Genomic DNA, 71,573 nt, shown 5'->3' with positions numbered 1-71,573 from the left:
CTTAATCAAAAAATTATCTGAGGGCTTCCCTGGTGGCGCAGTGGTTGGGAGTCCGCCTGCTGATGCAGGGGACACGGGTTCGTGCCCTGGTCCGGGAAGATCCCGCATGCCGCGGAGCGGCTGGGCCCGTGAGCCATGGCCACTGAGCCTGCGCGTCCAGAGCCTGTGCTCCGCAACGGGAGAGGCCACAGCAGTGAGAGGCCTGCGTACCGCAAAAACAAAAGTTATCTGAGAAGAAACAGAAAGAGTAGCAAGGCCGCAGAGGGCTGTGATAAATCACACCAACAGCAGCTCACACTGTTTTGCATGCAGGCACTGTGCCCACGCTGCTATCCGGGTTATCCCACTTGACTATCACCACACACTAGGAAGGAAGCATTCTGTTTAGCCCATTTTACAATTCTGGAGAATCAGAGGCAGGGGAAGAAAGCGGCCCAACGCTCTGTTCCTAGAGTCACACAGCCAGGTTCAAATCCTGACTCCATCAGTACCTGGCACTGTGACCTTGGGCAAACTACCTAACTATCCCTTGCCTCAGTCTCCTCATCTGCAGAAGAGGGATAATAATAGTACCCAGAGTTGCTTCGAAGAGTAAGTGAGGGGGGCTTCCCTGGCGACACAGTGGTTAAGAATCTGCCTGCCAATGCAGGGGACACAGGTTCAAGCCCTGGTCTGGGAAGATTCCCACATGCTGTGGAGCAACTAAGCCCGTGCACCACAACTACTGAGCCTGCACACCACAACTACTGAGCCCGTGTGCCACAACTACTGAGCCTGCACTCTAGAGCCTGCGAGCCACGACTACTGAAGCCTGAGCACCTAGAGCCCGTGCTCCGCAACAAGAGAAGCCACCACAATGAGAAGCCTGCGCACCACAACAAAGAGTAGCCCCTGCTCCCCGCAACTAGAGAAAACCCGCGTGCAGCAACAAAGAACCAAAGCAGCCAAAACTAAATAAATAAATTTTATTTTTTAAAAAAAAGAAGAGTAAGTGAGGTAAGAGACACAAAGTGCTTAGGGCAGTGTTTGCACACAGTAAATAAAGTTTTATCATCGTGGCCTTGTTCGTTCAGCTGGCAGGCCAGAATTAGACCCAAGTTATCTGGCCAAGGCCTCTCGCTCCTGACCGTGCAGGTAGCTTCTAGGAAGCAAGAAGCCAGGGCCCACTGACAAAGCCCCAGGGCATAGCCTGACTTGTCTAGCTTCAGGCGCCTCCTGCTCAGGCAGGTCCAGGTCTCCCCTTTCACGCGAAGGTGGAGCCACAGCTCAGACACATCTGATGTCAGCGGTGAACCTCAACACACAGGCAAAACCTGCGAGTGCCCATCTTTCCCCTCAGTGGCCAGCTTGTGACGCAAAACCCTGCTCCAAGAACTGATTTTGGGAGTCCTTCGCTGTACCTTTCACCCTGGTGTCCTGCCAAGCCCTGTGCTTGAGGCGGCCTCATTCTCCAGCTCTGGCCTCTCAGGCACCACTCTTTTCCATGAACAATTCAATGAGTTCTTTCTTCAGCCCAGCCATGCGTCAGCGAGGCCCGACACGGGCTTGGCTCACCACCTCCAATCAGTGGGATTGCTGGACTTCAATCACCAGTAAGGGTGGCCCCCTCCCTGCTGGGGCTGCTCTTTCCAGGGTGTTCCCTTGGCTGGTACCCTCACCCTGGTAACTATTCTTTTTTTTTTTTTTGCGGTACGCGGGCCTCTCACTGTGTGGCCTCTCCCGTTTTGGAGCACAGGCTCCGGACGCACAGGCTCAGCGGCCATGGCTCACGGGCCCAGCCGCTCCACAGCATGCGGGATCCTCCCGGACCGTCCGCATCGTCAGGCGGACTCTCAACCACTGCGCCACCAGGGAAGCCCTGGTAACTAGTCTTGAGGGATTTCTGTGATTGTTATTAAAGCAATCTCTCCTTCCCCTCCTCCATCCCCACACCCCACTGTCAGGTTGGGCTTCCCTGATCTCAGGGAAATAGACCTAGAATTCAAGCTCATGTTGCTGATTCATGGAGAGGCTCAAGGGACACCAAGGAAAACCCAGCCTTTCATGGTGGTTGTGAGGCCTGGAGATATTTATGCAAACTGTTTAGCACATGCCCAGCAAATTATAGACTTTCATTAAATAACCTAGATGCTATTGTTATTATTTGCTGTGCAATCAACCTAAAAGCAGTCCCACTAAAACGGAGCGGGAAGACTGCAACTGCACCTCCCAGAGTGTTGCCCTCTTACTGCGATGGACTTTTCCTTCTCTAGGCTGCCTCTGAAGTTCAATGCCAGTTGGGTTCCCCTACAGGAACTTCTTGTCATGGGAGGGGAAACACACAGGTGATTTGTTCCACAACTTGCTTAGGGTCATCCTTTCTTAGAAAATAAGGCAAAAAAATTGAATGGGTGAGAGGAAGCACTACGTGTTTGGGAAGCATCTATAACATTGTTGGTTGCAGAAAGTAGGGGTGAGGTAGAGAGGGGGCAGAGCAAATATGAAAAATGGGAAGGGTGTTCCAAGGGCACCTTCATCTGCTTTGCAGTACTGTGTAGAACCAAGATGACAGCTCCATTCCCTCTTTCATCCTCGGAAAGTCCTATGAGGTGGGATATTATTACCCCAATTTCACTTGAGAACACTGAGGGGAGTGGTCAGATAACTTACCTGAGGTTCAACAGCTGTTGAGAAGCAGCATTGAGCACTGAGATTCACCCCAGGTCAGCCTGAGCCAGAGCTTACGTGCATCCTTCCCAGATTGCTGTCTTCTCCATAGTGGTCCTGGGGTAGGGAAAGCAAGAAAGATCTGGAGTGAAGTAGCCTGATTTCCATTTCCTGACCCAAGCTACAAGAGGTGGGACAGCACTGCACTCACCCCCAGCACAGGGCCTGGCTATGGTAGGCTCCCAGCAAACACTGAGTGGGGCAAACAATGAGAACCGAGTTCAGGTGAACTCTAGCCAGGCCATGGAAGAAGGGCAGACAAATACCCACACTAGAAGTGCCATTTGCATCTTTTCTAAATGCTCTTTATTTGCTTCTCCCACAAGGATCTTGAATCAGGAACCCAGAGAAAAATGCAATTATATAGTTTGTTTGGGAACCATTACTTTTTATTTATTTATTTATTTAAAATAGACAAAATAACAGTGCCCATGAGATGCCTATAAAAACGGCGTTGACCTAAATAATGTATATGTAATTTACAATGATTTCTCTTTCTAAGATTCTTAGAATTAATACTTACATTTGGGGGCTGGAAAGGATCTTGGCATTTTTCTGATCAAAAAACCCCATTTCTCAGATGGGAAAGTTGACACAATATCATGCGGCTTGTCTAAGGCCAGCCTCCATGGAGCAACAGAGCTGGTTAAAAGGCCAGGGCACTTCCTACAGGTCACAAGTTTTTAAATTGTGGAGAAGAAGCCACCAGCAGGTAGTAAAATTAATTTTATAAATTGCAACCAACTTTTATCTTTATTTTTAAGATATTTTTTAACAGATTTCATTTTTTAGAGCAGTTTTAGGTTAACACAAAAATTGCACAGAAGGGACATTTTTAATTGATGAGCTGATATTGATACACGATTATTAACTAAAGTCCATTGTTTCTGTCAGGGTTCGCTGTTCGTGATACTCTATGGGTTTTGACAGATGCATACTGTCATGTGTCCATCATTACCATATCATACAGAATATCCTTGCTGCCCTAGAAATGTCCTGTGCTCCGCCTATTCATCTCTCCCCCACTCCTCCTGGACCTGTAATTCAATTTTTTATACACAAGATAGAATAGAATAAAAAAATCATAGTGCATACCTCATGGTATGGATATTAGTTCATGAAACTTTTAGATATTTGTAAATACATGTGTATTTGGGTTAAAATGTAAAATATATTTCTTACTATGGATTGAAGAGAAAAAGTGTTTGAGAAACACTGCTCTAAGCTATCTTTTACTTAAAATTCTGGGGAATAAATCCAGAAAATGAATACACAGATGGAACATTTCTTATATGAAACCGAAGCAAGAAAAACACATAACCAAGGGACATTACCAAAATAAACAAGCATAAAAAATGCTCTGAAGAGTGAGTACAAAGAGGTCAGAAAATTACTGTTTTTCCCCAAATCAGTTTTGATTTTAGTTTTCACTGGGCCTGCAAATCATTCAGATTTGAAGACTTTAAAGTTCTCAGAATATAAGCTACAGTTAGTGTGTAGGGAGGAAGGGGTAGGAGCAAGGGCTGCCTCCTTGCAAACCGATTCTGTTCAAAGTTTCCAAAACTGTTAGGTCCGTATGGTAATCAACAAAGAGAAAAATTTCTTTTCCGGAGGGTTTTTGAGGTTTGTTTGGCTGTACAGCTTCACATTTCTTCCTTTTTCATCAGAAAAATCACAGAACAGGGATGCCGTTGTATTTAACTTCATGTCATATCAGGTGTCTGAAGATTTCTAAAAAATTTGAATTTATGCTTGAGTTAGATTCCTCTATTTTTAAAAATCTCCTTTCCATGTATATCGATGCTTCATGTGTCCAGGAGACATGTGGAATCTAGATATACCAGGGTGTCTAAGAGAAAATCCTGATTTCAAAATCAGAATCGCATTGGCTCATTATGTGGCCTGCAGGTAGACTAGGGTTTGAGTCCCAGGTTCTACTAGTGATCCCTGCGTGACCTTGAAAAGGAATTCTCTCCTAGGGTTCTTTTTTTAAAATTTATATATATATATTTATTTATTTATTTGGCTGCGCCGGGTCTTAGTTGTGGTATGCAGGATCTTTTTAGTTGTGGCATGCGGGATCTAGTTCCCTGACCAGGGATTGAACCCAGGCCCCTTGCCTTGGGAGCACAGAGTCTTAACCACTGGACCACCAGGGAAATCCCAGGATTCTTTTTTAAGAGTGACATATAAAAATTCCATATTAAATGATGCTAAGATTATATTAAGTGCTTCTCCTTGTATGAGTAATGTGCTGGGCTAAGCCCTTTGCATGTGCTTCTAATCCCATCAAGAATCCTATGACATAGAAATTATTGCACTCATTTAACAGTTGAATAAATTTAATCTCAGAAAGCTTAAGGAGCATGCCCAACACCACCCAGAAAGATAGTGGTGAAGCTAGATTGGAACCCATGCCTGAAAGAGCATGGGCCTATCCTTCTGTGCCCCCAGGGCCTAATACAGTGCTCCGTATGTAGAACATGCTCAGTAGATGTTTCCTGAAGGGATGACTGATGGATAAGCAAAAGCTCAGCAAAGATTTGGGGGTGGGATAAGTAAGATACTACTACTAGTACTGCAATAATAATATATTATGCAATATAATAACATAATATACTACCACTACTTCTGTATCTGTCATTCATTGAACACTTATTTGTGACAGGCACTATGTTAAAGGCTTTACATGCATTCTATTATGTACAGAATGTATATACAGGAATTAACATAGCATATGATGTCAATGTTACTAACATTATTACATATGACTATAATGGGAGCTATCAGCATTATAGCAAAAGAGATGAAAGTTATGATCTCTTCCAACACACACACTTGGTGCTTCTCTTGGAGCGGTATTGAACAGGTCCAACTGAGGGTCAGCTCTTTCAGCAGTGAACCAGCCCCAAACCTGGTTTCTCCTTCCGTCTCTTTTTCAGGTGGGTGCAATTATAACACGCTGTGTTGGTTAATCCCTACATCATATAAGGACGTGCTTTTTGGTGTGAGGGAGGAAGGGGGTTGCGTTTTTGTGCTCGCGCCTAGTTTGCATAAGGTACTCTTCTCTTTCGGGCTGAAATGAGAAAGAAGCCATGTGGTCTGATGGTGGCAGCTGGGAGGAGAAGGTGGTGACTCAGCAGGACTCTGCGTGGAACAGTGCAGGGCAGCTCTGGGGAGCAGCACGATCGGCCTCCCCCTAAGCCATGTGTGGGCTGCGAGCTCTGAGCAGAATCAGCCTGTCAGGCAGCCCTGGCAGGTAGGAAGGAGAGGAAGAAAGTTGCCTGTGGTGGGACCTGGTCAGGTTGTGTCAGTGGCCTTGGGGACACCATGAGCAAGTTCTGGGACACAGGACTGTGTGGCATCATGCTAGTACTGAAAGTTCTTTGTGACCCAAGATAGCATATTTTTAAAGTGGGAAAGTACCAGGTATTGCTCACAGGTCTAGGTAAGGTCTTGAGCCTGTAGCCTTGAAATTAAACTTCAGGCAGGAATATTATGCATATTTTTAGAAATATAGCATTTTATCATAACTGGAGGTCTTCAATCTAGTGGTCCTACTATTGAACTCAGTATCAATATATTTTGAAACAGGACTTATATAAATAGAATATGAAGTCACTGTTACCTCTAACGACTTGAAAGTTTTTCAACAAAAATTCTCATGGAAGAGATCTTAGAGTGTATTCATTCATTTAGAGTGCATTCATTCATTCATTCAAGCTACAGTTTATTATCCTTTTAAAAAAATATTTACATTCTCTGAGGTAGGCTGATGGTGACCTGAGTATACAGAGATCTTGGGAAGTCTGTAAAATATGAATAAAATTTCTTTGCCATAGTCTAAGAACTTTAAAAAAAATTCATGTGAGATAATGTATGGAAAGTAATTGGTAAGTGGTAAAACATGATATGAAATTATTGTGTTTTACCTATTAAAGAAACGAGACATGGAGTGAGCAAAAATTTTGCTGAAAGTCATCATTAGCTAGTAAAGGAGGGACAAAGATGAGGTATAAATTCAGGTGACTGGACACATTACATGCTGGAGTTGATTCAGCAAAACAGTTTCCGGGCTTCCCTGGTGGCGCAGTGGTTGAGAGTCTGCCTGCCGATGCGGGGCGCGCGGGTTCGTGCCCCGGTCCGGGAGGGTCCCGCGTGCCGCGGAGCGGCTGGGCCCGTGGGCCGTAGCCGCTGGGCCTGTGCGTCCGGAGCCTGTGCCCCGCGGCAGGAGAGGCCGCAGCGGTGGGGGGCCCGCGTACCGCAAAAAACAAACAAACAAAAACAGTTTCCTTTTTGTAGCCAGGATGTGCGTGACTGTAAGAAACATCAGTCCAACTGAGGTAAAACGGGGTACTTACTGAGAGTACACAGAGATCTCACAGGATCCAAGGACAGAAAACGAAGTGTTGCTGGGCTCCATTCAAATTGGCCAGAGAACTGGGGAGCCCTCAGGAGCAGGGTGACTCTTCCCTGTGTCTCTCTGTCTCTGCTTCTGTGCCAGCTTCCGCCTTTCCTCCATTTTGCCTTCCTTTCTCTGCTCCTTCACCCTGCCAGAGGCACAGCTTGGCCGTTCCTCCTGGACTTACACCATGGCTGGTAAGCTCCAGGACCCACCCTCAATTGACTACACACACTGAAGTCCTTCAGAGAGGAAGGAATAGCCTGGCTCTTCTGAGAAAACCTGGGCCACTCAGGTCGTTTCTGAGCAAATGATTGGTTCTTGCTGGGTCAGGTGTGTGCTCACCCCTGGTCCAATCAGCTGTGTGTTTCCCCACCCCCATCACCTCCACCGCCCATCCCTAGAAGTCACAGTATCTTACACTGTCTTGTGTAGCTATATCTTCCAGAGAGCTGTGGCTGGCAAGGGTGCTAAATTGCCAGGCTGGATGTTATCACATAAAGAGAGAAGCTATTTATAGGGAGACTGTACTTGGAAAGCCTTTATGATGTATTTCATTTATGAAATCTAAGCCCCAAATTTCCTGGTCAAAAAAATTCAATTCAAGGGAACTCCCTGGCAGTCCAGTGGTTAGGACTCCATGCTTCCACTGCTGAGGGCCCAGGGCTCAATCCCTGGTCAGGGAACTAATATCCCACAAGCCTTGAAGCACGGCCAAAAAAAAAAAAAAATCAATTCAATTTAATAAATATTGTGTTGGGCTCTGAAGATAAGACATATATGCCCATAAGATATGTCCACAAATAATTATAATACAAGACAATTCTATGAAAGTTTCTTAGAAAACTTTTAAGAAACTGGGGCTTCCCTGCTGGCGCAGTGGTTAAGAATCTGCCTGCCAATGCAGGGGACAGGGCTTCGAGCCCTGGTCCGGGAAGATCCCACATGCCGTGGAGCAACTAAACCCGTGAGCCACAGCTACTGAGCCTGAGCTCTAGAGCCCACGAGCCACAACTACTGAGACCACACTCCACAACTACTGAAGCCTGCATGCCTAGAGCCCGTGCTCGGCAACAAGAGAAGCCACTGCAACGAGAAGCCTGCGCACCGCAACAAAGAGTAGCCCCCGCTCGCTGCAACTAGAGAAAGCCTGCGCTCAGCAACGCAGACCCGATGCAGCCAAAAATAAATAAATAAATGAATAAATTTTTTTAAAAAAGAAAACTTTTAAGAAACTTACAAAATTACATGAAAGCTTTATAAAGGATTATAAGGGCTAAGAACAGGCCTCCCTAAGGTGTGCTAATTTGGCATGTGGATTATTTTGTGTTAAAGGCAATGGAGACCCTGTAGGCTCAAGAGAAACTACTGCCCCTCCCTTAACTACCTGGAAGAATTAAAATTGGGGATTTTTCCCAGAAAAAGTTATTACCAGAAATAAATTTTACCTAAGCAGCGCCATCTATATGGCAGAGCAAACATCTAATTCCCAGCCATCTGCTCTTCTTATCATTCTGAAATTGCCTTCCTGTCCTTGGAAATTCCAGGCCCCGATCCCATTCCTTAGCTCAGGATGGCATATATGCCTCATTTTATCTTTCTGTCTCTGAACCTCTCATGTATGTAGGGTTTCCATATGCACAGATTAAAATTTGATTTTCTCCTGTTCATCAGTCTTACAACAATTTCATTCTTAGACCAGCCAGAAGAACCTAGAAGGGTAGAGGTAAGCTTTTCTTCCTCCCAGACAGCTTTTTTTTTAAATACATAAATTTATTTTATTTATTTATTTACTGGCTGCGTTGGGTCTTCGTTGCTGTGCATGGTCTTTCTCTACTTGCGGCGAGCAGGGGCCACTCTTCATTGAGGTGAGCCAGCTTCTCATTGCCGTGGCTTCTCTTGTTGCAGAGCATGGGCTCTAGGCACGCGGGCTTCAGTAGTTGTGGCACACAGGCTCAGTAGTTGTGGCGCACAGGCTTAGTTGCTCCGCGGCATGTGAGATCCTCCCGGACCAGGGCTTGAACCGATATCGCCGGCATTGGCAGGCAGACTCTTAACCACTGTGCCACCAGGGAAGCCCCCAGACAATTTTAAATCTCCTGGGGGAGTCAGAAAACTTTCACTGAGTAAATGCACTTTGAGATATGTCTTGAAGTGTTCATTAAATTTTTATAGAGTGACCAGGAGGACATATGTGAAGCAGTGGGAAAAGGATAAGCAAAAACTTGGAGAAGGGAAACTATGTGTGTGCTCTGAGACAGCAAAAACTGAAGAGCAGTTGTGCAGGAGGGAGAAAAAGAAACAATGTGGCAATGTGTCTGAAGAGCAGGGTGCAGGAGGGAGAAAAAGAAACCAGCACGAATTGACTGGTCTCAAGTATATGCTGGACATTTTCAGATGTCACCTCATTTAATCGTTTCAGCAATCCTTGAGGTGGTATCTATTGCCCCTATTTTACCAAGTGCACAAAGGCCAAAGCCATTCCCTCCATTGTACCGTGGTGAGGATGAGGTGGAGAGGATGCAGAGAGCAGAGGGAGGGAGGTTGCCTGCCAGGTAACGAGCCCACACTCGACTCCGGAGGCACTGGGAGGGAAGTCATGCAAGAATTCGGAGCCAAAAATGGCCTGATTGCCTCTGAATTTTAGAAAAATAATGCTGGTGGTAATGGAAGAATTAAACAGAGTATTCTTTCTCTCTCCTTCATTCATTTAAGTCAAAATATATATTGAAAACTTCCTTTGGGACAAGACTGCGGTGTACCAGACCTGTGGGAAAAAATGTCTGGGGCAAGATACAGCTCCACATCTCACGAAGTTCACAGTTTCTGTGTGTGTGCATATAATAGCTCATACATACTATTTGATTTCATTTTATTTTATTTGGCTGCGCCACGTGGCTTGCAGGATCTTAGTTCCCTGACCAGGGGTTGAACCTGGGACCCCGCAGTGAAAGCACTGTGTCCTAACCACTGGACCTCTGGGGAATTCCCATTTGAGCTAATTTTTCTTTGTTTGTTTGGGTTTATTTTTGGCCAAAGAATTTTTATTACTTTTATGTACAGAAAACTCAATAGTGTACACTCACCTGACCAGTTTGGTAGGCAGCTCCTTGGCCTTTGCCTTTTCCAGCTTGGCAATGTGAGCCCCTGATTTTGGACCAAGGATGTTGCTTCCCCAGTGAAGGCAGAGGTTGTCATATCATCATCGTAATCAGTCCTGATGGCTTCCGCTAGCTTAGCCAGAGCCCCTTTGTCTTCCGAGTTGACTTGTGTGAAGGCAATGGTGGTGCAGGTCTTCCTGTGGACCACATGTCCCAGCCTGGCCATCCCCTTGATGATGCAGTAGGGATCCCCCATCTTACAGCACAGGGCAGGCAGGAAGACCACCAGCTCAGTGGGATCCATGTCATGTACAATCACCACCAGCTGAGCCTTCTTGTTCTCCACCAAGGTGGGGACAGTATTAACCCCTGCTTGAAGGACAGGTGGCCTCTTGGTGGGGACACCCCCTTTGCCCTCAGCTTTCTTCTCAGCTCAGGCCAGCAACCTCTGCTTCTTCTCTTGCTTCATCTCTGGTCTGTACTTGTGGGCCAGCTTAAGCAGGTGAGTAGCTGTTTGGCGGTCCAAGGCCTGGGTGAATTGGTTAAAAGCAGGAGGCACTTTCAGCTGCTTATAGAGGATTTGCCACTGCAGCTGGATATAGCGGGGCCGTTTGACGAAGTGGGTGAGGTCCCTTTTGGGCTGGATGTCCTGTCCAATGCCAAAATGCTTGGGCCTTTTTTCAAACAGGAGATTGATCACCTTCTTGGCCTGCTGCTTCTTCACGGCAGCAGGGGCCGGGGCCACCTTCTTCCCCTGGGCCTTCTTTCCCTTCGGCATCTTGAACGGCTGGCAGAGAGAACTTGAGCTGATTTTTGTATATGACGTAAAGTAAGGTCCAACTTCATTCTTTTGCATGTGGATATACAGTTTTCCCAGCACTGTTTGTTAAAAAGACTGTCTTTTCCTCATTGAATGGTCTTAGCACCTTTGTTAAAAAGCATTTGACCGTATATTCAGGGTTTATTTCTGGGCTCTCTATTAGCTTCCATTGGTCTATATGTCTGTCCTATGACAGTACCATATTGTTTTGATTATTACACCTTTGTAGTAAGTTTTGAAATTAAGAAGTGTGAGTCTTCCGATTTTGTTCTTTTTCAAGGTTGTTTTGGCTGTTCTCTTGAGATTCCATTTGAATTTTAGGATGGGTTTTTCTATTTCTGCAAAAAAAAGCCATTGAGATTTTGATAGCAATCACGTTTGAATCTGCAGATTGGGTAGTATTTACACAGCATTTTGAATGCACTAAATGTCACAGAATTTATACTTTAAAATGGTTAATTATACATTTTGTTAATTTCAGCTTGATTTTTTAAAAAAAATTGGGCAATTTTACCTGAAGAGCAGGTATGGGGATGGCATGAGGCTGCTGGAAGGTAAAGGAGGTTGCGATCAGAGGGAGGAATGTTGGGATTGAAGACCCCAATACTGAATAGTTTAGGGCAGGTGAGGGCCCCTGGAGTTGAGCAGTAAAAATGGCTAAGGTGACCCAAACCTTATCTCCAAAGATACTGACTTCACAAGGAGATTCAAGACTGCAACTTCAGAAGGATACATGTCCAGTTAGGGATGGTGGCCATCACTGGAGTGGGGTGGGGATAGCTGAGATTATAGGGGAATTTTATTACTATAGTATCTTTCTAAGGAGAAAGAATAATGAAAGTTGTTTTAAAGCTATAATACAGGAACTTTACTTTAGAAAAGGAGGACAATGACCTAAGTGCCTTTTTTTTTAATCGTCGTGGGAGTGGCAGCAAGGTGTCAGATGATACAGGCATGGATAGGGCGTGGGCAGGCCAGCTGACTTAATCTCCTATTTATTTTCAGAGTAATGGTCTGGCAGTAATATTGTGGAGCTGGGAAATGGCCAATCCTGCCTTCCAACCCTGAAGTATGTGAGGCTTGTGAGAGTAAACATCCCTCAATTCAAGACAATAGCCAGGTTTCAGTTAAGGCAAGGAATGGGAGACAGACTGGGGATGTGGAAGGATTTGTTCACCATGAAATGGGGGTTCCAGAGAAAACAGAAAAGTGTGAGAAGGAAAGGGGCAGCTGGGGAATGCGTGTGGGAAGGCACAGGGCAGTTTGGGGACCAGTGTACAGGAGAAGATGGATGACCAGAGGCATTCACATTTTGGCACTTATATGGAATGGGAATAGGGTAGTTCAGTGAGTCACAGTGGCCTTAAAGGCCCAGAAAGACCTGTGATGTCAAGTTTAGTAACAGTGGGACAGGCCTCCTGGGATTCAAACAGGATACTGGACTTCAGCTGGGACTTCGGACAGTAGAATTTGGGTAGACAATAAAACAACTGTACAAAGTCCCTGAGGCAGAGACAATCATGGATAGCTCGAGGGCCCACGAGCAAACCAGACAAACCGAAGCTGAAGGTTTGTATGGGGGTTTAGAAGGCTGGCTCCCAAGGGTGGGACTGGGGTCTGAAGAGCCTTATAAGCCACCAGAGGAGTCAAGACATGATTTGTGGGCGGACTCTGGGAGGCTTCACGCCAAGGAGTACTTCCCAGAACTTCTGCTGCCAGTGTCCTTGTCCCCACAGTGAGCCACAGCCACCCCCCGCCTCTGCAGGAGACCCTCCAACACTAGCAGCCGTGTGGCTGACAGGGTCTTGGTGCTCCGGCCGGGTGTCAGGGCTGTGCCTCTGAGGTGGGAGAGCCGAGTGCAGGACATTGGTCCACCAGAGACCTCCCGGCTCCACGTAATATCAAATGGCGAAAGCTCTCCCATAGATCTCCATCTCAGCGCGAAGACCCAGCTCCACTCAACAACCAGCAAGCTACAGTGCTGGACACCCTATACCAAACAACTATCAAGACAGGAACACAACCCCACCCATTAGCAGAGAGGCTGCCTAAAATCATAATAAGGTCACAGACAGCCCAAAACACACCACTGGGCACGGTACTGCCCACTAGAAAGACAAGATCCAGCCTCATCCTCCAGAACACAGGCACCAGTGCCCTCCACCAGGAAGCCTACACAACCCACTGAATCAGCTTTAGCCACTGGGGGCAGACACCAAAAACAACGGGAACTACGAACCTGCAGCCTGCAAAAAGGAGACCCCAAACACAGTAAGTTAAGGAAAATGAGAAGACAGAGAAACACACAGCAGATGAAGGAGCAAGGTAAAAACGTACCAGACCAAACAAATGAAGAGGAAATAGGCAGTCTACTTTTGACCACCTAGAGGGGTGGGGTAGGGAGGGTGGGAAGGAGACACAAGAGGGAGGGGATATGGGGATGTATGTATATGTATAGCTGATTCACTTTGTTATAAAGCAGAAACTAACACACCACTGTAAAGCAATTATACTCCAATAAAGATTTTTTAAAAAAGATATGATTTGTAAGTAACAAAGCTTCATTATGGGTTTTTACCAGTGGAAGGACATGAAAACAGCATTTAAGGAAGATTAGTATGAGAAACATCCATGCTAAGTGGATTGGGGCAGGAAAAATTGGGCTTGCCACAGATTTTGCAACTATCCAAACATGATGTGGTATAGGATTGGACTAGGGAGGAGAAAAAATGATAATTTCAAAATAAAAACAAACAGAACTCGGTTTATATGTGGGAGAGATAAAGAAAAGAAGGGATTAAAATTTTTCAAAAATTTGAACCTGGCTGAGAGTTATATCAAGCATGGGCAGGGGAGACCTGAAAGAGAAGGATCAGTTTAGGGGGAAGGAGTGGACAGTGATGAATTTAGTTTGGGACCTAGATTCATTTGAATCTTACAGCTAAGTGAGACTTTGCATCTAACCATGTGGAACAACTAAGTATCATGTTATATAGATAAAGAAATCTTGAATTTGAGATAACACAGAACATCCTAGAAGAGATGTCCTAGAGGCAGTTGGCCATTCAGAGCTGTACTTTAACGACAGATCAAAACTAGTGATATCCATTTTGGAGTCATAGGAATCGTCTTGTCAAATAACTGTAGGAATGGATGAATTATCCAAGGGAGAGGAAACAGTGAGAAGAGGAGAAAAGCCATAGGAGGAGACAGCAGAGAATTGAATCAAGAGGCAGAAAAGAGACAGGAATTTTGGCTTTGCTATTTGTTAGCTATAGGAACTTGACAATTTATTGACCTTCTCTGGGTCTCAGACTGCAGTCATATCAAGGCTTTCCAGAGTCGGGGTGGGGTGTGGTTGGGGAATCTGCTTCCAAGCTTTGAGTGAGCTTGGAAGCAGCCTCCGCTCCCTGGCTGTTGGCTGGAGACATTGGTATCTAACCATGTAAGCTTCTCCATAAGGGCACTTAGAACACGGCAGCTGTCTTCTCTCTGAAAGTGAGTGAATGAGAGAGGGCCCGGTCTCATACAACCAAATCTCAGAGGTAACATCTCATCACTTTTGCCAAATTCTATTCATTAGAAACAAGTCAAGGGGAAAGGGTTACATAAGGGTGTGAATACTAGGGGGCAGGATTATTGGAGGCCATTTTAGCAACTGCCTGCCATAATATCTAACAGTTATATTCTTAGACACTCATACTCATTACTTTTGTAGCTAGTTCACTTAAATTGGCAATTTAATAAATATTGAATCCACTGAGGTGGGCACAGGCACAGGTGGGGCACAAAGAAGGCAATTTTACCTAGAGGGAAATTATGCTTGCACTGATTCTTTTTTTTTTTTTTTTTTTTTGGCTGTGTTGGTCTTAATTGCCTCACGTGGGATCTTTCCTTTCGGTGCTGGGCTCCAGAGCGGGTGGGCTCTGTAGTTGCGGTGCGTGGGCTCAGTAGCCCTGTGGCACGTGGGATCTTAGTTCCCTGACCAGGGATGGAACCCGAGTCCCCTGCATTGGAAGGCAGATTCTTAACCACTGGACCACCAGGGAAGTCCCGCTTGCACTGATTCTTAACGGATAAACAGGAGTTTATCAGGAGACAAGATGGCCAAGTTAAAAGTTTATCCAACGATTATAATTTGGACTGTGGAGTTCTTAGGAACTGATTTTAAAGTTGAGTGGAAATATGGCAGGCATGAAGAAAATATTTCCTAATTTGAGAAGTCTCCAATCTTATCAAAATGTGAAACATTGAGCGATTCACAGGATTTTATCATTTGGTTTCAAATATATCTTTAGAAATCCTAATAGTTTAACACAATCTACAAGATCTTGAAACCCATTTTACTAAATTAGCACTCCTAAGTTTCATCTGTTTTCTAAAAATATTTTATGAGCACACTGATCAACTAAAAACTTGCATGAAATAATTCAGAAATTTAAGATTACAATTTAGAATGTACTTAGGAAAAACACAAAGGCTATTCTCCCATTTTCAGTGCTATTACTCTAGTACGATAAAGCTGAAATTCTAGTTTTATTTTTCATTGTTGATTTTACTAATTCTGTGAGCTTTGTAGGCCCCCATAGTTGACACACATTCTAGTACCTTCTTGCTTTCCTCACCCATACATTCAGTACTCAGGATGCGTAGGATTATGAGTATGGCTGAACTTCAAGTAAGCTGGTTTGGCAGTTTCCCAAAGTGTCAAAAATGACAGAACAGGGCTTCCCTGGTGGCGCAGTGGTTGAGAGTCCGCCTGCCAATGCAGGGGACACGAGTTCATGCCCCGGTCCGGGAGGATCCCACATGCCACGGAGTGGCTGGGCCCATGAGCCATGGCCGCTGAGCCTGCGCGTCCGGAGCCTGTGCTCCGCAATGGGAGAGGCCACAACAGTGAGAGGCCCGCGTACCGCAAAAAATAAATAAATGAATAAATAAATAAATGACAGAACATTAAGGAGTTTCTCTAAGGGCTTCTCTCCTCATGACTAGGGCTATCACTGTAGAATGGGTAGTCCCATTTCTCCCCTGTAAGTCTGAATTACTCTTTGGGGCTGTCTGATCACTCAGGCTTTGGCCCAGTCTAATCTAACTCCCCCAAATCTAAGCAACCAGAAGGCATAACAAGAAGTGACAGGAGGCCCTGAGTAATGCCAGCTCATCACATTTGGAAGAATATTGATTTTGATTTTCTGACCATTGTTCTCTAACAACTAAAAGGTTTGGTTCATCATTTTACTGTGGTATTAGCAACCAAATGTTGGATCCCAGTGCTTGATGGTCATGTAACTCTGCTGCCAGTGGGTACGGTGCCTGGGAAGTAAGAGGCATGCCACAACACAGACCCTCTGTGTTAAATCATCTCCCACTCAAGGGCTGCTGCTGGCAGCTGGAAATTTGACTTAGGAATCAAATATGTTGTTAAGCACCATTGTTTTTTGTGTACAAAGAACAATGACTGAGACTTTTTTCTTTTAAAGCATTCTTAATGTTATACTATTATAGTGTCCCTCATTTTCTATTTCTTCACTTTCTTTGAAAAGCAAACACTCTTTTCTTGGTAATTAGGCACACAAGTAAACATAAAACACCCCAGTTTTTCTTGGATAGCTTATCTCCATTTTTATGACTACCATTTAAAATTAAAACAAACAAACAAACAAACAAGCACTATTCAGTTCTCTCAAATTAGAGGCATTTTCTTTTCTTGCTTTTTCTTTTTCCTTTTTTTTTTTTCCTATTGTAGGCTATTGATTTCCTTGGGGAGGAGGAGGAATCAATAATAGCTAATCACAGATAAAATGCATCCTAATTTTAGTATGAGTAAATAATGCATTATAAAGAAATAGAACTTCACATGTTAATATGCAATCATCACATTTAAAGTTAAAATAATTTTAAATTTTGCTGGTTTTTAAAAAATAATATTTAATGAGTAGTAATGAATATGTTTCACCTTTACTTTGTGACTAAGTAAGGAAAGTGTCTAAGAGGTCCCTCTTCTGCAACATCCTCCCAGGGCAGAAATCCCTTCTGTATCTCTGAGTGAGTCCAGTGACAAGATATTGATAGCTTTCTGCTCCACAAGACATCCTAGGGCACTGCCAGTTACTATGCTGTTAGGAAGTAATCAGAGGTCTACGTGCAAGGCACTGTGCTGAGTGTTCCATCAGATTAAAAAAATAAGAATAAAATCCTTGCCATAAAGAAGCTTCGTGAACTTTTCACAAAGTTCAGACAATAATTACAATAACATAAGACAAGAAATTAAAGGGGCTATAGGAAGGCACAAACCAAACCTTGTGGAAACTCAAGGGGAGGAATGAGTTAGCACATCTAGCCAAGGAAACCCACTGGTCCTAGCTCTGCTGTCTGGACTGACATTGTAGTTTCTCTTGTCCACTTGCAGAGCTTGACATAGTCTATAGACGAGTCCAAAGAGGCAATATAGTTGAGGGGCTTGAAGCTGGGTCTTGGGCATTAGACATCTTTGGACATGAATCTGGACCTTTTCTTTTTTAGCTGGGTGACCTTGAGCAAGTTACATAACCTCACTGTACTTCTGTTTTTTCATTTGTAAAATGGACATAGTAAGACCTACCTGACAAGCTTACTGAAGAATTAAATAATAATATAAGGGGCTTTAGCATTAGTGCCTGGCACTTGGTGTATAAAAACTCATAGCTTTTGCTTTTACCTCTTTTTCATTTTCCCTGTTTCTTTCTCCCCAATTTATCTCTAATATTTTTATCACTCCTAATAATATGTTGTTTCTAGATCTCCTCACCTTTATGGCTATCCTCCTCCAAACTATCTCGTTTTCATTCTCCTGTACAATGTGCTACCTAGAACTTTACAACAATAAAAATTTCCCCCCAAAATGTTAACTTTTCCTGTTGGTTGGTTTCTGACCAAAACAGTAAACCAAACCACTACTTCCCTTCTAACCTGTACTTCTATTAATGCATTAATTTATTGAATGTTCAAAATTATTGCATTCAAGTTTTTTTTGTTTTGGTTTTGTTTTTTAGCAATTCCACACATGCCTTATCAGTTCATGGCAAGCTTGTGGCCAACTACCTTCTCTAGGTACTATTTAGGTAATTAATGAACAATAGGTCTCTCCTGTCTTGTACTTGTGCTATTGATTTTTTTTTTTTTTTTTTTTTTGGCTGGTCAGACGGTTTGTGGGGTCTTAGTTCCCCTAACAGGGATCGAACCAGGGCCATGGCAGTGAAAGCACTAACCACTAGACCGCCCGGGAATTCCCGTGCAATTGATTTTTTTAACCTAAGTGAAGGTCTTTTCCTTTCACTCTCTTGTGTAGGCTTTGATTCTTAGTAGCAAGTAACAGAAAGCTAGTTGGAACTAAAAACTTAAGAAAGACAAATTTTTCTGTTGGCATAACTGAAGAGCAAGAAAAATGGAACAACTAGAATGCTGACTATCCCTTCTTCATCATGAGCAGTGGCTTCATTTTCTCACATTGCTTTCTACTGGGACCCTTATGGCAGCGGCTCCTGGCTCATACTGTCATGACTTGAGCCATAGAAAAAATGATTCCCTCGAGAAAAAATGATTCCCTCGTCCATTCCTCCTCCCTCCAACCAAGGTCTGAATCAAATATATGCCAATCGTTATTGAGCTGCCTCTGCCCCCAAGAGAGGGTGAGAAGTTGTCAACCCTTAAACTGGTTACTTTGTCCCAGCAAGGCAGAAGGTTGAGAAGGTAGCAGTTCCTAGCAGAACTCAGGGTATGGCAGGGGAGATGTTCTCCCAAAGGGATGAGGAGTACATTTTCTAAAAGCAATGGAGGGGAAATTCCCTGGCGGTCTACTGGTTAGGACTCTGAGCTTCCACTGCAGGGGTCACAGTTTCGATCCCTGGTCAGGGAACTAGTATCCTGCATGCTGCGTGGCCAAAAAAAATAAATAAATAAATAAATAAAAACAATGGAGGTGGCTTAGAATTAAGTGATTTAGACAAGTAGGACCTAGATGAAATGAAGATTCTCAAACTACTGTTGTTACAGACGGTTGAATGACCCAAAAATATTACTTTTGTGAAATCAAGTCATTTATGTTTCTTCTCCCTATTTAAGTAAAGAAGGAACTAATCTTTTATTGTCTTATACTGCATGGTCTTTCCTCCTTTTAGTTAGTATTAGGTAAAGCAAATTTAGATTGATATAAATGTTTATCCAAGAACTTGCAAAACTTCAAGTTAAATGACAAAGTAACAAAAAATTCTCATTAAATAAAATGTAGCCCGCAGTTACTTATTAATAATCATTTAGGTGCTCAGGTGACAGCACCTAGGCTAGGTTATTTATTTTAAAAAATAGAGTAAATCATAATTCAGACTGGACAAGAATAGATTTCAGAGCTCCGATCTTCTATATGCCCTGAACCAAAAAGTTTAGGATGTCTGCCAGGAAGTTGTTTTGAGACAGAGAGATACAAGCTTATCTTGCTATGTACTACCCAACAAACAAAACACTTATCAGATAATGCCTGACAGCAAAGTGAAAATGAGATTAATTTTCCAAGGATTTCCTAACTTCCAAGGATTAGAGAAAGATATGAGGGAGTAAACTCATGGGTCACGTCCATTGATTATTCTAGTCATGTATGTTACATTTCTTTTTAAAATTTTTATTTATTTATTTAATTATTGGCCAAGCTGTGTGGCATGTGGGATCTTAGTTCCCTGACCAGGGATCCAACTCATGCCCCCTGCAGTGGAAGCTTGGAGTCCTAATCACTGGAGCACCAGGGAATACTTGTATGTTACATTTAATTTGTAAAACTGGATTATTGCTTTGCCCTTTTACAGAGGTTTCAAAAACAGTCCTCTTAAATTAACAGTGAGTAATTTGTTATTTCTTGAAGTAATAAAAGACATCAGTGTATTGCTTATGACGTGCTTATCTTAGAAACCATCCAAATCACTTGGGAGATATGCTGACCCATAGCTAATGACATACGCAACAACTGCAATGAAAATAGAAAAAAATTCTTTTCCCTCAAACTGGGTTTGTATCTGGGCTCTCTCACCCTTTGCCTGCCAGGCATACCATCCTATAGTTCAAATTGTCCTGTGGACAAAGATATGGGTGATGGACATGAGCGATTTCAAATCAGTGCTGGGATGCAGGACACCTGGACTGGAATGCCACATAACCCCTGCTGACCTGATCCCTACATCTTGTGAGAAAAAAAAATTAAATATGACAATAAAAAGTCTCCTTCCAAATTAAGTGATCTTCATCTGAGGTGAAAATCAACCTAGGTAAAGGAATTACGACTCTAAAAGATTATAACAACAGATTCTTAGCAAATAAAGGATAGCACCTTATATCAATTCTGTTCAAAGAGAGAATGGTGTATAATCTGAACTCTGTGCTCAGCAAAGTAATTTACAGAGCAAGTGAGTAATAACTCATTTTTACCTGTCCGTAAAAGACATAGCACCAGATTCTTGATAAGCAAGTTAGCTTTTTCGAATATTATCAGTGCACAAAAAGATGTGGTAGACAACTGAAATATCATAACATATTAAAGTGTGAATGTTTTAACTATTCGAAATCTATATATTTTGCTTTTCTACATGATAAGGCGTACTCTAAGAATGTACCTTAGCAATAGAAATTCTTATTAAGCTCTCTTTAAACATTCCCATTAAATTAGGATTTTCACTCTCAGTTATCACTGGCCTCTTTATTTTGTCACATTTATATATGTGACTACAAGATATTTCTATTACAGGCTAGTAATTTTAGGTTTACCTATTGTTTTTTGAGTGACTTGTCATTATCAACAATCTAATTCATTCAGTCTTCTATATCTACTGGCACAAAGGCAAACAACTTTGAATCAACAGACCAGTATGATCTAAGTGTGAATGGTATTATATCATTTTATCTTAAGGCTCTCTACTTAATGATAATACTTTCTCTGGCACAACCTGTGTTTTTGTGTATGTGTAACCTGACTTGGCAAAAAAAACCCAAACCTCAAACCCGAAACACAATTAAATATGCTGTTCTCATTAGGCAGCTATCATTCTGTTAAAGTTACATACTATGTTGTCTAGTTCATTGAAATACAGTTTTTAAGGCTCTATTGTATTCATTAAAAGCTAGCATTATTTAGATTTGAATACACAAATACTAATTGTGAGGGCACATAGTTTGAATGATAAATTGTTCGGTTGCTTCATTGTATAAATGATGATGGATTAGGGTCTAATCCAGTTGAAAGGGTGGACATTCACTGACTTCACTTCAGCTGCTCCCCACTGGAACCTCTGCCATGTGTCTGTGCCTCCCACTCCACTGAAATTCAGTTAAAGGTCACACATAACTTGTTTTCAGGCCCTTATCATTCTCCTTACTGGATCCTTATAATAGCTTTCCAAGTGTTCTCCCTGCCACACATGTATAGTCCTTTTTCTTCTCACCCCTACACTCTCCCCTTTTCTAAAATTCAAATCACTCCCATGATTGAAACGTTTTTGTGTTAAAAATCCAGACTTCTTAACCTGAGTTTGGAGTTTACCAATGACTTGCCATTTTCCTAAATCAGAACCCCTTTTCAGCCGTTTCAGGGATATGACATCCTGATCATTCGTTCCATCTTGAAACACCTTCCTTGAATGGCTTGACATCGTACTACTGTGATTCTCCTCCAACTCCTCTGGCTGGTCCTCTTTACTGGCCTATCTTCTCTCTGGCATTTCTCTAAGTCCTGTGCTTATATCCCTTTTCCTGTAGACCTTAACATTTCCTTAATTATCATGTCTGTAGGAGAGGCTCCTCAATTCACAGCCAAAAGGGCTCCAGATCTCCCTATTTCCAGGGGCTTTTGGACCTTTTTTTTTGCGGTACGCGGGCCTCTCACTGCCGTGGCCTCTCCCGCCGCGGTGCACAGGCTCCGAACGCGCAGGCCCAGCGGCCATGGCCCATGGGCCCAGCCGCTCCGCAGCATGTGGGATCTTCCCGGACCGGGGCACGAACCCGTGTCCCCTGCATCGGCAGGCGGACTCTCTACCACTGCGCCACCAGGGAAGCCCTGGACCATTTTTACACGGATATCTCATCAACAGCTCAAACTATGCTCAAGGAAGGCTCATAGTCTTCCCTCCAAACTAGGTCATTCTATTTCTATCTCTGTTCATGATTCCAGAATTCTCCCTGTTGATTAGTTTCATATCTCCAAATCATTTGACAACTTCTCCTTTCCCTTGATATTCAAGATTACCTCTACACTTTCTTTGACTTTTCCCTCCCATCTATTCTGAACCTCCTGGTACTCTTCTTAACTGCTATAAGAGTATCCTTCACTGTTTCCCTCTTCCACATTTTCTGTTTTCAATTCCACTGATGCCAGAGTAATCTTTTAAAAATATCTTTGAGTATATCATGCCCCTGATTAAATGGTTCCAGAATGAAGTCCAAGCTCTGATCCCTTCTTGATCTCACCCTAACCCACCTTTTCCATCTCATTTGCAACACGATGCCCTAAGTTGGAGTCACAAAGGTCACTCACAGTTCTCTGAACTGGCCCATTTCTGTGCCTTCTCTCACATAGTTCCCGTGCCTGGAATATCTGCTCTCAAAATCACTTATTTCCCATGTCTGGAATGTCTGCTCTCAAAATCTATCTCTACCTTTCCCCACCAGCCTTTCTCTCACTTAGCTGCAATCATTTCCCACTTCCACTAGGTTCCATGCAACATTTTATCTATCTGTCAACAATTTAGTTATTTTGTGTAGTTGTTTTATTTCCCCTGCTAGATTGTAAGCAAGATTTCAAGTGGGGTATTCATTTCTAGCCCTCCTCCCTCCGCCAGGGAGGGGGTCTAGTAAAGTGCTGTGCTTATAAATGTTCTGAAGCGAAAAGAATTTTTATGGAATGAAAGAGAAAATCAAGAGGCAGCAGAGTGAAATACGGAGACATGAAATCAGGAAAAGAGTCCACAGCTCCTGATTTCTACCTAATACTTTCATCCCAGAGCCTACATTTCAGCGTTGCTACCGTTCTACTCAGGAATGTTCTCTCTCTTACTTTCGTATCTCATGATTTAGTAATCAACCACAGTGCAGCTCACAAAGTAAACAGACGGTCGGCAAGTACCAGAGGAAAAAAGTCTGGGTCTTTATCTCAAAGATTTTGGAGGGGTGTATCAGTACATATTGAGTCTCAGTTGCAAGGCAATAGCACGGGAGGAGTCAGGGTTTCTGATGAGTAGCGCGAAGACATGTTAAAAAGATGAGAATAAACTAAAAGGCATGCAGGTCGTCCTAGGTTCGCCAGTAAAAATAAGTTTGTTATGGAGTAGTAAAATTCAAATGACCGCGCAACGAGACGTAGGGGGTTAAAGTAATGTGCCCTTGTAACGTCGGTAATGCTCTCTCCGACACTGGTCCTTCATTAATAAGGACTGGGTCTGACTGCACCAACTCTTTTAAAAAGGAAGACATAAATGCCACTCCTTAAAAAAAAAAAAATTCCTACTGCACCACACTGCAACGTGCGAGCACGGGGACATTTCCACGCGGTCACGAGCCTCTGCAACCACCCGAACACTGGGCCGAGCCTTCCTGGCCATTAGGAACTCGCTTCCAAAAAGGAGCGCTGCATCCCGCGGGGACTGGAGCTTCACCCTGGGAGGGCAGTCCCCAGGCGCAGCCTACAGAGCCCTCCAAAGCGGAGGCTCTCGAGGGGGGGAGTCTCCGGGATGGCTGGCACGGACCTCCCTTTCACCCTCTCCAGGCAGTGCTCGCGTCGCGCAGCCCATGGCCCCGGACTGCGCTCGGCGCTGCGGCCGCCCGGCCCAGTTCCTAAAGCGCCCGGGCCCGCCTCGGGCGTGAGCGCAGGCGCCCAGGCGGCAGGGGCGCGGGCGATGCAGCGTTCTACCGGAGCCACCTCCCTTATCCCCCGCCCGCCCACGTCCGCGCGACGGTCTTCCACGGGCGGGGAAGCTGCCGAGGGCGGGAAGCTACCGGACGACCGGCACCTGCATCGCGGGGTCGCCCGGCCCCACCCCCTTTCTCTCCCTCCGCGCCGTACCCCTTTCTCTTCCGCCCCCTCCCTTCTCTCCGGGCCGCAGCCCCGCTCCGCCCGGCTCCCGCGGCGACCCTGCCGGAGCGACGTCACTAGACCCCGCCCCCTTTGTATAAATACTGGCGTCTCTGGTGCCGCCTTCTCACACTCTCTGGCTCTTCGCTCGGTTGCAGTGTTTGGTTTCTTCGCCTTCTCTGCCTCTTCTCATCCTTTCTCGCTCTCTGCTCTGCGGTGTGACGAGGCTGAATCCTCTCCGCACCCAGCCCTCGCCTTTCTTCTTCTGCCCGCGCTGTTCTATTTCTCTCCTTCGGCCGCCGCCGCCACTGCTGCACAGCTGGTGTCGGTGCCGCGCTTTTCCCCCCACGTCGTCCCCGCAGCCTATGGCCCAGGCCGCCTTGGGTATTTCTGCTCAAGGTAACCACATCCCTCTTTAAAAATTCCGCCTAAAAAGAGAAGACGCTTTACCCGACTCTTTGGGCCGTTATCTCACGTGAGTACTGACCCGAGGGGCGCGGCCGGGGCCAGGGCGCGGGGCGGCCTTGGGGTGCTGCCGGGTGCCTCCGGCTGGGCCCTGCCGCCCGGCCGGCGTCCCCGCAGCGCCCCGCGGCCGGCCGCCTCGAACATGGCGGATGGCGGCGTGTGTGGCGGCTGCCGGTGCTTCCGCGGTGGCGGCGGCGCGGCGGACTGGGGCGGCGGGAGGCCGCTGGCCGCCGGGCCGAGCCCGAGCAGCTGCTGTTGGGGCGAGGGGGCGTGTGTGTGGGGGCGCGCGCGGGGGTCTCGCCGCCGGGGGTCGGCGGCGCCTCCGGGCGGCGTGCGGCCCCCACCCCGCTCCCGTGGTGCATTGCTGTTTCCGGGGAGGGGGACTGGCTGCAGCCCTGAGGGGCCTTGGTCGCGCCGCCCGACCCTGAGCGGCGCCGCGCCTTAGCCTCGGGAGCCTGGCGGGAGCGCGACCGGTTGCAACCGCCGCGGCCTTAGGTTATGAATGGAGCGGGGCGGGCCCGGCGCCGGTCTCCTGTGACAGCTGCCGGAGAAGGACGGGTGCTCGAGGGTGCGGGGAGTGCGGCCCCCCTCTGCTGGAGGAAAGTTGACGCCGCAAGGGGCCAGGCGGCGGGGAAGCCCCGGTGTCAGGTAGCGAGCGAGAGGCCTTTGGCCTCTTCTGGAAGCCTCGGGGCTGCTGCTCCGCCCCCTGCGGCGCTCCTGATTGGGTCGAGTCGCCTTCACTCACCCCAGCCACCTCCTGGAGCCCGAGGATTAGTCACCATGGCTTCGTTTTCCCGGCCGCGCCACGATTCCAGGGCAGAGAGAGGGAGAGCGGTAGGCTTGGGTGGCTTATCAAGCACTGTTTTGGCAGTTAATGGTGCTGTTTTAACCCTTCCCCAGTGTATATCCTGAACGTGTGTTTCTTAGGCTAAGCTGCTGGTTCGGCGACCTGAAACGGTCGGGAACACAGTTTACGGCCCCATGATGTTTCAGCAGATTTAACTGGCTTTTGTGATTGCCTCGTGGATACATTAAGATGTTTTGTGTCCCGTCTGGTTTCCACTGTTGAACCCCCTGCTTGGATGGGAACCGGAGGACACTTAAGGATGTGTGATCAAGGAAAGGTTGATGTGGACGAGCCTGGCAGAAATACAGCTAATGATTATAGGGCAAGGCTCTAACAATCCTTTGATTTCTTTTGCAACCATAGGAGAGTACAGATGCTGGTTATGAAGGCAAATAAGCCCAGAAGAGTTAGAAGGAAAGATAGGCTCCTGATGATTATAGGTGATATGGTAGGTGCTGGAATCAAGTAATAATCAGTGCCGTCCCTCCTGCCACCCAGGTTTAACTTATAAATTGTCAAACATACAGAGGGAGTGAAAGAATTGTACCCTCACCTACGTTCAGTAAACACTTAACATTTTCCTTTATTTGCCATTCCACTGTGCATTCATCAGTCTTATTTTTCTTTGTATTTCAAAGTAAGTTGGAGACACCAGAACACTTCACCACCCCTCCAACTTCAGTATGCACATATCATTAAGTAGAGTTTAATAGGGTAAAATTCACAAAACAGCAGAATGCACAAATCTTAAGTATATCATTTGACGAGTTTTGACAGAAATACAGCTGTGTAATCCAAACCTTTAACAAAGATGAGAACATTGCCATCAAACCCAGAAAATTCTCTTTTGCCCCTTCAAACTCCATCCCTCACTACCCACAGAGGCAACCACTGTTCTGACTTTTTACTAACCATATAGATTAGTTATTATGTAAACCTATTCTAGAACTTCCATAGGCATATATAATGTATGCATTGTATTTTGTGAAAGGCTTCTTTAACTCAGAATGTTTTTGATATTCATCCATTCATCAGTAAATTGTTATTTTTAACTGCCGAGTAGTAGTCCATTATATGAATACCTTGCCTGATTTTTTTTTTAAACAACTTTATTTTGGAATAATTTTAGATTTATGGAAAAGTTACAAAGATAACATGGAGTAACTTTGTATTTCTCACCTAGTTTACCTTATTATAAGAGGTATCCATAGTACATTTGTCAAAATTAAGAAACTACTTTGATACATTACGGCCACTTAAACTCCAGACTTTCTTTGGATTTCACCAGTTTTTAATGTGCTTTCTGTCCAGGGGCCAATCCAAGATACCACACTACATTTAGTTGTCATGTCTTCCCCAGTCGTCTCTGATTTGTGACAGTTTCTCATGTCTTTGACAGTCTAGAGAAGTACTGGCCAGATACCCAGTAAAGTGTCCCCAATTTGGGTTTGTTTGATATTTTTCTCATGATTGGACTAGGGTTTGGGGTTTTTGGAAAGAATACCCAGAACAACTTGAAAAGTCATTGGTAAAGGCAATGTAAGTTGTTCAAAGAAATACTGATAGTTTGGGGGATACTGAGTTTCTGGGTAGTTACTGTCAAAGTGATGGGAGGTTTTTGGTGATTTATTGGCCAGCTGCTGACTCGGTTAACTCTAGTTTTCCCTGTGCTGTCTGCCAAGATAGTGTAGAAACGGACATTCTCTTCAAACAGTTAAGGAATTTGATTGCAGTGTTGTACACGATCCAACTGATAGAAACACCATTCTAAATGAGAAAAATTTATCTTTCCCTATACCTACTATTTTTCCATATCTTTATTTTTTTATAAATTTATTTATTTATTTTTGGCTGTGTTGGGTCGTCGTCGCTGCGCACGGGCTTCTCATTGCGGTGGCTTCTCTTCTTGTGGAGCACGGGCTCTAGGCGTGCAGGCTTCAGTAGTTGTGGCAGGCGGGCTCAGTAGTTGTGGCTCACAGGCTCTAGAGCACAGGCTCAGTAGTTACTGTGCACGGGCCTAGTTGCTCTGCGGCAGGTGGGATCTTCTCGGGCCAAACTCACGTCCCCTGCGCTGGTAGGCAGACTCCCAACCACTGAGCCACCAGGGAAACCCTCCATATTTTTATTTAACCCCTTCTTATGGTTTATCTTGACTGTACAGATGAACATTCAGTTCATCCTTTGTGTAAATGGCCCTGTACCCCTTTTATTTATATTAAAGGGTACCTTTCAAAGTTTAGAGTCTTCATTTCCTACTAGTATCTTTTTCATTAGGTGGAAATATTTTAGAGATCCTGCTGAAGAACATTCTTGAATGTCTGAAGTGTAATGTTCTCAGTGTTTCACAGTACTGCTCCTGGGTTGCATTAAGCAGCAAAATAGCTATTGATCTATAGCGGGTCGGGGTGGGGGGGATGGATGAAAATGTCTCAGCCAGGATAATTATCCTATTCCTTAGAACAGTTTAGAGTAAACTCTGTCTCTGTCTCTAGCGTGAGTCGGCTTTTAATTTACTTTTAAAATTACCTTGGTTTGGGAAGAATTGGAACGTTTGTTTTGGAGTACTTAGTTGGAATCTAACGTGATGATATAGTCACTGTTGCATATTAGTATGGATTTTTGCCTCATTGTCCATAAGTGTCATTGAGCATGTGAGCAGGATACCCCTAGTAGATTGAAAGAACATTTTACCTCCCCTAAGGGTGCCTCTATCCTGGTTGAGATGAGATATGCTTAAGATTGTCTAGAGTGCTTCTGAAATCTCAGATTCTTCTAATTCCTAAATTTCATTATTTTTCTGGTTCCCTTCTTACCACCCATCTTCTAGCAGATACTGTCAGGTTGTATTACTTTAAGGTAGCAATCACTGAGTTACAAATAGAAGTATAGATGTAGCTGTTTAGATTAGAGGTGATAAGTCTATCCTGTCAAATCATAATAGGTAAAAACCATTTCTAAAACTTATTTAGCATTTTGTAGCGTGCCAAGCACATTCACATTCATATGTTGTTCCTAGTGATAGTAGAGTGACTTAGGTTGGGAATGAGCAGGAGGTAAACCTTAAGAGGTTACTTGTCGGATACGTAAGGCAGGTCTCAAAAGTTATTTCACATGTGTACTTAGTGTATTAGCTAAGTCACAAAATGTTTTTCTCTTGGATGTGTAGTAGGATTTTACACTTAAGCAAAGAAGAACTTAGAATTTGGAGAGTAGAAGAAGGCTTGTGGGTAGTTTCACACTATTAGATATACATATAAAATCTTGCATACACGCCAGGTTAGTGAGGGCACTTGGACATCTTAAAATTTGAGGCCACTTAGAAGTTTGGGTTTTGGAGGACAAATAAAAGCAAAAATGAAATTCGGTGAAGGCTGGAAACTGAGTAGGTAGATAGAGTAACTTGGTAAGATGACCATGACCTCAAATTCTGTCAGTTCTGTACTCTAGCAGCTTGGAAATGCTTACTACATAAAAAAGTACTTGGTACTGTGATAAACCCTTTGGAAACATCATTTTGTGTAATGTGCTTTAATGAAACACTTCAAACTAAAACTTCTTCCCGCACTTAATCTTTACATCAATTTAACCTTCTTGAAGCGCCACCTAACATTTTTTACCACTGGACTTATATATTTTTATTTTCTTCTTTAGGGCGAACTTTCTGACCAAGTATACAACTACCCAGAGGGCCTAGGAGAAGTGCTGTATAGAGAGCAGTTCGACTTCAACGCTGAGCCACCTTGGGAACCTAGCTGATGATAGGGGGGTTCCATCTCCTAACTTGTCCATGTAAGTATTTTCACATCTGCAGAGTGTGAGGGAGGGTCTTGTAAAGTAGAAGTAAAGGAGAGTTCTTGTTGCTCAGTCTTTTTCAAAACTTGAAATTGTATTTACCACTTACACCCCACCCCGCCCCCCACCTTTTTTTTTGGCCCAACTGGGTGGCTTGAGGGATCTCAGCTCCCCCACCAGGGCTTGAACCCAGGCCATGGCAGTGAGAGAGCCTGAAATCATAACCACTAGGCCACCAGGGAACTCCCCCACTTCCTTAAAGTTGATTCAGTTGTATGCATTGTTTACTAGTGGCTGGATCCTTATTTACTATATCTAAGTACATACTGCAGGGTAAGTTTTAGGAAATCTTACTATTCCAGGTTTTAATATAAGTTGGAGAGGTGGTTTTTTGTTTGTGTTTTAATGAGGTGTGGGTAGTAGTTTAGCACGCCATTCAGTCATTTAACTTGTTAGATTCAAGTATTTGGAGTATTCAAGTATTCAATACTTGAATTCAAGTATTCAGGCAAAAAATCCTGCTCTCCATTCCACTCAAACCTCTACCACAGAGCATGAGATATAAGAGGTGAATCTTAGTTCTTATTTTTCTAGTTATGAGCATCTTGCCAAATACAATGTAATTTCTAAGAGTTTATGTTCTTTTTCACAAAATGACTTTGTATAATACTCACCTGGTAGAAAAACTGGTTGTTTTTAGAGGTATTACTGAGAGATGATACATGTTTATCTCTCAACCGGCTACCTTCCCAAGATATCTTCAGGGATAGTTTTTGACTATACTTGATTTTCTGTGTATAGATTTAACTTTGAATTTAAACCTCTGTGCCCAATGCAGTTCCACAGTAAACTGTTGTTTGAACTTGTGCTGCTAGATTTGTGTGGTTCATTTAAAATTTTTTATTATTTGTAGATTTCTTGCAATTGAAATTTGGGTTTTGGTGTTGAGGTTTGGATGCCTTTAAGTGGGCTAGAGACTTGGAGGGAGTAACGTTAGAAAATTTCAGGAAAGAGATCTAATTGGAGGGTGTATGTTAAAGCAGACCTTTTCAACACATTTACTGTTAACCTCAAATTACAATTTTAGACTTCTTTTTTTAAGTCTAAAGAGAAAGGGGGGAAACAGTTTAAATAATACGAATTCTTGAAAGTTCTACTGACTTGGAACCCAGGCTGGAGGGTTTCCTGTACTCCCATACTGGCTTTCTCCTAGCTGTGTGAATTTGAGCATATTGCTTATTTTTTAAATCACAGCTGTAAAATAAAGTTGAACTAGAACAGTTCCTTTAACTGTAAATTGATACAATGATTTATCTTTTTTTGAGGGTTTTAATCGCCCTTTGTTAATGCAGTGTGTGGTCTTTGGAACAGTAGTATTAGCATAACCTAGAGTAGAACTGCAGACTCTCAGCTCCACCCAAACCTGAATCAGAAATCTGCATTTTAACCAAGTGGCTTGTATGCATATTAAAGAGAAGTACAGTTGCCACCAGTTCACTGCCAAGCCAGTTATCTCTTTAATTTTTGTTAGTCATCTATTCTCCTTCCAGGATATCTGATGTTTTCTCCCAAGTTGGCTTAGAGATATAAAACTTTTTTGAGTGGGGTGTAGTTGACTCCATAGTTGAGAGGGGAATAGATTCTAAGTTGGAAGTTTCATAACAAGCTTCATGTTTTAAGCACGACCATATTAAAGGATAAGATTTTTATTTCAAGTCTCTTTTTTTTTTGCGGTACGCGGGCCTCTCACTGTTGTGGCCTCTCCCGTTGCGGAGCACAGGCTCCGGATGCGCAGGCTCAGCGGCCATGGCTCACGGGCCCAGGCGCTCCGCGGCAGGTGGGATCTTCCCAGGCTGGGGCACACACCCGCGTCCCCTGCATCGGCAGGCGGACTCTCAACCATTGCGCCACCAGGGAAGCCCCAAGTCTCTTTAATGGAAACCTAACTTTGCATTATATTTTATATTTCTACTGGTGTTTCCTCTTAGGCTTGAGAAACATATTAGTGAGCTCATACATTTATAAATGATTCTGCCAACTCAGGGAAAAGTCTTCAAGGTAATTAATATTGTAGAACTCAAAAAGTCTATAATTTCCGCGTCTTTTTTTGTTTGTGGAGGCGTAGTGTATATAGGCACAGGTAGAAAATGCTAACACTACATTCTGAAGGTTCCGGCAGCCAAAGTGACTGACTTATTTATTATGCCCAGGTACAGTGTATATTATGTTAAGTGAAACTTTAGTTCTTGGTGCTTTGCTATAAAGCTACAGCCACAATCCCTTATTCATGTAATTCCAAAATCCAAAAGTTAAAAAAAATTATATAGCTTCCTTGATGTGACCTAACCTGATTTGGGAACAAAAAGTTGACCTGAATCTGAGCTAATATGAGGCTATTTTTATTTTGACTTATCCTGTTTAGTGCTAATATTCCTAATTCTGCTGCCTCCTGGAGAGCGTTAAATAATATATTAAACGTATATGTACTAAATTGCCATTCTAAAATCTGAGAAATTTTGAATCCAAAAAGATACCTTGCCCTAAAGGTTTCTTGACTAGAATTAGTAAAGGTGGCAAGAGAAATTGTACATTCCAGAAATGTCCTTAGATATCAATAGCTGTTTGCAATACTAGACATTGAAATCCTGATATTTCCTGTGGAGCAACAATACTGTTTGGAAAATTAGAAGTCAAAGGATTTAACACACTGGCCTTCATGGAAAACACTTAGCACATAGCACTGCAAAATGTATAATTCCATGACCCATGTTATGCTTCCAGCACTCCAGTAGGATTTCTGTGCAGGTGGTCTAAGCTCTAGGATTTGGCTTCAGAGTTAGGTTTTCAAATCCAGGTAACCATCTGAATTTTTAGATAGTTCATTTCATTAAGTATATGGAAACTATAAGCTGCTTGCATAGTAAAATTTTTTCTTTTGGATATGTGTGTGGTGTAATGTGTGAACACTGTAAAGATATCATAACAAATGCTTAAGCTTAATAATATCTCAGATTACTGAAGGGCTCTAATTGTGGAAAAGTTTTTGTGTACGTTTTAAATTTCTTAGGCTCTGTGCTGCAGTAGTTTTTTCAGTGGGCTATATTTTCAAGTTATTTTAGCTAGAGCGCCAATTATAATTAATAGATCAGCCTAATGGAAAAATTTTAAAGGCTGTTTCAGAAAACTAAATTCTCTTGTAACCAGCTGCTTTTATTAGCAGATCTAGTGATGACGTCAGATTGAGTTAATTATTAACATATAACTTTTAATGTTTTGTTTCTAAGAATAGAAAAGGGATTCAATTAATTGATTTGTCTAAATGGACAAATTTTGTTTAAAATTTTAAATATTTAAATTACCAATATTTGGTAATTTAAAGATTCTGTGATGTAAGCAAATTCACAGAACTTTTATTAATGGTTTTTGGTGCTCTTTGACCACGAAGACAAATAAAACTATCATTGAAAATACACAGATTTAGGGACCAGTTTTTAAAGTATGTGTATCCCCTTGGCATGCAAAAAGTAGTATTCAGTGGTGCCTCATTGCTTGTGTAAAATAGCAAAAAAGCATTCTGTAGAAGCCCAATGGGAGTAATAGGATGTTAATGGGTAAAACGGTTTGGGGGACATGGTATTCTTTCTTCAGGCAAATTTAGGCTTTTCTAGGGGGGCCAAATAGATTAGAAAGCAGTGTAGACCATTTTTAAAGGGAATAAAATTGTTCTTGCATTTATTACAGAAGGTAGTGAGCTGAGAAAGTTAATAGTCACTACCAATCTGTGTATTCCATTACACTCCCTTTGGTCTTAAATTCAGAGTTTTTGAGTTTGGGGTTTTTCTTCTCTGCCCTCAAAAAAGCATTTAGAGACACTTAATTCTTCTGATTAGGAGTAAATAAGGTATTGTGTAAACTGTACGTCATAAGCTATAAAATCTAGGTAAGTGGTAGGCTGCAGATTTAGGCTGGCCATTATTCAGACCGGCCTAAGGAGGCCGTTGCAAGTGCAATGCCATCGTGTTGGTAAGGCCTAGAAGACACAGATGATTTTGTCCTTCACCTCCATTCCAGGGCCATCCGTGCACACTGAAGCAGTTTGTTACAACCTAACTGAAACAAAGATTTGGCCATCCTTTTTTCTAATCTAGGGAATAATGTGAAGAATATTATGGCATAAGTAGAAAATATTTGTGCAGCGTACTGAGTTGCAAGGATTAGGCTGATGAAGTTCAGCCTGCCCAAACCATACCCAGCCACCATGAGGTCTTAAATGCCTGTAACTGAGTGAGTTGCAGCAGGAGTCAAGATGATAAAACCCTTTCGGGATGCTCTGCTCTAAACTTTTCCACCTTTCTTCATTATCTTATGTAAGCACACATTTCATTTCTCTAGGATTTACTTGGTGTGGAGTTTTGACCTTTCTTTCCTTTACTGTCTAGTTTTGTAAACTTGTGAATTGATCTTTGTTACCTTGAGCAAAATTATTTGGGGGTACCATGGTTTTTGTTCTTGTTTTTTTTATCTGTGATGTGTGTGGACTTGATCCTTAGAAGTTTAAAATTTTTTATGAAGACAGCATTCTCTAGAACTGCTCTGTTCAGTACAGTAGCCACTAGCCAGGTAGCTATATAAATTTAAAGAATTCAAATCAAATAACATTAAAAATTCAGCTGTTCAGTTACTTGGGCACATTTTGAATGCTTGGGAATTATATGTGGCTAATGGCTATTGTTTTGGACAGTGACAAAGAATGTTTCAATCATCATAGAAAGTTCTGTTGGACAGCATCACTCTAGGATAATTGTTACTGTGAATGTGAGTGGTATTAGCCATATTAATCTTAAAATATCTATTAATAAGAATCATAAGAATTACGCATTCTCTTCTTTCTCCTTAGGTTTGTCTAATAAACTGTTCTTGACAGTAGGGGCTTTTCAGTTTTATATTCTAGTTGAATTCTTTAGTTGCCCAGCATGTTCTTAAGATCCAGCTCCCTGTTATACTTCATGTGCTCATACAGACTGAACTTAATATTAGGTTTACGTTGAATATATGACTTCAGATTATTTTTGATCTGTTTCTTTCTTTTGGCGGGGGGTGGCTTGTGGGATCTTTGTTCCCCAACCAGGAACGAACCCTGGCCCCCTGCAGTGGAGGCATGGAGTCCTAACCACTGGACTGCCCGGGAATTCCCTATTTTTTGTTTTTTACTGCAAAGATACTGTGGTGCCCAGTTTATAAAGAGCTCCTAAATAAGTATAGTCTCTCCTTAGTTCATCATCTAGGTTCAGCATGGTTGGCATGTCATATTTGGCATGACCAAGAGTAGGATGGGATATCCTAGTATGTTGAACATGGATACTATAGCAAAATAAATAAAACTCAAAATGAGAGATACTTGCTGTCCCGAATTCATGAAGAGCTCTTATAGGTCAATAAGAAAAAGCAAAAAACATGTAGGGAAATGAGCAAAAGGCTTAAAAACAATTTTTTTTTTTTTTTTTTTTTTTTTTTTTGCGGTACGCGGGCCTCTCACTGTTGTGGCCTCTACCATTGCGGAGCACAGGCTCCGGACGCCCAGCCGCTCCGCGGCACGTGGGATCCTCCCGGACCGGGGCACGAACCCGTGTCCCCTGCATCGGCAGGTGGACTCCCAACCACTGCGCCACCAGGGAAGCCCTTAAAAACAATTTTTCACTAATAACAGCAGTTTCTACTCCCAGGTATGTGGCCCTAGACTGTAGCACACTGCTTGGTTCTTCCTTTGTGGATCAGCTAGTTTGCAGACCACAACTTGAGCAGTGTTCCCCTTGGGTACATAAATAACAGCAAGAAATTATATTATGGTGTTTATAAACAATATAGCAAAAAAAATGGGACAACCTATAGGTCCTCTTTGGATAAATAAATGTTGTACATCTACAAAGAATAGTACACAGCAATGAAAATTAATAGATGGGACTCCAGTCCCATCTATCTGTGTGAAGGAATTGAAATTATAAAGTTGAGCAAAAGACGTCATAGTACGAAAACAACAGTGACTCCATTCATGGTTCAAAACCAGTAAAGCCGATGTTTTAGAGGGCAGATAGAGGAATAAAAAGATTAAATAACAAGGGAATGATGATTGGAAAAGTCTGAACATGCTTATTCTAAAGGAGATGCGACCACTGCTACCTGTAAAGATGTTTAGGGGCTTCTGAGGTATTCAGTCTTCCTTAACCTGGTGTTTACTGCAGTCATTGTAATGGACACATGCTTTATATAATAAAAATAAATTTTCCTCTTGGTGAGGTGGCAATGAGATCTGCCCTAGGGTAATCAAAATAGTAGTTAAGTGCATTTATTTAAAAGGTTATTTCCTGTGCTGCACCAGGAAAACTAGAAAGCTTGAAATAATATGGTTATGTATTTGCTGCTATTCATGTTGCATTATAATAGTTATCTGTAATGTTACTACATTTTTATCACCATAGGGATTTACATATTTCACTTATGTACAGGTACATACTTGCTCCAGAAGAAATTTAGTCTTCACATCAGATAGTCAAGACACATTTTTTAAGAGAGCCTAATCTTGTCAAGTTCACTTGCAAAAGTATATTGCTATGAAAATCCTGTATTTCCATTTTCTCATTTAGATGTATTTTAGAGTTTAATGTGAGGCATTTCATTGGGCAGCCTTTACCCAAGCATTTCAAACTTAGCCTGTTGGGCTCATTTCCTTTAGGATTCCCCCCACCTTTATGTATTTCCTATTCATTCTTGTTCTTGTCTGTTTTTTTTTAAAATAATTCGTCAGCAGTCACCTTTAGTGTTCTTCCTCTAGAGTTAGTTTTTTTCAACCTTATCAGCTGAAAAATAAACTTAAGGGTGTTTATTGCCATTATTGGCTTTCCTCTTGCTGTCAATTAAAGCAACCCCTGTCCTGATGATCCTAAGTACTCAGTGTAGGCTGTTGTTGTTATCCATCACTTTTGGTCCAACATGGCAAAAGTTCATATGGTCTTATGATCACACAATTTATTGGAACTTCTACCTACTAGTTCTGATACGTAGCTTCCTGGAACTGCCTTCCTGGAGGCCTGCTCCAGACCTCATGTTTGTAGTACCAGTGTCATCCCTTCTGGCCGATTATTTCCAAAGGTATTCTCTGTGGTAAGTAACATTTTTCTGTGGGATGTAGAATGCAGAGGTGACTTTGACAGCATTGTGTCTATTTTTTTTCCCCCATTGTGTCTATTTTTAAAGCTGTGAGCTGAGTGCTAAGTCATCAAATGCCTATGTAAAAGTAATAATAAAGGTAGATTAGAAAACTACAGGTGGAACTACCATGTGGCCCAGCAGTCCCACTGCTGGGCATGTACCCTGGGAAAGCCATAATTCAGGGAGAGTCATGTACCAAAGTGTTCATTGCAGCTCTATTTACAATAGCCCAGAGATGGAAACAACCTAAGTGTCCATCATCGGATGAATGGATAAAGAAGATGTGGCGTATATATACAATGGAATATTACTCAGCCATAAAAAGAAACGAAATTGAGCTATTTGTAATGAGGTGGATAGACCTAGAGTCTGTCATACAGAGTGAAGTAAGTCAGAAAGAGAAAGACAAATACCATATGCTAACACATATATATGGAATTTAAGAAAAAAAATGTCACGAGGAACCTAGGGGTAAGACAGGAATAAAGACACAGACCTACTAGGGAATGGACTTGAGGATATGGGGAGGGGGAAGGGTAAGCTGTGACAAAGCGAGAGAGAGGCATGGACATATATACACTACCAAACGTAAGGTAGATAGCTAGTGGGAAGCAGCCGCATAGAACCGGGAGATCAGCTTGGTGCTTTGTGACCGCCTGGAGGGGTGGGATAGGGAGGGTGGGAGGGAGGGAGACGTAAGAGGGAAGAGATATGGGAACATATGTATAACTGATTCACTTTGTTATAAAGCAGAAACTAACACACTATTGTAAAGCAATTATACTCCAATAAAGATGTAAAAAAATAATAATAATAATAAAGGTAGAAATACCCTTAGGCTTCTTCAGAATAATAGTAGTAGTGTAAATTTCAAAATATCTTAAGTTCTCATTTTTAATGAGTAAAATTCCTTTTAGAAAACTGGTCATGTGTTAAGGTTGGGTTTCCTGCTTAGATGTCTCTGAAACAGTACTCTCAAACTTTCAGCTCTCCCTGTTCTACTTCCAGGGAGGTCTTCACTTCAGAAATCCAAGACTCATATTCATCCAGCTTGGTGTCAAGTGGGCTGTTGCTGCCAGAATTATCTTGTGATTATTTGAGAGATGTATCAGTTTCTTCTGAAGTACAATCAACTGTAGAAGCCTTTGTAGCAGGTGTGTAACAAGGCAAGTGCCCAGCTGCTGCAACCACTCCTCTTGGAGCTACCCTCTCGATGACATGAGGACTCACGACCTCATGAAAGACTCCAGGGAGCAGTGTGTGGTTCTTGGGAGCCTTTTCCTTCCTTGGCAGCTCTTCCTGAAAAATGTATTATCCAAAAACACCAATATGAAGGTGTAAATAAGGAATGTTAAACATGCTCTTTTCTTCCCAGCTATGATGTCCAAGAGGAAATTATTTCGTTTATAAACATAGTATTGTGATTGCAGCAGTTGTATTAGTGTAAAATAAGCTGAGCTTTCTTTCACCGTATATTTAGGTGTTTGGTTTTGAAAATAGCTCAAAGGCTCTTGTGAGTAGAGAACACATTTTAGTGTCTATTGATAGAAATAAACTTGGGAGCTTTTATTAAAAATGGATTTGCTCTTTTAAGTTTAATTTAAATAAGTCAATGTCCAGCAACACTAGACTGTAGTATGTAGTGGTCTATAACATGTTGGAACCAATAAATCAGTCCTGTTTCTGATTTATACACCTTTAAAAAAAAAGAATGGTGCAGTGTCCGTTGGGAATTATAACCAGGATTAGATTGGAACATGGGGGAAGTTTGGCATCATTTGGGTTTGAGTCTGCTGCATTCCTTTTTTTGGCCGGAGCACTTTGCAGGATCTTAGTTCCCCAGCCAGGGATTGAACATGGGCCCCCTACAGTGGAAGTGCAGAGTCCTAACCACTGGACCACCAGGTGAATTCCCTGAGTCTGCATTCTTAATGGAGAGATCCCTGGAAATTCCCTGTGATGTGGATTAACTTGGTGGATCTGGCATACAGTATAAACTCTGCTCACCCCCAACACATGCACACTTATTTTCATTCTGACTCCCTAGGACATGCTGTGTGTCAGATTTTTGGTTTAACATTACCACCAAGTAACTTTAAATGCCTCTTGAAAACATTTTACTCAAATATTTCTTTACTTTAGTGCCTTGTAAAGCAGAAATGTAGAACATGAACCTTTTTGCAACAGTGAAACTTTAAAGTATTTTTGCTCACATGTTAAGAAAATTGCAAGCATAGGCTTCTGAGGGTATGGTTATGAACTGCTTTTAGGACTCTTTCAGTGAGATCAGGTGTAGGAAAGACTTAAGAATAGTCTATGCTTAGCCACCAACTTAAGCCTTTTCAATTGTTGGAAATACTGGGCTTCCAAGTGAACATTTCATTTGAGCACAGGGTTTGTGGCTCAAAATGTGTTAGAAACCCTCTTTCCTGAAGGTCTTTGTGTTTTGTGGATTCTTTTGAGGAATTAGTTTTTCCTGGGCATAGCTTTTAGTTTTTAACTGACAGTTGAGCTTTGCATTTACATGTGGGTCACTTGTATATCAAGGTTTTGGGCTCCTTTTAAGGATGTGAAAGATGGACCTCCTTTTCAACACACTTCAGGGAGTTCTTTCCTGTCATCACCACAACGCTTAAGTTTCAGAACTCCCCATTCTTAGAATTGTCCTTTGTCCATCTTTTCTCAGCACCTACTCTGGGCTAGGAAATTATGGAAATCTTAAGACCTTCTTAGGGAGCATCTGAGAAGATAAGCCAAGATAGAGCTCACTTATCTCAACATTTACCATCTTTTATGTATAGACGTTATTAGTATTGGTTTTAATCAACTATTATTGCAGTGCTTGGTATAATTACGGAAGTAAAAAAGTTCTACGTTTACATCTGTCTTAGTTGTTTCAGGTGTGTTGGTCCCAAAATCCTTTTTGTCAGGTCCTGCCAATATAGCAGATTTTATTTTATTTTTTCTGTCACAGTCCTTTTGTGAGTAAGCTAAGGATTGGTAAACTAACCCTATGGTTACTTCAGAAGTCAGAGTTCCATTTCAGTGATGGTAATATATCCACTCTAATGTACTCTCAATCTTTCCTTTAGAGCAGGGCATGCTTTAACATATCTTTATTCATGTTGGTAGTACATTTATTTGTCAGCTGTTTTAGTTTGGCCTTTACTGTTTAAAATTATTCCACTTCACAAAAGTCTGTAGTGACAGAAAGCAGATAAAAATGGTTGCCTGAGGTGGACAAAAGGGACATGAAGAAATTTATCTTTATGGTAGCGCTGGTTACAATGGTGTATACATTAGTCAAAGCGTGGGTGTACATTATTGCATGTAAACTGTTGATAAGATGGATGGAAAAGAAAGAAAAATTCAAATTTAGAGTTTACCTGAGAGCTTTAGACAAAAGATATAGAAGGAGCAAGGTTGAAATGTAGAAACTAGTCATAAAGAAAGGTTTGAAAGGCTATGAGAAGGCATGATAGGATGTTTTGGTACCACATGTGAATAAACTTTATTATACAGAGGTTTAGGAACTATGGGAATTTATATGTCTGAGAAATGGTTAATTGATTATGGGGGTGTCATTTAGTCTATCAAAGAGACTGAGAGTTGTGTTTGGTTTCCAAAAGAGGGATCCCATGTTTTCTAGGAACGGGACTGCTGGGGAGACAGAGTTTTCCTTTTAACAGACAGGCATACCTCGTTTTATTGCGCTTGGCAAATACGGCATTTTTCACAGACTAAAGGTTTGTGGTGACCTTGCTTTGAGCAAGTCTATTGGTGCCATTTTTCCAACAGCATTATTTTTTAGTTAAGGTATATACATTGTTTGTGTTATTTCGGTGTGTGTGGGGTTTTTGGGTTTTTTTTCACACCTAATAGACTAGAGGATAGTGTAAGCATAACTTTTATAGGAACTGGGAAACTGAAAAGTTTGTGTGACTCGCGTTAATGCAATACTCACTTTATTACAGTGGTTTGGAACTGAACCTCCAAGGTATGCCTGTTAATTTGATCATTAGCATCTCTAGAGCTAGCCTAGTTAGTTCTGTGCCTCAGTGTCTTCATCTGTAAAACAGAATAATACTGTCATGGTGGGTTTTTTTTTAATATTTATTCATTTATTTATTTTTGGCTGCATTGGGTCTTCGTTGCTACGCGCAGGCTTTGCGCAGGCTTTCTCGAGAGTTGTGAGTTGCGGCGAGCCGGGGGCTTCTCAGTGGGGGTGGTTTCTCTCGCTGCGGGGCACGAGCTCTAGGTGTGTGGGCTTAGTTGCTCCGCGGCGTGTGGGATCTTCCCGGACCACGCTTTGAACCCGTGTCCCCTGCATGGGCAGGCGGATTCTTAACCACTGCGCCACCAGGTAAGTCCCTGTCATAGTGGTTTTAAAGGTTAAGAGAATATTGTATAAGTACTTGGCACACTTATAAAAAATGTCTGCTTTTAGATTTAAGCTAGTTTAGCAGGCAGTGAGAGTTGAATCTGTAGATTTTATAGTTTGAAAATAGTTGGAGCGGCCGCCCGCTCCATCTCCAGAGCGCCCTTCAACTGTCCCCTGACCTGCTTCCGAGTGCCAGTGCAGCTCGAGCCTGCCGACCATGCCCGCGGGCGTGTCCTGGACGTCCTACCTGAAAATGTTCCCTGCCAGCCTCCTGGCCATGTGCGCCGGCGCAGAGGTGGTGCACCGGTACTACTGGCCAGACCTGACAATACCTGAAATTCCACCAAAGCCTGGAGAACTCAAAACAGAGCTTTGGGGACTGAGAGAGAGACAACATGAACCTCAAAATTCATCTCTGCCAAGAACTCTGTGAATAATATTATGAGAATTAAATATGTATTTTTAGGAAAAAAAGAAAAAGAAAAAATAGTTGGAAAAAATTTCCTATCCCTATGACCATAACCTTACTTAATCTAGAAAAATTTCTGAAGAATGTGGGCATTCAGCAGGTAAGACTGGATTGAATGGGCCTGATGTTTGTGCAGCTGTTTAGGATCCTGATGTTAGAGGAAAATTAGCCTTCTTGTAAACACTAGATGTAGGAAATTGAGGTTCATCTTGTCCTGGCTTTAAAAGCTAGACTTTACATTTGGTAGCAGTTGCCTGTGATGGTCAGTAATTGATAACTCAAGGTTCCCAGGTAAATACTGCATAGAGTCTCATGAGTGGAAATACTAGGCTAAAGATCTTGATTAAGTATTTTTCATCATTAATAGAATAATTGATCTTTTTGAATGAGTAGGTTTTATCTGTTCTGTTGCTTTAGTGCATAGTTGAATATCCCTCTAAAATTGATGTTCCAGCTGGTCTTACATTGCTTAAAATAAACATGTATCCTCAAGCCTAAAATGTGTACTTTCTGGGTACAGATTTAAATCATTTCTGGTATCATAATCTAAGAGATTTGCTCAGCTAAACTGAATGTAGTTGAGTTCTTGGAAATAAAATTGTCATTTTTAAAATACTGCTTGTATTTTATGAAATTTGACTAATGCTCTGGCTTATTGATGAGTTTGTTTTGGTACAACCAAAAAGCCGACACTTTTTTAAAAAATTTATTTATTTAATTTATTTATTTTGGGCTGCATTGGGTCTTTGTTGCTGCACGTGGGCTTTTCTCTAGTGCGGTGAGCGGGAGCTACTCTGTTGTGATGCGCGGGCTTCTCATTGCGGTGGCTTCTCTTGTTGTGGAGCATGGGCTCTAGGCACATGGGCTTCAGTAGTTGTAGTTCGTGGGCTCTAGAGCGCAGGCTCAGTAGTTGTGGCGCATGGGCTTAGTTGCTCCGTGAAAGCCGACACTTTTGAGAACCATTGAAATGGAGTATATTTTTAGGACAAGGGCCGTCACCCATGGTGAACTCTTGCATAGAGCAGGGAGAGGGGAAAGGAAAGGGGGCAATCAAGGATGTAGGAAAAGCTGTGCAGGTTTTAAAATAGGTTGCCAAGAGCTGGTCTATGTCCGTTATAGTTAATGTGGCAACCAGAAATCAGTCCCAGGCAATGAGTAGCATCCTGTCTAGAGGACTTGTTTTGTTTATGGACTTTATATTAAAATAAATCTTTGCCTAAAGTAATGTAAGGATCAATGAGTTCAGCAAAGAACATAAACTTATTGTGTGTGCCGCTCCAGAGGACAGTGGGTGATTTGGAGAAAGAGGGAAAACTTTATTTGATTGGGGAGGGGTTGGATTTAGTCTGATGCCCTTTTAAAAATCAGAGTTCTTAGTAAATAAATGGTTTAGGATGTATAATAGGTTCCTAGCTTATGCCTAGTTTCAAATTATGATGGCATTTTTGTATTTCTGGCAGTTGGTGACTTAATTTTAGCTCTTCCGAGTCAACACTTAAACAAGCGATTTTAATTTTTTTACAACCATCTTTTGAGGAAGTAGTTAAGGTAGTTAACTGAAGTTGACCTCAGATTGCGCAGCTATTAAATGACACAGCCAGGACTAGGTCTTCTGACTTGTAGTCCAGTAACATTTTCACCAATCAGCTCACCTCATAAGAGACTTAACATTGTTAACTTGATTTAACTAGTCCATTTTAGCTTGTGGTGGGATCTAGATAGTGTGTATCAAAACTACAGATTGTCCCCTAAAGTTGGCCTCCACTTTCACTCATTCCTATTGTTGATATTTACACATCACCTACTCTAGAATTCTACTTAGAAGACGTTTATCTGCAGTTACCTGGTAGCACACTGTTATGTGGCTGGCAGTGTATTGAAGTTCAGACTATTTTGATTTCTTAGCTGCAGACATTTATTCCGCTAGCTTTCTTTACTTAAAATGAGTAAAATTGTCTGTGTGATGGAGGAATCACGAAACAAGATGAATAAAACAGACTGGCTCTGCAACTCTGTATGTAAGGTGACCATGTTTACTTGTAATATTTTGTGCATATGTGTCAATTACCTTCTCAAGAAATTGTCATATTAAGCTTATTTTTTTAATGTATAAATTCACATTTATTTGCTTTAAAATGGGCACTAAAGGAAAGGATATTAGTGATCTAGTATTTCTGAAAGTGTTAAGTGATCACAGATTCTTCACTGAATTGGGTACTTCTTATTAACACACTCTCATTGACAACTCATACATTAGGTTTGACTAATGAAATAATACAGACTTGGAAATAACTTCTATTTTGACAGTTTGTTGCATATTCTAAGGACCCAGACGTAAGGCTTGGTGGCCCGTCTCTTGTTTTTCCTGGTTTATGACTTTCGGCTTTGTGGAATACGGCTGAGATGAAAGGATTTATTGACGATGCAAACTACTCCGTTGGCCTGTTGGATGAAGGAACAAACCTTGGAAATGTTATTGATAACTATGTTTATGAACATACCCTGGTAAGTGTGTCATCTCACATTTCTGAAAACAGTGTTATAAATTTCTGAAATCTGAAGCATCAGTGCTTTGTTTCCAAGGTCTTAATATAATAAAAGTACTTTGTTCCAGGTTGTCTTGACTTGACAACCCCAGTTCCCCTTGAGAAGTGATGAGATTTTCTTTCTAGCTCACATTAAAAAAAAAAATGCTTCCGGACAGCCCTTTCTCTTCTGTGCTTTATAGCACCTGTTTTGTTTTTTGTGTGTGTGGTACACGGTCCTCTCCCATTGCGGAGCACAGGCTCCGGACGTGCAGGCTCAGCGGCCATGGCTCACGGGCCCAGCCGCTCCGCGGCATGTGGGATCTTCCCCCTGCATCGGCAGGCGGACTCTCAACCACTGTGCCACCAGGGAAGACCTGTATGTTCTTTTATTTTCTTGATATGTTGCCAGCTATCCACTTAATCAGTACATGGCTTCTTACCCATTTTTCTCAACTGTGTACTTCCGTAGATTTTAATTTATATTTCAGATAATCTTGGTTGTGTATGTTGAATGAGAATTTATACTGAAGGCTTACTCTCCACTGCCCAAGTGTCAATTTCTATAGAATCATATTTATTGCTACTTAAGATCATTTTTGTTTCGTACTTACTGATAGAAAAATTTTGTTTACTGCCTTACTGATAGAATTTTTGTTGAAGCTAATTTCCCATATTCCCCAAATTCGAAGAATTGTTTTTGTGTTACTGGTGTTCAGTAATAGGATATCCAAAAAACTTTCTTCTTCTCTTGACCTTTACAAACGTGCTTAAGTCTTCTCACACACCAGCAAAATCCTGTTATTTCTCTCTTCTGCCATCAGAATTCTTTTTGGGGGGTGAGGAAGAGTGACGCTTGTCCTACCGTTCAGTCTGTTCTATAGCTAAGTCATTCTACAGTTAATTCTCTGATGTCACTAGTCTTAGTCACTTTTACAACACACTTCCTGGGGATGGCAGCATGTTTTTTAAGGATGGGGTAACTTCAGTACAACTGTCCTATATGTGCCACCCGTAACCCATAATTTCTGGTCGTGTCTGTTTCTTGGTCAGTATGTTCCAGTAATGTATATCTTCAAATAATGTGGACTATAGAAAACAGTAACAGCTTCATGGCTTTTCAAACAATATTTGGATGTTGTATGTTTTTAATAAGATTATTTTGTCTTCCATCTAACATTGGGTAATTTATGCTCTGGATGACATGCATAGTCATCTCTCTACCCCTAGAGTAGCCCCAACTTCGAAATCATTACACATCTCTCCCAATCCCTAATTAAAATCTGTTTGTTTGTTTGTGTCACGCTATGTGGTTTGTGGGATCTTAGTTCTCCAACCAGGGATTGAACCCAGGCCACAACAGTGAAAGCGCAAGTCCGAACCACTGGACCTCCCGGGAAATCCCCCAGTTTTCTTTCTTTTGAGGGAAGAATATCCTTACTCAGATTTATCTGACATTTAGTGTACTTCTGTATTTTTAAATTCAAGTTTGCCACCTATATGCACACAAACTACCAACTTTATCTCCTTAAAAATTGGTTTCTTTTGTTTCCTTGTTTTACTGTCTTTAAGTGAAATTCATAATGGAGATACAGCTTTTTGTTTAGGTTTCCTCATTCTACTTACCGTATTAGGAAATTAGATTGTATACTGCTAAAGTAGGTTTATTTTAAACGGTTAAGGAAAGCATGGAAGGAAATAGGTAGTCTCCTTCCCCTCCACTCCCCAAAAGTAAAATTGAGTCAATTCTGAAGTAGAAAGTTACTATAATTGATATATTTTTTTTTATCGAAGAGAATATTTTCTATACCAGCATAGCATAGCACAGCACAGAATCAAATTTAAAAAGAAACAAGCCTTAAGTGTGGTAGTATGTAAATGTTTATTTTGGCTCATTTGTGGAGGAAAAGGGAGTTATTTCCTATTTATGATACTCTGTTTTCTATAGTTTTTTATGTTTTTCTTTTTCATAACCATAATAGACAGGGAAAAATGCATTTTTTGTGGGAGATCTTGGAAAGATTGTGAAGAAACACAGTCAGTGGCAGAACATAGTGGCTCAGATAAAGCCATTCTACACAGTAAAGTGCAACTCCACTCCAGCTGTACTTGAGATTCTGGCAGCTCTTGGAACTGGATTTGCTTGTTCCAATAAAGTAAGTCATTTTCATTACTTTATTACTAAACTGCAACATTTTAAAATTGACTAATTTTTGGTGACCCACAGCAGTAGGAGAACAGTTGCAAGGAAGTTTTGACTTTTGAATGTGTTTCCTAACTCTTGTTTAAATTTGCAGTTTAATATTGGAAATTTACAAACTTTCAAGTGTACCTTTCAAGGAACGTTTCAGTGAGATGAGATTTTATAAGCTTTATTTTTCTTTAATCAAAAACTGTTATTCCTCATTTTTAGCCTAGAGCTAGCTTGACCAAATTACTTCTTATGACAGCAAGATAATATCCTAAACTATGAGATTTCTCTGATGGTAATTACAGGCGTACCTCAGAGGTACTGCAGATTGTATTCTAGACCACTGCAATAAAGTAAGTCACATGAATATTTTGGTTTCTCAGTCCATATAAAAGTTATGTTTATACTATATTGTGGTCTATTAAGTGTGCAATAGCATTATGTCTAAAATATAATGTACATACATCAAATAAAATAATGCTGTTGAAAAAATGGTGCCAGTAGACTTGCTCAACACATGGTTGCCACAAATCTTCAATTGTAAAAATGCAGTATCTGCAAAGTGCAATAAAATGAGATATGCCTGTATACCTTTTTAAAAAAAAATAGGATCAGTATTTAATTTTAATTTTATTTTTTGGCTGCTTTGGGTCTTTGTTGCTGCGTGTGGGCTTTCTCTAGTGCAAGCAGGGGCTGCTCTTTGTTGTGGTGTGCAGGCTTCTCATTGTGGTGGCTTCTGTTCATTGCGGAGCATGGGCCTGGGCGTACAGGCTTCAGTAGTTGTAGTTGTGGCTTGCGGGCTCTACGGTGCAGGCTCAGTGGTTGTGGTGCACAGGCTTAGTTGCTCCGCAGCTTGTGGGATCTTCCCGGACCAAGGCTCGAACCTGTGTCCCCTGCATTGGCAGGTGGATTCTTAACCGCTGCACCACCAGGGAAGTCCCTGTATACCTTTTTAAAAGGTTTTTAACAGAGTACAGTATGGTAAGCATTACCGGAATCTGAACTATGACATACATAATCCTAATTTAACCTTATGTAATTTGAATTTAACCCAAAAATAAAGGTATGGGGTAGTGATTGAAAAGTAATAGAAAGCTTGCCTTTTAGATGACACTGTTTAAAATCTGTTTTTAGACTGAAATGGCTTTAGTGCAAGAATTGGGTGTATCTCCAGAAAACATCATTTACATAAGTCCTTGCAAGCAAGTGTCTCAAATAAAGTATGCAGCAAAAGTTGGAGTGAATATCATGACATGTGACAATGAAGTCGAATTGAAGAAAATTGCACGTAATCACCCAAATGCCAAGTAAGTGTAAAACTAGGTACATGGAACTATTATTACCTAGGGTTTGGGGTTGTCTTTAGCCTGGGAAAAGGGGGCATTTATGTAGAGCAGTGGTATATGTTGTGATTACTGTGACTTATTTCAAGTTCCTTTATGGAAAATGCTACCAGCATTTTATTGGCTACTTCTGATCCTTCCTGTGGAGCTGGAATGAGATAAGGGCATTTTGGGATATGAATTTATAATCTTTAATTCAAGGAAGAGAATCTGGTTGGTAGGATAATCAAATTAGAGCCACAGCTATATTCTCACAATTACATTAACCATGCTAGTTATTTGTCATATTGGGAACAGGATGTGTTTTGGTCAGCTTTTTTTCCTGGTTAGCTGAGGGTTTAATCTGCCCTTTTAGATGTGGTTTCTTGAATGGTTGTCCTTTGTGTCAGTGTCTTAGGAGCCTAGTCCATAGATTCCTGGGATTTCTTGAAGGCCCTTCTCCTCAAACAGGAAGTTTAATGTTTTTACTTGTACCTATATGCATCCCAAGAGTTACTTTTTTAACTAAAAACTTCACTTTTTAAAAGCAAAAAAATTTAAGGCAAAATTAATATTGCCATGAATTGGTATATCAAGAGGATTTTACAATATACTGAAAGTATATTAGTACAAAATTGTTTCCTTTTTAATAGGTTATTGTGTATGTTATATGTTGCCGAAAATGTGTATCATATCCATATTTCCCTTGTATTCATAATTTTCTTATTGACTTTAATGGTATTCTTAGAAAGGTATCCTGACAGGATTTATTACTCTGAAAACCTTTGTTTTGATAAAGGCCAGTTTTTTGATAAAGTGGTTCTAGGGAACCGCTTGTCTCTCTTAAAAGTCTTCTGGGGGTGGTGGTGGGGGAGTCTTCCTTTTCTGTGACCTGATTTGGGGTGTTTACTGTATTAGATTATAAATGGAATGGTATATTCTTGATAGAGCTGGTTCTACTTGTAGGTAGAATAATTTTGCTTTTACAAACAGCATTTTTGTATAATTGCATTTTTTTTAGTGGTTTGTAATTACTTGGAGATTGCCTGATAGTCATGATCATTTTGCCTTGGTTGGCGTGGTTTGGAAGGAGATACCAAATAGATTTGAATCAGCAGTCTAAAAGGCTGCTGTTGAGATACGTAAAATAACTTAGGACTTCCTAATTTTTTTGTTAGTTGTACAAAATTAATGGGAGGAATGTTCAGAATAAGTGTTAGAAGTTTCGCTAACTAAAACAATTTAGGAAATTTGGAACATTTAAAGCCCTGATCGTTTTTACTGAAAGACAACGATGGCATTGCTATTCAATTTAGTCTTTCTAGGTGGATTTATGGACTGATGGACTTGATTTGAAAGTAATGTCTTTCATTACAGAGCCCAACCGACTCTTGATGCTACAACAGAGTCTTAACTTCCTGCATTTTCCAAATTCCCATCCTTGTAAGCTTCATGCTTTAGGCCCTAATTGCTAGTTTTTTCTCTATACAGGATTGTTTTTCATTAGGTTCACTTGATTCATCCGACGCTGGATTTTGGAGCGCTGACAACATAATCAACACACTTCCTACAATCTTCAGGCTTCACATGTGCTGATGATGATGTAAACCAACTCTGCCCCAATCATCTTCCCCTTCTCTTAGGGTCTTACTACATATTGCAACAGAAGATAATATTGGAGGTGAAGAGGGTAACATGAAGTTTGGCACTACCCTGAAGAACTGTAGGCATCTTTTGGAATGTGCTAAGGAACTTGATGTCCAAATTATTGGGGTTAAGTGAGTATTTGTTTTAAACTTCATTTTGTGATAATAATCTTTGTCTTTATGTTACTGATTTAGAATTTCATTTGCATGAACTCTAATAGATTCAACTTTGGGTTTAATACACACATTTCCCTTAGTTCAGGAAAGCAACTAAATATGCTTATCCTTCATACTGTTTTGTACCTGTACCTTCCCCTCACCCAGTAAAGAGAGAAAATAGTAAATAACAATTCAGCTAGTAATGTAAATCACCTCTTTTTAAATTGAATGGAGGGATTTACTAGAATTCTAATGAATACCAAAATGGCATTCAGCTTCTAAGTTGTTGGAGATGTCATTTCATTTTTTCTTTTTCCTATCCTAAGACTTTTTCTCTTCTTTTTAATTGCTCAGGAGCACTTCAAAAAATCAGTAGACTTTGTTTTACCCTCTCAGCTTTCTGTGTGAGGAAACTAAGACCCAGAGAGTTAATGATTTTGATCATAGTTTCAGAACCATGATCTGAATCAAATTTGGAGCAGCTTAATGCTCCAAATTTTAAAATTGCTCATAAAGATGGATAAAGAATCACCACTGTTAAGCTTAAATCTACCATACTTGATAATATCAACAGTATTGGAGAGTTTTCATAGTTCAGCTAAATTTTATTGTTAACACACGGGAAAATTGATTTGGGGTATATTCTTCTATGAATTTTAACATATTTTTGTAACCACTGCCACAGTCAGGGTACAGAAAGAACCATATTTCAATTCAATTTATTTTATTTTATTTTTTGGCTGCACCATGCAGTTTGTGGGATCTTTGTTCCTCAACCAGGGATTGAACCCGGGCCGCCTGCAGTGGAAGCATGGAGTCCTAACCACTGGACCGCTAGGGAATTCCCTATTTAAATTTAAATAGTCTGAATCATTGATAAGTATCACTGTTAATGAATACTAACCAGTATCAGTACTACTCAGCTGAATTAATGTTCACTTGTATTTATTTCACAGTAGATACATTTTTATATTTTTAGATAAAATTGTGCGTTCAAATTAAAGGTTTTGTAGGGTGATGCTTGTTACTTTACCATATATGCATAAAAAGCATGTCCCTATCTGATAGTCATGAAGCATAACTGATAACTTATAAAAAATTGTTTATAAAATTACAGTATTATCCTAATATTGGATAATACTTTTCTAAAAGGCTGGTATTGTAACTTGGATGATTAGAGGCTCATGCTTCTAATGCTTTAAATATTTGGTAAGGTTAATGTGAATATTTTTTGTGTCAGTATGGTGAATGAGAAAGGGCTTACAGGAAAGGCCTCTAAAACTTGCAGCAGCTTCAAATTTATTACTCTTATTTCTTTCAGATTTCATGTTTCAAGTGCTTGCAAAGAATCTCAAGTATATGTACATGCTTTATCTGATGCTCGATGTGTATTTGACATGGCTGTAAGTTTCTCCCTTAAATTATTTTGATATTTTAAGCCAGGATGTTATCTAAGATTCAGTGGTTTTCTACCTCTGAAGTACGCTCATTCATTCTTTTTATGACATGCACATTTTAAAAAATGGGTGTGAAGGGATTAAATAGTAATTTACTTGCATATGTCTAAAGATAATACAGAAACATCAGGAAGACAATATATATAACATTGAATGAATCTGCTTCTGTTAGTAGAAAGCAAGAAATTTACTAAAGGTCAGAACAGAGATTATTTACCTCCCTTTTTTTTTTTGAAATGTCCCTATATGCATTACAATTTGGAAAAGCATTTAAAGATTTTCCCCCCTCCACATCTCTAGGGAGAATTTGGCTTCACAATGAACATGTTAGACATTGGTGGAGGCTTCACAGGAACCGAATTTCAATTGGAAGAGGTAAACGTTGTTCAGTGGGTGGACATACTGGAATAATCTCTCATTCTTTACTGCTTACCTGGTAGATTTGTAGACGAGAGTTTTTACAGCAGCAACTAAAGGTGTAACATTGTTTAAAATTTTATTCTAAGAAAATGAATAGGCAATGAGAAGATAGCTTAACTTTGAAAAGTTTAAACTCTATAGCATAATTTTATCACAGAAAGTTTCTATTTTCAGTACTTGATGGCACAGATGAATTCATAACTTGGAGAGCTTGAGCTATTTTATCCAGATACACACCACTCCTCACCTTCCTAATATATAGAAACTGATTTGAAATTTTGTTCCTTCATTGATAGTGATTGAATATAGAGACATGACTTTAAACAATCACCAGTAGCCATTTGCCATTGGAGTTAAGAAAATTTTTTTTTTAATGCCATTATGATAGTTAGAAAATAAACTTTGATGACTTCAAAGCCTGCTTTATCACAAAGCTTCATGGTCTATAATTCAAATACTTAATTTTCCTAGAAAATTTAATAGCTATTAGTCTCTTAATATTGTGAATTATCTAATCCAATATTAAAACCATAATGTGGGGTTTTAAATCCATAGGTTAATCATGTTATCAGCCCTTTGTTGGATGTCTACTTTCCTGAAGGATCCGGCATTAAGATAATTTCTGAACCCGGAAGCTACTATGTGTCTTCTGCATTTACACTTGCAGTTAATATCATTGCAAAGAAAGTTGTTGAAAATAAGTTTTCCTCTGGAGGTAAGTTAAAAAGTTTATAGTTTTGTTTCTGTTAGTAGGTAATTCCAGTTAGTTCGAAGATGAGTTTATCAGATACTACTCAGGTACAAATTTACTGTAGGACATTTCATGGATTATAAAGTTGTGGGTGGTCTTCATCCATCAGTAGGCAGCAGCTAGGGAGCTTTTCAAAATGCCCTAGCCAAGGTCCCATTCCATAATAAGACTTTCTGAATCCAACTCTCCTTGATACTGATGTTGAGATAGGCTTATTTTAGATAAACTTACCCACGTGATTGATTCCCCTTAGGAACCAGTACAGTCTTAAATGTATGATTTGACAAGTTAATGAAGGCTTACACTGTCATCTCTATCAAGCTACAAATAATTTTCGTATCTTAAAGTTTTTTCTCAGTTTTGTTCCTTTGCCAGATAATCACTCTGATTATTTTTCCACCATAGATTAGTTTGGGCTGCTCTTGAACTTCATATAAATGAGGTCATATAACATATATTCTTCTGTTTAAGACAGCTCAGTATAATGTCTGAACCATTTTGTTTTACATTTATTGCCAATTAATATTCCATTTTCTGAATGAATATACATTGTATATTCATTGTATCCATTCTCTTGCTGATGATTATTTGATTGTTCCCAGTTTTGGGCTATTAAGAATAAAACTAGGGCTTCCCTGGTGGCGCAGTGGTTAAGAGTCCGCCTGCCGATGCAGGGGATACAGGTTCGTGCCCCGGTCTGGGAAGATCCCACATGCCGCGGAGCGGCTGGGCCCGTGAGCCATGGCCGCTGAGCCTGCGCATCCGGAGCCTGTGCTCCGCAACGGGAGAGGCCACAACAGTGAGAGGCCGGCGTACCACAAAAAAAAAAAAAAAAGAATAAAACTATTACTACATTCTTGTACTACTGGAATTGTGGACATTTTTCATTTCTCTTAGGTAAATGATTAAGAATAGAATTGCTGGGTCACAGAGTAGGTGTCTGCAAAGATTTCAGAATGGTGTTACTATTTTGCCCCTCCCATGACAATGTATATATGCAAGTTCTGGTTGCTCTCCACCTTTACTGACTTTTTGTTGGGGGGGGGGGGTGTCAGTGTTTTAAATTTTATCCATTCAGTAGGCGTATGGTGGTGGTATTTCAGTGTGTAGTTTTAATTTGCATTTACCTGGTGACAAATGATGTAGAGCACTTTTTTCATGTCTTCATTGGTTATCCTCCTTTGTGAAGTGTGTTCAGTATTTTAGGCTAACAGTTTTAAGGTATGTCAGTATATATATATCGGTGTTTATGTTTTGAGGAATGTGAAACCTACAAGTCAGTTCTGTAAATACTAATTCAGACTTTAATACACCTTTTAGATGTTTTACTCTAAACTCATCTTTACTTTTCCTGTTTCATTTCAGTAGGAAAAACCGGAAGTGATGAACCAACCTTCATGTATTATATGAACGATGGTGTTTATGGTTCTTTTGCAAGTAAACTGTCTGAGGACTTAAATACCATTCCAGAGGTTCACAAGGCAAGTTTTATTACATATAATATAAAAACTGCTTATATGGCAGTTTATGAACGAGCTGTTATTTTTAAGATACATCCCAATTTTTGGAGAAATATTTTAGGATGGGGGAAGGTTGCCCCTTTTTTGAGGATTTGCATATCTCTGGCTGAGTTCCTTTAGTTGCTTCCTTAGATAGAGTTAAGGAGCATCACTGCCGCTGGTTCTAGGCCTTTCTTCCAGGGGCACATTTGATCTGAGATAGTGAAAAAATGCTCTTATCCACCTTCAAATTCAGTGCCTGCCTGAGTAAAAACCTAACAAAACAACAACCTTTTTTTCTCCTACAGAAATACAAGGAAGATGAGCCTCTGTTTACAAGCAGCCTTTGGGGTCCATCCTGTGATGAGCTTGATCAAATTGTGGAAAACTGTCTTCTTCCTGAGCTGAATGTGGGAGATTGGCTTATCTTTGATAATATGGGAGCAGATTCTTTCCATGAACCATCTGCTTTTAATGATTTTCAGAGGCCAGCTATTTATTATATGATGTCATACAGTGATTGGTAAGATGTTGTTTTTGTTTTAAAGCAGATTGGGTATTTGAGGTGACAGAATGTTTGCTAATTTTAATTCTGTAATGAACACACAACTTAAAAGTAATAGCAAAATGATCTTTTAAGAGTAATTGGGGGACTTGCCTGGTGACGCAGTGGTTAAGAGTCCGCCTGCCAATGCAGGGGACACGGGTTTGAGCCCTGGTCCAGGAAGATCCCACATGCTGCGGAGCTACTGAGCCCGTGAGCCACAACTGCTGAGCCCATGTGCCACAACTACTGAAGCCCGCACGCCTAAAGCCTGAGCTCCGCAACAAGAGAAACCACTGCAATGAAGCCCGCGCACCGCAATGAAGAGTAGCCCCTGCTTGATGTAATTAGAGAAAGCCCGCGTGCGGCAACGAAGACCCAACACAACCAAATAAATAAATGAAAATATAAAAAAGAGTAATTGGAAGACCACTTATTTTACAGTCCTATTTCATTGTCCATTTGTTATGTGGTTGTGTGCTCTTTATCCTTAAATTCAAATTTTCTTTTTTCTTATGTAGGTATGAGATGCAAGATGCTGGAATTACTTCAGACACAATGATGAAGAACTTCTTCTTTGTGCCTTCTTGCATTCAGTTGAGCCAGGAAGACAACTTTTCCACTGAAGCTTAAGCAGGCATTAACGCTTTTTTAGATATGAAGTTGCAGGTTAAGCTTGTCTGGTCTACATTCCAGTGTGGAAAAAATTTGAACAATCTTATTCTGTTAATTCTCTTGGAAACAAAAACTACTAGTAATAGCTGTTTGGGACCAGACAAAATTAGCTCTCACCTATAATTCACTGGGGGTAATTGGGAGATTAAGATAATGTATCCACATTTAAACTTACCAGTTTGCCCCACCCCTTAAGCGTTTAAAATAAAATATGCAACAAAATGGATGACTTAGTGGAGATGGAAGCCCATTAATTGGGTTCCCCATTAAACCGTTTACATACAAGTACACAGTTTTTATACTAAGGATTCGTGTTTAAAAAGTCTTGTAAAGTTAATGTCTTTCACCCAGATATATCAAATGTCAGTGGAAGACCAGTGTGATTTCATTAGATACGTTTAGTGTATTTAGAATGTGTAAATTTGTGCTTTGAACTGTAGTTTAATAAATGTACAATTGCATCATAGTATTTGTTGTATTTGACCTAATGTAACCCTTGTATGATTGCAATAAAATTTTGTGTAGATTTTACTGTTTTTTCAGGCTAAAACTTTGGGAAAGGGGCTAGCTAGCAAAGGTAGTTTTGAAATAGATGTGTATATGGACTGTTTAGAAGGTTATTTTCCTTTATAGCCCATTTAAGTTTAGTTTGGCTCAGTACATTTTTCAGTTATTTAATTAGTAATTTAAGTAAAATGTTTGGTAAATCATTGTGAAGTTGAGATTCATTATGGAGCGTTGATGTGCAGTAAGCATGTTGTTTAACAATTTTAACACCAAAAATGTTAATCCTTCATAAACCAATTGTAATAATTAATAGGTGTTTCTGTACAGATAGAATGCATAGAGTACCTTAGTAAATCTTTGAATCACAAATCTTTTGACTGAAATGGAAGATTCTCTTAAGTACCTTGAAAAAACTTTGGGGGAGGGAAATAAAATTGCAGAAAACTGCAGCGCACTAAATCTTAAAGAAGGGCTACATCTATATCCAGAAACCTGATGCTCCTTTGCACGGAATATTATTTAAATTGAAAATTGTGAGGTGGGGTGGGGAGAAGCACACCTATTTTCAGTTTCTCAATTGCAGTGATTTCAGACTTAGGGTTTGTTTTGTTTTAGCTGTTCACTTAGCTTCTTGTTATTTCCCATTTGTTCAGCTTAGTGTAGTTTTAATTCTTTTCATACTAAAATTTTATGGTGATTGGGGGAAGTGAGTTAGAGTCACTAACATGACAGTTGTTGCCAGGAATTTGCGTTGTTCACTGCTAGTATATTAGTTATCCTAGATCTCAGAATCACAATAGTAATAAGCAACAGGGGTCATTTTTTCCTAACTTACTCTATGTTCAGATGTGGAATTTCTGTCTACCAAGAGGAAATGTGACTTCACTTTGGTGCCAATGGACAGAAAATTCTACCTGTGCTACATAGGAGAAGTTTGGAATGCACTTAATAGCTGGTTTTTACACCTTGATTTCAAGGTGGAAGGAAATTGATCATGAATCTCTCATAAATTTCAATCTCTTAAACCAGTAGGTGCTTAATATTTTTGATTTGATTAATTCCCATTTGAATTTTGTGGGTCCTATTAATTAAAAAAAAAAGACCCCAATCTGTTGTCATCTAAATTACCTTTGGGCTTTTCCAAGATGTAATGTGGGGTTTTATGCAAAATTCCAAGCTACCATGCAACTTTTTTTAACTGTAATGAGGAGGAATTGTTCCTAACCTTCTTTACTTGTGCTTTTTGGTCCAGAAATGCCAAATCTTTTAAGAGATGGTACAACTTTGAGTCGTTGGCCTGACTATACAACTTTGAGTTTCATGGCGTGTCGATTTTGCCATATTTATAGAAGAGCTATTCTGTGTATAACAGCTCAGAGTTGCAAGTAAGACATGAATGATACGGTAACTTTAAGAAATATCTGTGTTGTATTTGAAGACTGTTTGCCATAAATCTGAAGTTTGAACTTATGTATTTCAATTTGGTTTGCTTAAAATAATTAATGTTAACAATTTTTTTTAAACTATTGTAATCTCAGTTCAGAATTTAACTGAAACTATAAAACCCAAATGATTTCTATATAGTAAATTGAACTGTAAAGGTAACTTGTGTGTGATTCTGAATACACAGATAAAATGTTTTTATTCCTCCTTACATTTTAGTTTTCCTTTGCTTTGGCTTCTGTCGTGAAAGACTTGTAATTTTACATATCAGCTTTGTGTGTTAACTTGTAAGCATTCTTTCAGAATCTTGCTTTATCACATAGTAACAAATTGAATCTGGTAAAATGATTCTGGATATTACATACGGAATACTGAAGGCTTTGATAAAGTCCAATATATATGTGAGCCCAAAGATTTTTCTTTGGGTCACATATTCACCAGCTTCCTAACAGGTTTAAACTTATACTTAAATAGTTCTGTATAAATTAAGCTAGATATTCCTTCCAAGTAAATGTGGGCGCTGATATTGAATGCAAATTTGGGTTGAAAAAGCCACACCAGTTTTTTTTGGGTTTTTTTGTCTCTTTTTGGGGAGTTACTCTTGATTTCCTCACAGTAGTTATTAGCAACTTGAGCAGTAATGTAGTAAAGGATGCTTGCTTAATTGGCTTGAAAGTATGAAATCAGAAAAAAAAAATCTTAATCTTGCATATTCAAGTTGTGAATAAATCTTACAAATACTTTAATCCCTGCCCCATCCATCCTGAAGTAGGGATAGAAGTATGGTATAAAGTGTTTGCAGATGCAGGCTTTCAGGGGAAGAAACCTGGCCTAGGGGTAAGAAACAAAAACTAGTTCTAGTCTAGCTTTTGCTGGAGGCTGATCTTTACCTACTTAAAGGGATAAGCTGCCAGCTTTTGTGTGTTGTCTTGGAGCAGGTAAGCACCATCTTTCTTACTCCTGAATTCCATGACCTATACCTATATTGGCTTCAGTTTCAAAAGCAGTTCCATTTTAATCTTTGAAATCCTGATTCTACCATAATACCGCTTATGCTTGTCAAAACCCTTTGTAGTTGATGGATTAGGAAGAAATTTAGCACTGGGTCAATTATGGGAAAGTGCAAAGTTAATCCACAGCTGGCTAACAGACGAAGTGATCATGTATTGGCAATAGAAAAAAGGGGTTGGGGCTTCCCTGGTGGCGCAGTGGTTGAGAGTCCGCCTGCCGATGCAGGGGCCACAGGTTCGTGCCCTGGTCCGGGAAGATCCCACGTGCCGCGGAGCGGCTGGGCCCGTGAGCCATGGCCACTGAGCCTGCGCGTCCGGAGCCTGTGCTCCGCAACGGGAGAGGCCACAACAGTGAGAGGCCCGTGTAACGCAAAAAAAAAAAAAAAGGGGGGGGTTGCATGAGAGTGCAAGAGAAGAAAGATCCTTTGGTAAACCAGCAGGATCTTATTAGATTCAGCCCCAGATTCCAGTTAGAGTTTTTCCTAAATGACGGTGCCAGACTTCATCCTGTTCGCCTGTGCTTACAATTCTGTCACCACTCCTTTTTTTTTCTGTCACCACCACTCAACCTGAGTGGCCCCTTTTTATTGTCAACACTTTAACCTCTCTCTTCCCGCAACTCAGCCCGCAGACGGCCATCACCCACTTTGCTGGGACAGCAGTATACAAAATACCCTAAATCCCGGCCCACGTGGCACTTCCATCTCAGGAGGCCTCCTAGAGGCTTTCAGCTCACTTCTGGATTCTGAGGGATGGACCTGCCCCCACTTTATCTTTCGGCCTGCTACAGTAAGTGGTCTGACCCTTCAGGGTCCCCCACATCCCTCATCCAGGATGCTGGGCTGGACAAGAGTCAGCAACTGTGTAATATCCACACAACCTCAATTACACACCAACAACTGCAGGTGGTTCTGTGCCACACAGCTCAGCTTGTGAGTTCCTCTTTCAGTCTGCGACCCTGAAACAAAGCTGCTTTTCCCCATTCTGGCCTCGGCTGCTGCCTGACTCAGACTTCATGAAGCAGCAGTAGAGCCTAGTGGTTAAGAACGTGGACTTGGGGTATCGTAACTCCATTTCTACCACTTACTAGCTGTGTGACCTTGGACAAATTATTTAACTTCTCTGATCCTCAGTTACCTCTTCCATGTATTGATGTATAACAAATTGCCCCCAAACTTTGAGCTTCTTTTCTTCATCTACAAAAAATAGGATTGTAAGAATTCAATGAGTTTTTACATTTAAAGTGCTTAGAAAAGTGCTCAGCATGTAGTAAAATTTCAGTATGTGTTTGCCATTATATCTCCTGGGTTCCTGCTCATTGAATCTCCCTGGGGCTTAGAACCCTCTTGCTCCTGATGACTCCTGAATAAGATGCTTTGGTAATGGAGACTGTGTGGAATTACTGGTGACTCTACCTTCTTCCAAAAATTCTTTGAAATATCCTTCATATAAGATAGAAACTAGAGGGGACTTCCCTGGTAGTCCAGTGGTTAAGAATCCACCTTGTAATGCAGGGGACACAGATTCGATCCCTGGTGGGGGAACTAAGATCCCACATGCTGACGAGCAACTAAGCCCACAACTACTGAGCCTGTGTGTTCTAGAGCCCGTGCACCACAACCAGAGAGAAGCCTGTGCACCACAAGGAAAGATTCCATGTGCTGCAACTAAGATCCAATGCAGCCAAAAAAAAAAAAAAGATAGAAACTAGGTAAGAATATGGCAGTTGGGCTTCCCTGGTGGCGCAGTGGTTGAGAGTCTGCCTGCCGATGCAGGGGACGCGGGTTCGTGCCCCGGTCTGGGAAGATCCCACATGCCGCGGAGCGGCTGGGCCTGTGAGCCATGGCCGCTGAGCCTGCGCGTCCGGAGCCTGTGCTCTGCAACGGGAGAGGCCACAACAGTGAGAGGCCCGCTTACCGCAAAATTTAAAAAAAAAGAAAAATATGGCAGTAAAGTGGAAAACAACTTTAAATATTAGATAAAACTGAGGCAAGGTTAGTCCAAAAGTCATCATCACAAGGTGCTGCTAAAGTCTGACCACGCTTTGTCTCTGAGGTTCCTAGCAGCCAGAGTTAAAAGGGAAACACTTTAAATTCAAATTTTAAAAATGTTAACAAAATTCAAAGCATCCATAGGATATGAGTGAAGCTTTCTTTCCACAGTGCAGAGCACAGTGCCAGGGGCAATTAAGCTCAAAATGCTCTTTCTAGCAAGGGCCCAGATGCAGATGGCTGGCCTTCCCTGTTGGTGGAAACATAGAAGACATCGCTGCCACTCAAGAAGGGCTCAGGGTTTGGGCGGCAATGGCTGATCTTCCCACTAGATGGCGCTCGTGGATTATCTTTGCTCATAGTGCCTCCTCGAAGTTGCAGCAAGCAATTTCGGTTTTCTTAGTTGATTTCACGTAGTATTAAATTCTTATGTTCTAGCATGTTTCTGAACGTCACACAAGCCTCCGCCTCTCTGTCCCAATCCATTGTTACAGTGGGTTTCGAGGTGGGTCGGAGCCAGGAGGAAGAGGGGATTCTGCCTCACCTTCCTTCCCCTCCTCCATTCACCCAACCCCATTAGCAACAGCTTTTGCCACTGCAAATCCCAGAGTACAGGTTTGCAGTGACCATGACAACTGCTGGAGCTGAGCCCACTGACAAGTTACCGTGACAACTCTGAGCCCAAGGGGAACCCTTGTTCCTGGGTGTAAGACAATATAACCAAAGGCTAGAAGACCTGGGCACTCAAGGAATGTGGTGGTTAAACTTTGTGGCTTTTTCCAGGTGCATTTTGAATTCTAAGTTGGGATGTCAGGTCCACCAATGACATACCTATGGCCACACAAAACCAACTTTACATAGCTTGATGCATCCAAGGAACCCAAACACCAGGCAAGCCTTTGGACCCTCTCAGTCTGAAGGTCAGGTTGGGCTTTTTGTAGGATCAAGTGGTTGAGGCCAGCTCAAAAAGCAGGGAATGATTAGGGCTGGTGGGTTGGGAGAAAAGGGACTCTTGCTGATTGGATCTGTGGGGAATGTTTTCTATGTGACTATGGCTTTGCTAGATCCATGAATCAGTTTTTGCGATTTAGAAGTTAAGATCTTGAAGGCAGTCAGTCAACTGGTTTCTCAGTCTGCCATCTTCCAGTAGCTCTTGAGGTCATGGCTGTATCTTTTTCATATCCCCAAAGCCCGGCACATAACTGATGCTCTTTGTTGGGTGGGTGAATGAACTCACAAACACCGCCTCCTTTCCGGGGTTGTCCCAAGATGGGCGAGCAGACAAGATAGCGGATTCATGGAATACATATTCAAGAAGTACTGACTTTATGCCAGGCACTGGGCCAGGTGCTGGGAACACCATGATGGGCAAACCAGACAGGACCATGTCCTGAGGGAATCAACAAATACATGCAAGACTACAAAAGAGTCTCAGCTTTGAAGGAACAGCACTGGTGCTAAAGAGCAGATGATGGGGCATTTGGCTTGGTCAGGAAGATTTCCTGGTGAAATGATAGTTGCCCTGAGATGTGAATGAAGAGTGGAGTTAAGTAGGTGAAGAGATGGAGGGAGAATGTTCCAGGCAAGGAGTACGGCCAGTGCAAAGGCCAGGAGATGGAAATTCAAGGGCCTGAGGAAGAAGGTCAGTGCTCCTGGAGGATGGAGACTCATAGCACAAGCATTGTGTAGGATGCCCCAGCCCAGGCAGGGCTCTACCAGCCTTTTGATGGATTTCTATTTTTATCCTAAGAAAGATAGGGGTGGCGTTACTCCTTTTATAGCTCGAGGTGGGCTGTGTTTCAGAGCTGTCAAACGATTCTGCAGAAATCCTAGGTGAAGCCATAAACATTGGAGCCTCTCCTGGTGGTCCTGCAGTGTATGGGAAGTAATTGAGCTTGTGTTCGAAGGGATTTGTCTGGCTTCATTGTGGAGAAAGGACCTGAGGAGGGCAAGAATTGGGCGTGGCAGCCTGGTTAGGCTCTGGCATTGGGACCAGATGGTGGTGGTGCAGTGAAGGGCTGCTTCAGAGGTAAATGGGCAAGACGTGGTGAGTTGGATATAAGGATGGAGGAGACGGAGGGGGAGGATGCCTCTGAGTTTCTAGCTTGTGTAACTGGATAATGGGCTCGGTCACTGACACGTTGGTCACAAGAGAAGAGGACCAGGTTTTGAGGGGAGGCTTGTGAGTGTGGTCTCGGACATGTTTGCATTTGAGGTGACTTTGGGGTGGGGATATCAGTGGGAGGCTGGGTGCTCAGTCTGGAGTTCAGAGAGAGGCCCAGCCCAGAGGCTGTGTATGGTTCTGTGCGTGTGGTAACAGCACAACCAAAGAATGTCAGCCGAATGACATGCCCTTTTGGAGAAGTTACTGTCGTGCCCCTTTGGTCATAGGTGGGTGCGGGTGTTTTGGGGGACTTCGGCTCTCTTCCAAAATCCCCCCAGGTGGGGTCCACTGGGACAAGCGTAGCCCTAGAAGTGAATCCAGGAAGAAACAAAGGCAACCACACAAGTGGTGACGTCCATTGGTTTGAAGGTGGCAGCCTGGAGTAGAGAAGGAGGTGTGGCCACATCCAAAAGTCTAATCCAACCATATCCTACCCTTTCACAGGGCACCCCACATTCACTCACATCTCATCAGCTGGCACCTCAATTACCTGTGATTACCGAGCACAGACTGAGGCAAATGGGAAAACAAGCGCACACAGCAGAGACTCACATCTTCAGACCCTTGTACCTGAGGTTAGTGCAGTCTCTTCAAATTCAAAATGTTCTGGAAACTCAAAAGTTTTTTGTTTAGTTCGGTGCAAACTCATTTGGCCTCAAAACCTGCCTGAAGGGACATGAAGCTGTTTATAGTGTTTATTTATCCTAGTTGGTGCGAATAGTCACACATTTTGCTGCAGGAATGTGGTGTGTTTGATTACAGGGTGTTGTGCTGTTCCAGAGCCCGCAGCTGGTGGTGGTGGCGTGTGGGGGGTGGTCACCTTATACAGATACTGTGAATAATTCTAAATTCCAAACACATTCCTTCAAATTCTAGAAGGGGGCTAGTGGACCATTTTATCATCAGTCTTTTACTACTCAGGGGAGCATACAAGAAAATTTAAGCATGCTAAAAATGATGGTCTTGAAAGTGTGAAAAGCATGATCCCATGTTGGTAGAAACAATTGGTTTTTGAGCACTCAGAACACTGCTAAACAGTGTTCTAGACACTGAGGATGGTGCAGTGAACAAAACAAGGTCTATGAGTTCACAAAGCTGACAAAATTGTACTTTTAAAATTCTATAAAAGATGCACACACAGATTTGCAGATATGAAGTACTTGAAGGTCAGACAGTAAAATTCTAAAACAGGCATTATGAGTAATTTGTTTTCTTTTTTTCTTCTCCACATTTCCAAATTTTCCTCTAATGCTCAGCACTCGTTTTGGAATTATTATTATTTTTTTTTTTTCAGTACGCGGGCTTCTCACTGCTGTGGCCTCTCCCGTTGCAGAGCACAGGCTCCGGACGCTCAGGCTCAGCGGCCATGGCTCACGGGCCCAGCTGCTCCGCGGCATGTGGGATCCTCCCGGACCGGGGCACGAACCTGTGTCCCCTGCATCGGCAGGCGGACTCTCAACCACCGCGCCACCAGGGAAGCCCTATTATTATTATTTTTAAAAGAGAATGGATATCTTTAATTAACTAGGAATTTCTACGAACCTACAGCAGGACCGGAGCCCTCCTCTGCCTCTGCCTCTGCAGTCGGGTAGTCGCTGTAGATGCGGGGGGAGTCTCCGTGCACTTCTGAGTCCGCACCAGCAGAGGGCGCCGCGCTCACGGGGCTCGGGGCGGGGCCGCGGCCGCGCTTTTCTCCCCAGCAACACCCGCCCGCGCGCCGCTCCGGAGGCGCGGCCTCCCGGCTTTCCCCGCCGGGCCTCCCCACCCGCCCCGCCCCCCGCCCGCAGAGCACCCAGCCGGGGCGGCGGCCGCGCTGCTCGGACCTAGCCAGCGCCTCGCCCCTAGGTCCGGGCCAACCCTGGCGCGGTGGGCGGTACCCGGCTCCTCGCAGACCCGCCCGCGCAGCGCGGGAGGGAGTAGGGGGTGCCGCGCGCGGCCCCGCCCGCCCGGGCCGTCTGCCCCCACTCCGCACCCGGCGCCGCCCTCCCTCTCCCTGCCTCCGCCCTTCCGCGGGGTTGGCCGGGCCGTGGCTGACTCGTACTTTGGAGCCGGATGGGGAGACGTGACTGCCGAGATACGGGCTGCGCCGGGAACAGGCGCGGGGGGAGGGGGCGGAGGCCGAGTTTCTGGGCACCTGGCGGCCGGGGCGGATGGGGAGGGCAGAGGCTGCCCCCTCCCCCCGCTCCGGGTTCCCAGGGGAGCTGGAAGGGAAATGCGCCCCTCCCTGGCGCTCGGGGGCCCCCGCCCTGGGCCTCGGCGTGTGCGCGTGTCGCGCCGGTTCCGTTCCTTCTGCTCCTCTGCTCTGCCGCGCCCCGGGCCGCCCTGCAGCGGGGAGAGTCTGGCCTGGGAGGGCGGCCAGGTTAGCAGTCGTGTCCGCCGTAGGTGGTCAGTCCTCTCTCAGGAACGAGGGAAGGAATTTATGCAGTCAGATCCAACCAATATTGAATCCCAGCCTCGGTCCAGCTTAGTTTCCTAATGTGTGAAATGGGAAAAGGAATACCTAATCTCCCAGTAGGCCCGCAGGTTTCACACCAGGAACCTTGTGACGCCAGGAGATGTTCCGGGGAGAATTCTAAGGGAGGGAAGAATTATCCATTCCTAAATCCAAGAGAGGGCCATCTCGTGGCGTCTCTACTGCATTTCCCAAGGCCTTCGACAATCTCTTGTTCGCCCTCATTTTGCCCAGGAAAGACCTTCCAATACACACTAGTTACCCTTCATAGAGTTTCCTCCTCCGTAATGGGGATTCAAAGGGAGAGGAGTGCACAAGCACTTCAGTGACACACTTTCTCTTTGGGTTAAATGCGTCCGCCCTAGGATTAAGTTTGGCTTTTCTAGGGCTCTGATTGCAAACAAGGCTTGAGATGAAAAACTCAAAATCCCAAGATCTTAGAGTCAAAAAGCGGGGTTGGGGGAGGTCTTGCCCCACTATGCTTAACTGCTGGTCTTTCACATTTCAGTCACTGCTCTGCCACTTGCTGGTTGTGCCTGCTTTACCAAGGTACTGAATGTCGCTGTCTCAGTTTTCTCAGCTGTCAAATGGGAACACAACACTGCTTGGTGGTGACAGGCTCAGGTATCCAGGATGGATCTCTGACTTTCACAAACTCTCATGAGTCCTTTAGGCAGCATTGCCATTTGTCAGGAAATTCTTCCTAGTTGTAGATCCTCCCCAGGTTCAAGGCCATATTTCTGCTTCTCAGTCCTGGGAGAGGACCGTTGGTTCCCCCCTTGTTAATGTCATTTCCCTTGCAGCAGACAGGCCACTGCCAAGCTCCTCAGCCTGACCTTCCTTTACCCCTGGCTTCAGATATGGTTTTGGGGTCCTCCCCAAATCCTGTAGATTGAGGAGGTGCGGGTGGACAAATGCTGAGAGAGCTGAGAGGCCCAGACATGGACATTTTCCCTAAATTTGTGACTTACTAGCAAAACAGGAAGAAAAGAATGCTTACTGAAAATTACCTCCACGCTGGGGTGATTTATCTCAGGGCCCTCACAAGAACCTTTGAGGCAGGAAGCATCACCTCCTTTTTGCCCGTAAGAAAGCAGAGGACCTGTTGCCCAGGTCCCCAATCTGTCCTTAGCTGGGTCCTCCTCCACCTCTGAGGACAGAATGTTACAGGTGGTGCCACCTCCACCTAGGGCCTCTTCCAGGTATGCCTTGTCGACAGGAAATGGCTGCAGTTCCTACTGATGCCTGGTTCTCCTGCCAGTGAGGTTCATGGTCGTTATCACTGGCTTGAAAGGCCAGTTGGCTCTTGGGAAACAAACAGAAGCCTCACCCTCCCTTCCTGTTGGAAACTTTGGCCTCAGCTGCAGAGTGGATGCCTGGGAAACACGTTTCAACTCCAGCCTTGGGGAGCCCAACTGCTCCTGGAGATCTGCCAAGGCCGCTCTCGGGGGAGGTGGGGGGTTGTTGGAGTTGGGAAGTCTGAAGGCCAGGGGGCCCCCGCTCTGGGAGTGTGGGCCTCATCTGGACACTCTTGACAGTGACCATCTGCATCAGTGGTTCTCATTCCTGGCTGCCCAGTGAAAGAATGCTGATGCCTGGGCTCCACCCCAGACCAGTGAAATCACCTTTCTGGGAGGGAGCCCATGTGTCAACATTTGTGATTTCTAAAGCACCCCCAGGTAATTCCAGAGTGCTGTCGCGGTTGAAAAACACTGAGGGAGATCAATACAAACAGTGGTCAAAGGACAGAATGGGAAAGCATTCGATATCTGAACAAAGGAGGGTCTGCGTTAGAGACCAACTAATAAAAGCTGTCCGAGGCAGGAAGGCTCCTTCGGCGGTGGCTGAGCAGGACTGTGGAACACTTGGAAAGAGTCCACCCGTCTGGGAACTGGCATGACTCGGTGCCCAGGGACAGAGGGAGGAACCCAGCGTGACTCCAGGTCCCTCTGGGCCACTGTGCCTGCTTCTGAGATCCACGTTCGTGCTGCCGGGAGAGGCCCCTGATGCTCCTGTGCGCCTCAGTTCTTCCAGTCCAACTGGATTGCTTGCCGTTCCCAGAACTCCCCCTGATCTTTCCCCTTCTAGGTTTTGGTTCCCGGCATTTGATTCCATCTGGAATGTCCTTTCCCCATCTGTTGAAATCCTTCCTCTTCAAGGTCCCTGCCCTAATGCCAGCTCCACCAGGAAGCCTCCACCTTCTGGAAGCGCCTTCTGGAAGCGCCTGTACCCCCTTCCCAGACTGTCACTGCCCTGGTGTGCGCAGGGTTGTCTCCCTGGCCAGGCTGTAGATGCAGGAAGGGCGGGGACGATCACACTCCTCTGTGCCTCTTCCTCCCCAGCCTGTCTCTGGGGGTGGGGTGGAGGCGTTTTGCGTGGAGGAGCCCCACGCTTTTCCTGAATGCTACAGAATTTGTCCCTGTTCCAGGACAGGGTGGACAGCCACAAAGATAAATCCTCTCTGCTCATGCCCCTTCCTGATAGTTCTCTGGCCCGTCCGCTCCATTTCCGGAGTGTCAGGGGGGCTTGTGGTTAGCAGGCAGCGACAGGAAAGAGCTGAGGCCAGGCCTTGACCCAGCACGTGGTGTCCGCAGCACCAGAGCAGCTTCCCTTGGGGAGGGACGGGTAGAAAGACTGAGGCAGGGGATGAGAGCGTCGAGTCCCTGGATGCTGGCGCAGTCTCTTCCCACAGACAGACCCAAAGTCTTAAAGGGAGGGGTAGGACCCCGTGACCTCGGGCGCCGCCGAGGCCAGTGCTGGAGCCACGGAACCGCCTCCTCCCGACAGCGGGGCGTCCGCCAGCCCGCGCCGCAGGTGACCCCGGTCGCTGCCAGTCGTCCCCGCTCCCCGCCGAGCACCCCCAGCGCCCCCGCCGCAGCCGCCTTCTTGGGGTTTTCCGGCTCGGAGCGCCTCAAACGACCTCGGCAGCCGCCGGCCCGGGCCGCTCCCCCGCCCCGCCCCCCGCCTCCCTGGCCGCGGAGCAGGGCTTTCTGATGAGTCAGCGGGAGCCGGGGAGCCTCCAGCCTCCCCGGGCATCTGCTCCGGTGACGCACCGTGACTCACGGGCGCCTGGGCAGCCGCAGCCGCCGAGCGCGCAGCGCGGAGCCGGGACGCCGAGCGCAGACCCCCGCCGCGGCCGAGCGGCCCCCGGGAGGGCCCGGCTCCGCGCCCCGCGACCGGCGTCTGGCTCCTCCCGCGCGCCCAGCGCTTCCAGCCTCCCGCCTCCCGCGCCTCCCGCGCCTCCCGCTCCCGCCCGCCTCCGGCACCCTCCTCCCCCGGCCCCTCGGCTCCCCTGGCCCCAATCCAAGCTGACATCAGACGCTGGCCGCCCGGCCACCCTCTGAGTCAACAGTTTCCGAAGCGGAGCCCGCTGCCAGGGGCAGGGAGAGAGCGCTACCTCCGGGGGAGGCGGTACGGGGCTGGCCGGGGCTGGCAGCCGCGGGAGGGTGGAGGTGGGTGGGGACCAGCGGAGCTTTTTACAAGAAGTCACGGGGGGTAGGGGAACCGAGAGGGTGAAAAACGCCCTGCGGAGCTGCCTGGGCGGGGAGGGAATCTGCGCCCGGAGCCACGTGCTGGAGCGGGCGCTGGGTGGGTGGCTTGGGGAGGCGTGGGGGAGGGAGAGGCCCTTGCTGGGAAAGGCCCCAGGCCACGTTTCTGGGAGAGGAGAAGAACCGCGGGTGGACACGCTCGGCCTCAGGCCACCAGGGAATGTTCGTGTCTGGAGAACGCGGCCCAGATCCCTTTGATGGGAGCAGTTCTGGCCAAGCCTGGAGGGCTGGCCCTGCCTGCTTAGGGTTGGACCTGAAGAAATGCACTGGCCTAACCCAACGGCCTCCGCTGACCTCGGTGGGATGGGGTTAGGGCTGGAGGCACCTCCACCTCCCACCCCTCAAAGAGGATGTCTGTCCAAGGGTCAAAGAATTGGAGAGGCTGAGTAAGTTGACGGTGGGTGGCTGCCCAGTGAAGGCGGGGGGGAGTAGTAGGAAGAAGGAAGGAGGCGTAAAAAGAAGGAAGAAGAATTTTAAGAACATGCCAAGGACATAACTGCAGTCCTTGGAAAGGTGAGTTTCCTACTACCTGAGGAATCAGGCCAGAATCCTCAGAGGAAAGAAAATGGATTCGCTGCAGGAAGGAATGTGGAGCCTGGGCTTCTTCCTCTGAGTAAGAGGCTGGAGCCTCTGGGTGCTCTGGTCTGCCACTGTCTGTGTTGAGCACCCACTTTGAGAGGCTGCCTCCTGTGGCTCTAGGATGCTCAAGAAGGGCAAAAGACCCTTTAAAAAGTACCCACCTGCAGTGGCCTAAGCGGCACCTAGAAGCTTCCTTAACCCTGACAGTTTTCTCTGCCCTTGTCAGAAGGGAGAGGAGCCAGGAAGACAGAAAGGCAGCAAAGCTCCACAGGCACCTGGGTTTCCTCCTCTCCCACTCCATCCCACCTCACCCCACCCTCCCTTGACCCCCAGGATGAGCAAGACACAACTGCCGTTAGTGGGCCTCCAGCTGCAATTTATTCTCAGTCTCTTTCCGGGATTTGACTTGCCGTTCTTTCCAAAGCCACGGCTCGACAAGTGATGCCAGCCCATGGAGGGGGTGTTGTGTCTCATCTTGCAGGCAGAAGTAGCACAACAGCTGGGTGAACCAAACCCATCCGGATCTGTCCAGAGCTGTTTGTCAGTATGGCCTCACAGGACCACGTGAGCTGCCTCTTGCCCCATGTGACCCCCATTCAAACCCAGGCAGAGCAAGAGCTCCCGGCCCCCTTCTCCTTGGGCAGCCTTCTCCCAAGTGTGTGGATGGGTGGCTCATTCCTGCCAGGTCAAAATAGCACTGAGCCAGACTTCTGGGAAGCTCTGTATTCCAGGCCTCTGTAGAAGAGTTAAAAATAACAGCTCTTGGGAAGCCAGGGGGTCTAGTTTGCTGAGGTGGGACAAGATGCAGAGCCCTGTGACATCAAAGGGCAGAAATACTGGCTGGGGATCTGTATGGAAAGTGTTAGTAGCAGGAGGTCCCGGGCCCTGTGTGGTTGCCCTTCGGGGAAGTTGGTGGGCTGGACCCGTGGGGGTTATCCTAGGAGGCTAAGGCCAGGTGCAGAATGGGGGCTGTGGCCGGATACTTAAGCCACAAACACTGCAACCCCCAACTTCCACTTTTTTTTCATGCTGAGAACTCTCTTGGTAGAGGCTGCTTCCTCCAGTGTTTTAAATTCTGATTTCTCATGTATCTGTCAGAGAGACAGTTATCACGATCTGGGTGAAGCTCTTTTCTGCCATTCCACAATCTGTGGACTTGTAGCCCTCCGCACCTGCACGTAACCCTTACCATGCTTTGCCTGGCCTGAGAGGTTTTACTGTCTTCAACTTCCCTCTCTACCCGGAGGCCTACTGGGAGGCCCAGAGTTTCATCTTTGCAACTCCCTCTTGGTGGAACTCATGGGGAAGTGAAGTAGCGTCACCTCTGCCCTCCTCTGCCCCACGCTTGGCCTGATAGCCTCCTTTGTGTCTGAGGGCACTTCCTGTTTGCTGTGTCTGCTGCTTCCACAAGAGCTTCATCCTGGGTTTTGACCCAAGCTGCTCTTTGCCTGACAGTTCCGCCCAGCCTTTGGGACCCTGGCTTGTTATCCTGATTGACACCTGGCAGCTGTTCAGCAGGGAGAGCTTATGCATCTTCCCTTAGCAGTTGGAACTAGGGCAAAGGGTCGATGGAGCCTAAGTGTACTTCACTAAAGCCAGCCAGCCCGTTGCGTGTGCCTGCACATCCAGGAATGCAGGTGGACCTAACTGAAGCTAACATGTCCTGTGTAAATCCACAGTCATACAAAAAATAAGGGCTGCAACCCTTCACAAAACTTTTTTCAAAGCACACCATTAAATATGAGATTCCTGGTATGTAGTTAGAGGGCTCATTTTCCTTGCAGCTTCTGAGGAATAGATATATTGAAAGTGAGATACAAAATTAGGAGATGAATTAGCAGAGATTAGACTATTTTCAGGGGTCGTGTGACAAAGTCCTGTATTACTGCAGATGCCAGAAAAGTTGGAGATGAAACTGAGCCGAATGAGGAATATCTTGCCTCAAAAGATTGGGCGTAACTCCTCAAAACATCTGGCATCCCTTGGTAGCGTTTATCACTCCACTGAAAAGTTGACCTTCTTCAGCCATCCTTGACCACGTAATGGAGCAGAGAGTGGGGCACTGTGTGTCAGAAAATCTGGTTCCGTCTCTGGCTCTGCCGTGTCTCAGCTCTGCTACCTTGGGCCACCTGCTGATCTGTCTGTGCCTTGGTTTCTTCTCCTGTAAAATAGAGATCCTTATACCTACCTCTTAGGGCTCTTGTGGGGACCAGAGGAGGTAATTGACACTTGGTGGGTGCTCAGTAAAGGGTAGCTTAAAATGTTTTAGACTTTCTAACTGTTGGGATAACAACTTCCTTAAGTGTATAATCTTCTCCATTGGGATTCTTTAGGTTTAGGGTCAAGAAGAATTGGAATTCTTCTGTCCAAGGTCAAGAAGGTCAAACAGAGAGCATTGAGCTCTTTTTCAGAAGCCACTGGAGCAAAGACCAACATCTCTAGGAGAGGTAAGGAATTCAAGAGCAGCACAATCTGCTAACCAATCGTGGGTTTCAGGCCTGAGAGAAACCTGATAGTGAATCATTCTGAGGCCTAATCAGTGACAGAGATGACCTTTGCCCAGACACTGGCATGTCTGAGCTGCTGAATGAGCCTTTAGTGCAGGAGGTGTTGAAAGAGCCTAATAAATACTTATTCATTGAGTCAAATCCAAGAGTTTGAAGACAAATGCAAAGTTTATATTTTGTGTGCCCCTTGACCGTGTGAGATGTTACCCTGAGGGAAAACACTAAATCAGACCCTGCTCTAGCGTGTGATGGGTCCCAGAGCCACATATCGGGGCCCTGGACTCTTGCTCCTGTGAATGGGAGCAGGTAATGTTCCCTGGAAGGACAGATTAATGGGCTGCATTGGACATCCTTTGGAGAGGGAGTAAGAACTGTCCTTTGCACCTCACCTCAGCTCTTTTTGGCCCATCTGACACCAATCCAGGGAACATATGGTATATGAGTCTCCTAGGACTGCATAACCAAGCACCACAAACTGGGTATCTCGAAACAACAGAAATGTATTTGCTCAGAGTCCTGGAGGCTGGAGGTTTGAAATCAAGGTATCAGCAGGGCCCTGCTCCCTCTGAGACTCTGGGTGGACTCCTTCCTTGGCTCTTCTTCCTAGCTTCAGATAGCTGGCAGTCCTTGGCATTCCTTGGCCTACAGCTACATCACTCCAGTCTCTGCCTCTGTTAGCCTGTGGTGTTCCGTGTGCGTCTTCATATGGCAATCTCCTCTTTATTAGAACCCCAGTCATACTGGGTAAGGGCCCACCCTAATAGCCTCTTCTTAACTTGTTACACCTGCAAAGACCCTGTTTCCAAATAAGGTCACATCCACAGGTACTGGGGGATTAGGATTTTACAATATCTTTTTTAGGGAAAACAATTCAACCCATAACATATGGTAAGAGCGATACCTTTGATAA

The 71,573-nt window shown here is 43.4% G+C and overlaps 1 protein-coding gene and 1 pseudogene across 3 annotated transcripts; one reads left to right on the top strand and one right to left on the bottom strand.

Annotated features, from left to right (window-relative positions):
* Positions 1 to 10,190: 10,190 nt before the first annotated feature.
* LOC132440341 (large ribosomal subunit protein eL8 pseudogene) lies at positions 10,191 to 10,993 on the bottom strand (annotated as a pseudogene).
* Positions 10,994 to 24,259: 13,266 nt separating this feature from the next.
* On the top strand, positions 24,260 to 54,740 carry AZIN1 (antizyme inhibitor 1). 3 transcript variants are annotated; one of them, XM_059995016.1, is made up of 13 exons: positions 24,260 to 24,588; positions 29,077 to 29,214; positions 37,432 to 37,577; positions 43,581 to 43,778; positions 45,781 to 45,954; positions 47,124 to 47,296; positions 48,955 to 49,089; positions 50,438 to 50,519; positions 50,874 to 50,948; positions 51,549 to 51,708; positions 53,110 to 53,225; positions 53,552 to 53,766; positions 54,309 to 54,740. In XM_059995016.1, the coding sequence occupies exons 4-13, from the start codon at positions 43,677 to 43,679 to the stop codon at positions 54,418 to 54,420; spliced, it is 1,344 nt and encodes a 447-aa protein (XP_059850999.1). In that variant the 5' UTR covers positions 24,260 to 24,588; positions 29,077 to 29,214; positions 37,432 to 37,577; positions 43,581 to 43,676; the 3' UTR covers positions 54,421 to 54,740. The 3 variants fall into 3 exon arrangements, with proteins under 3 accessions (XP_059850999.1, XP_059851000.1, XP_059850998.1); XM_059995017.1 differs by lacking the exon at positions 37,432 to 37,577 and having other exon boundaries at positions 43,599 to 43,778; XM_059995015.1 differs by lacking the exon at positions 37,432 to 37,577.
* The last annotated feature ends 16,833 nt before the right edge of the window (positions 54,741 to 71,573 follow it).

Source organism: Delphinus delphis, chromosome 17, assembly GCF_949987515.2.
Source record: "Delphinus delphis chromosome 17, mDelDel1.2, whole genome shotgun sequence".
NCBI classification, from domain to species: Eukaryota; Metazoa; Chordata; class Mammalia; order Artiodactyla; family Delphinidae; genus Delphinus; species Delphinus delphis.
This window is presented reverse-complemented; position numbering and strand designations above follow the sequence as displayed.

Bases quoted from the DNA above. Each gene is read 5' to 3' on its own strand.
- AZIN1 (XM_059995017.1), top strand. From the start codon at position 43,677: ATGAAAGGATTTATTGACGATGCAAACTACTCCGTTGGCCTGTTGGAT. The intron at 45,955-47,123 runs GTAAGTCATTTT...ATCTGTTTTTAG, and splicing joins GATTTGCTTGTTCCAATAAA to ACTGAAATGGCTTTAGTGCA. The intron at 50,949-51,548 runs GTAAACGTTGTT...TTAAATCCATAG, and splicing joins CCGAATTTCAATTGGAAGAG to GTTAATCATGTTATCAGCCC.